Below are 72,089 nucleotides of genomic sequence, written 5' to 3' on the forward strand. Positions count from 1 at the left end.
CTTTTTCACTACAGAGACCGCGATGCGATTCTGCAGGCCTCACGGGTACATGGCCCGGTCCGCTATGAGAACTCATCCGTTAACTTTTTCCCGGACTTCACCCAACTTGTCCAGAAACTGCGGATGGGCTTCCAGGGGGTGAAGCGCCGTCTTCGGGACCTGGGTCTTAAGTACTCGATGCTTTTTCCTGCTAGGCTCCGAGTGGAATACGAAGACCGGACTACCTTTTTTGACTGTCCTGCGACTGTGAGTGACTGGCTGGATTCTCTGCCGGACCGGGGTGACCGGCCTGGGCCTTCTGGTGGTACCGAGAGTGGCGGGCCTCCTTCGGAGTGACTTTTGGTCCTTGACTTTGACATTTTGTTTTGTTCGGCTGGGTTCTACTTCTTTTGTACATTTTGTTTAACTATGATCTGTGTTGGGGGCGGGCAGGGACGGGTCCCTTTCCTCCTCCGGGGTCTTTTCGTAGAATGGGGTTTGTAGGGCGACAGGCACACTGCAAGTTGGGGTGGTTTTCTGGACCGCAGGGGTGCAGGGTGGGGGGAGTTGAATTGGGGGGGGGTTGGTGGGTGGGTGGGTGGGGTTGTTTGGATTTGTGTTTTCTGTTTTCAAGGCGAGGTATGGACTCTGCTTCAGTTTCTGGTGTCGCGCTATTTGCAGGGGGATCCTTGATCTACTGGAGGGGATGGGTGGGGATGGGTTGAGACTGATGTCTTAGAACGTCAACGGATTGGGGGAACGTATCAAACGGGGTGTTGTGCTGCAGTATTTGCGTCGTTTGACTCCTGATGTGGTATTCTTACAGGAGACGCATCTGGTTGGTAATGTTTGTCATGCCATGAACAGGGGGGGATACCGACTCGTGGCCCATTCCGGTTTCACCACTGGCTCTAGAGGGGTGGGCATTCTCATACGATCTTCACTTCCGCTAGAGATCACCAGGGTTGTCCTAGACGATAGAGGGCGCTATGTGGCTCTGACTGGGAGGTGGGAGGGACAGTCCCTTTCCTTGGTTTCGGTTTATGTTCCCCCGGGCCTCCAGAACTCCACTTTCTCAGACTTGGGTCGTATGATGCTTGAGCTTCCTGACAGTCTTTTGCTTATGGGTGGGGATTTTAATTTGGTTGTTTCGGGTGATTTGGATCGCCACCCGCCCAGGGCCCTCCCTGCTGCCCAGGCATGGCTCGGCGGACTCTTGGATACCTTCGGTCTGGTGGATTGTTGGAGGTTAATGCATCCGACACAGTGTCAGTACACGTTTCACTCTGGGGCCCACGGGAGTCTCTCCAGATTGGATTATTTTCTTATGCCCGCGGCCCAGACTGCCCGGATTCGAGAGGTAAAGCACTTGGCCCGGGGTATCTCTGATCATTCCCCACTGTGGTTGCTTTTCGACACCGGGATGCGGTCCGCTGGGCGGATCGCCCCTATTAACCCTTGGTACTTGCGAGACCCCAAGATTCGTGATAGCCTTGTTAAGTCGATTGATCAGTATTTTCTCGAGAATGAGGGGTCGGTGGTGTCCTCAGTGTCCCTGTGGGAAGCCTTCAAAGTAGTGCTCCGCGGGCATGCCCTATCCCAGATAGTGGAGGCTAAGAGGGTTAAGAATGAGGCGGTGGTGAAGCTGGAGACTGAAATATCGGGGCTGGAGGCAGCCTTGGAGACGGGTGTGACTCAGGATGGGCTTCATGCCCTCAGCTTGAAGCAGTTTGAATATAAGTCTCTTGTCACTGACGCTGCCAAGATTATGTATAGGGAGCAACAGGGTAGGTTGTATGATGCCGGGGACAAGGCAGGTAAACTGATTGCTTGGTTGGATAAGAAGGCGAGAGTGAATCGTGTGGTCCCGGAGCTTCGGGTTTCGGATGGAGTGTGTGTGACTGACCCTGGTGAGATTGTGGAGTGTTTTGCGGACCACCTCCGGGCGGTGTACTCCCCGGTGTCTGATAGAGATGAGGATGACTCTCGTCTCTTGCTGCGGGATATTGCCTGCCCGGCCTATCCGTCGAGGACCGTGAGCAGATGGATGCCAATCTCGTCTGTCGACGAGATTGCTGCCGTGATTCGTTCCCTTCGCTCGGGCAAGGCTATGGGCCCCAACGGACTGCCGATTGAACTGTATAAACTACGCCCGGATAAAATCGCGCCCTTCCTCCGTCGTATGTTTCTGGAGTCGCTCGAGCGGGGTTCCCTTCCCGACGACCAGCGTCTGGCTACTATAGTTGTTATTCCCAAGGACGGTAAGCCACGAGACCGCTGTGCCTCATATAGGCCTATTTCCCTACTAAATGCCGAACCAAAAATCCTTGCCAAGGTCCTCGCTAATCGCTTGTTGAGAGTTATATGCGATTTGATACATCCGGATCAATGCGGCTTTATCCCTCATCGTAATACCGCTCTCAACTTGCGGCGTCTACATGGCGTCCTCGCTAGGGCGGAGTACTTCTCTGAACCGGCCATATTGGTTTCCTTAGACGCCACGATGGCCTTTGACACCATCGAGTGGCCATTCCTTTGGGCAGTATTGGCGAAATTTGGCTTTGGGGAGGGATTTATTAGTTGGGTGAAGCTCCTCTATGCTGGTCCAATGGCTCAGGTTGTTGTCAATGGGCGGGTTTCTCGGCCCTTCGCTCTCGGGAGGGGTACTAGGCAGGGGTGCCCGTTGTCCCCTCTGCTCTTTGCTCTCGCCTTGGAACCGCTAGCTGCCTGGCTCCGCTGGGAGCCCTCGATCAGAGGGATCCGGTGGGCCCCGGGCTTCGAGGATCGGGTCTCGTTGTACGCGGATGATATTCTTATGTACCTCACCTCGCCGCGGAAGTCGCTCAACGTGCTTTTTGATGTTCTTACTTCCTTCGGGAGAAATTCGGGTTTGATAATTAACTGATCCAAATCTTGCGTGTATCCTATCTCCGGTGGCCTTCCTCTCCTGCCGCCGCGGCTTCCGCTCCAAACATCTCAATCCGGCTTTAAATACTTGGGGATATACGTTTCGTTGGATCCGGCGGTCCGCTACGAGCAGAATCTCCTGTCTCCCCTCCGGCGTTTGAGGGCGGATACGGCCCGGTGGTGTACGTTGCCCTTGTCTCCGCTTGGTCGCGCAGCACTGTTTAAAATGATGTCCCTTCCCAGATTTCTTTACGCACTCCAGAACTCCTTCGATATCATTCCGGCGGCCTACTTTAGGGAAGTGGAGAGTTTGCAGAGGAGACTGGTTTGGGACGGTCGTGCGCGTATCGCTTTGGCAAAGCTGACTCTTCCCTGGTATGACGGGGGCATCGCGCTCCCTGACATTAGAAGGTACTATTGGGCCTCCCAGCTGTCTGCCATTAACCATGCTACGTACGCTCCTGGCTCGAACCCGGCTTATGAGATGGATAAATTCCTGCTTCCCGGCGGTAACTATAACAGAGCGCTTTACTCTCGATCTGCCGGAAGGACCCTCACGGGCCCTACTAGGATTGCGGTACGTGTGTGGAAGGCGGCGAATGTAGCTGTGGGCTGGAGTGAGCGGTTGACGTGTGCTACTCCTCTGTTCGCCTCAGAGCGCTTGGGAAGCCTCTGGACAACGAAAAGCTTTGAGCACTGGGATACGATCGGCATTAGCAGAGTGGGGGACCTATGGGTTAAAGGCGCGGTTAAATCCTTCGCGGCGCTTCAGAGCGAGCACGAGCTTAGTGAAAGGGAGTTCTTCCGCTATGCCCAGGTTCGGCACGCCCTACTCTTGGTCTTTGGGGAGGGGACCACGGTCCCTGTTTCTTCGCCTCTCGAGGACCGTATACTCGACGGACACGTCCCTGACAGCACTATCTCCCTGATTTATAAAAAACTCATAAATAATCGGGCTGATCTCTTGGTGCGTCTTCGGGAGGTATGGACGGGAGATGGGGTTGAGTTGGACGACGAGGACTGGCAGTCTGCGCTGTCATCCCCTAAGGAGGTTGCCATCCCGGCCCGTCTCCGTCTGGTCCAGCTTAAGATTCTCCATCGTGTCTACGTGACGGGTCCCCGTTTGGTCTCGATGGGGTTTTCTGACGACGGGCTCTGTAAGCGTGGCTGCGGTCTCAGTGCCACCTTTCTCCACATCCTCTGGGAGTGCCGCGAGGTGGCGGAATATTGGCGCCAGGTGCATGATGTTATGAAACGGGTCACTGGGGTCGCTCTGCTGCCGGAGGTGCGCCGATGTGTTCTGAACGTGTGGGAGCCCAATGACTATAATGCGGCCCAGGCTCGGTGGGCGGCCCTTGGGAACATGATCGCAAAGAGAGATATTGCGCAGCTTTGGGGTTCCCAACGGCCTCCCACCGTGTCCGTATGGAAGGAGAACATGGACTGGTGCATGTTCAGGGAGAAGACGGTGTATGTGGCCCGTGGTAAACCCGGGGCGTGGGGTAGAATCTGGGGTCAGTGGAATGTGTATCGAGGGACTATCTGTTCTCCCCCCTGGTGGATACGTCTGATGTTGCCTTGTCCCCCTGATCCTTGACGGTTCCTTGCTTAATTAGTTCATCTGAGTATAGAGTTGATTTGCCCGTGGCCCCCCCCTCCCTCTCAGACCCCCCTTTTTATCAACCACCCTAGGGTGGTCCTGTGTGGAGTTCCTCTGCTGTGGTTAGACGCCCTTTCAATGTTTCTCGCCTTGCTTTTTGTTTTTCTTTACTTTTGTTGATGTTTATGTAAAAAGGGTGTATCCTGACTTTCCTTATGTGCAGCCTGATCTCCTGTTATTTAGTGGAGCCCCCGCGGGCCAGTCATTGTTTTTGAACTTCTTGATCATTTCTGCATACTAGCGGCCGGCCCAGGTGGTTGTAGGCCCGTGCTTGTACCCTTTTTTATCTGCACAATAAAAATGTATAAAAAAAAAATTAAAAAAAATCTATGTTCTAATTAAAGAACGCAAACCCAAAACAAAATATAAAAAACCTGAAAAACATAAACCCCCCACCAAAAAACAGCCTCTCTAATCCATAATTCCGATCCACAATCCGTACTGAAATAAAATTGCCCAAGTCCATCCTTGTTCACCCAGTTCCAAAACACAGTAACCCATCAAAAATCTGTTCCAAAAAAAAACTTCTTTGCCCATTTGAAAGGCTGCATTCGAACCCACAAATCCTTTTCCTTCTTTTAAACACGTGGCTTGTATTGCGAAAAAAAAGTCCGAACTGTACTAAAAAATCACGTCGCGAAAAAACAAAATATTGCTTATCACAAATAATTTTTTTAAAGTATTCTATTGATTTTTAGAAAAACCTTTCTAAACTTATCTTGCAATAACCGCACTCATCGCAACATAGACATACAACAGCTGATTGTAGAGGACGAAAAATGGATTAAAACATGCATAAAGTTCGAGTTTTACACTAAACACATTACAACTACTTCCCTCCTCTCTCCTTAATAAAAGTTGGCCACCTAGAACTCAAATTTTAAAATATTAAAAGTTCTTAAATGACCGCAGCTCTCCCTTGCATCCGATTCTGACCGCGGCGGTCCACTGACTGTAGAAACAGAACCTGAACCGCGTACATCAAGGCTGAAAGTAAAAAGAAATAAAGGACAATGATTACCATTGAATATAATGGAAAAGTGTGGCACAAATATGTTTTTAATGTTTAATAAAATATTGACACAGTTCAAAATTATACAAACATTTTTTTAAAAATAGTACAACATTAAACAATTAATCTTTATAAATGAATACTCAGGTATTAAAATGAATACCTGCGTATTAATACACTCTTCACTCCTAAATCCCTCACATCTCATCCCTCAAGGGTTATGTGACAAACCATTTTCTTATTATAATTGTTTTTTTAAAATAATAAATTATATGTGTTAATTCTCTAAATAAATTAATTCTCAGTTATTAAAATTAATACGTGAGTCTTAATACACTTCCCCACAAATATCCCCTAAAATCCTCACAACCTGTGCCTAATGGGTTATGTTATAAACCTTTTTCTTAATATAACTTATTTTTGTAAAAAAATATAAAATTATATTTAATAATGCTCTACATACATTAATACTCAGGTATTAAAATGAATACCTGAGTATTAATGCACGTCCCCAACCATAACCCCTAAATCCCTCACATCCCCTACCTAAATGGCTATGAAATGTAAATGGTTATGTTAAAAACCTTTTCTTAGTATATATTTTTTTAAATATTAAATTAACATTACTAATTAGCTAAGTAAATAAATACTTAGATTATTAAAATAACTAAATACTTAGAATATTAAAATTATTGTATGGGGCATGACCTAGTGATCCGACATGGTGGACGTGTGCTAGACGAGCTCCACTCGTGGGAGCTGGCTGGCTGACTGGTGTGTTGGCGCAGCGTCAGGGGCTGGTGAGTGGCTGGCTCTGCACCGAGGCCCCCGCATCTCAATGCAATGTCCAGAGGGACCAGTCTGAGTGGATCGGTATGTGGGGCCCAGTCGGCAAGCTGAGGGCCTGGGCCGATGCCTGCGGACATGGAGCTTGAGCCGGCTGGCCGCGCTCCTGGACTACCAAGCCCCACCCAGAGTCACACTGTGTGGCCTGCGGACCATCAGCTTGCCCCAGCTGACCCCCAGAGGTGAGAGACCGACTATTACCGCAGCAACGTGACGGTGCTGAGCACACCCCTGCCCAAGTGAAGGGCACGCGGACAGCGACGCACCTGGGGGCCGCCAGGACCATACTGGATAGGCCAAGACGTGGTAGGATGAAATGCAGCTGCGGGGCTGGCTGGCCTGTACGCTGGGGCTTTCCTAGCGGGATGCTCCCGACAGCGACCGGGGAGAATTAAACTCACCTCCGCATTGACAAGAATATTCCCCCGGGCCAAGCACCCAATATTGGAAGTGGTGCACTAAAAGACCCATCACCAAAGACATGTGTGTGGGTGGCCCCGGGCCGCAGTGGTGAATGCTGAACAGTTCAAAGGCGCAGGGAGGCTCAGGGGCAGGCTTCTGGGAATTGTGCCAACTAGAGAGCTGGGGAGACTGCTGGGCAGCCCCCCTGATACCTGAGGTGTGGCCACCGGCCACACAGCCTGCTGAGGAGCCAGACATACGGAGAAGATTGACCACGGAAAGCCATAACAGCGTGGACCAGAGGGTGAGGTACCCATTGGCGGTTGGAGATGGCCCTGCCTACGGAGACAGTTGGGCCAGGTCCCAATGTGGCTTGTGGGCAGTGGGTCCTCCACCTGACCTTCCTCTTGGTACCTAGTCTGGGAGATCGACCACTCTACAACTTGACTGGGCCTCACCAGGCGTTGAGTCCATAGAAACGGGCAGAAGTACCTGCTAGCTGCCAGACGATCTGTCCTCCAGATGTCCATATTCCCTTATAGCACAGGATACAGACATTGCCGCCTAGCTCATCTATTATGACTCAAGACAAACCAGGGAGTGGAGCTTCAAAGCAAAGCACCATGGACCGACTTACAGAGTCCCGGATGCACCTACCACCACACCAGACAATGCAACATTATTGGCTATCAAAACAAAATCCATGAATATGTTGGACACCAAGATTGGTGTGGTGGGGTCATGCTCCTGTGGCAGGACCTCAGAAATGCAGTGGAAAGACGCACCACAACTGAAACACAAGACTCTAGCGTCGAGGAGACAGTGACCACCTTCCAAAGAAAAGTCGATTCCCTCGAGACACTGACAAAAGGCCTTGCAACATACCTTTCCTTAGTGGGCTTCGCCAAGGGATGCGAGGGCAAAGAAGTCGGGAAATTTCTAACTACCTGGCTGCTGAGCTGGCCAGCCAATCCAAACCGAAATGGAAACAGCGTCACAGATCTGGATCCTCTTGGCACTCATGGGTGCACATTGATGACAAAACCATGCCTTTCTGAACACTTGGAATAAACTCGGCGAGCAAGATATGTGGCGGTGGTGGTATGTGAAATGGAACCTGAGATTCGTTCATATCTATTGTGCTGTTTTGCTCTCTTACATGTTATGATTGGACACATATATCGGGGCTACGACCCAAGTTGGGACATTCCCTGAAAATCAGGTAAAAGTTATGTTTGTGGGTTGGTTCCTGGGGATCCATTGGAAGACCACAGTCACCAACTCCCGTTGGAGTTAGCCAGACCTGCCTGCCGAGACAGGTACTTCAATGTTTCTGAAGTACAAGGGTTTGGGGGAGGGCAAAGGGATTGTTTATTAGTTTTACATGCCATGCTCCACATTAACATCCACACTGGTCCACTCCGAGGCGACTATGCTTTGTCTGTAGGATCCCACACGCTCACAACATCCACATCATGGAAGATAAGTCTAGCACCCCACAGGGCAAGCTTCATATTATCATCTGGAACATTTAAGGTATCCTATGTAAATTTAAAAGTGGGGGCGGTGCTTCGACAGGCTAAGAGCCCGGGTGCAGATGTCCTAATGCTCCCATTCATCTTATGGGAACAAAGACCCTCTGTCTCTCTAGATTTGGCTATGACTTAGTTTATCACTCTGGCTTTATTAGGGGCTCCAGAAGCAGAGTGCTCCTGCTACACCACAGAGTTCCTTTCAACACTAGCCACACCTGGATAGACAAGCTAGGCAGATATGTCTTTGTAGCTGGCACCCTATATGGTGAAAGGGTGGTCTTGAGGAGTGTCTACTCCGCCCCACCCATGCCACAGACCTTCACTGAAAGACTAACGGCCACAAAGGATTAATGGCCATTGGGGGGGACTGGAATGATTTATTGCTTGCACAACATGACAGATGGTACATGCTTCACCCAATAGAACGAGGCTACACATACTACTCACAGGTACACCAGACATTCTCCCACATTGATTACATATTCAGCCCCGCAAGTTACACACACATAGGGTCTCTGGCACTGAGATACTGCCTAGAAGCCTCTCAGACCATGCTCCAATATTATTCGACCTCCTAATGAGTCTGAGCCGCCCCCCTTTCATTGGTGTATGTCCTCATAGCATCTCCATGACCAACAATATCGAATTCACATATATATCAGGCCATACAGAACTACATTGACTCAAACACAGGGGCCTTGACTTCAGCTGGGACCTTATGGGAAGCCATGAAGTCGACCCCGCACAGTGTCGACATCTCCCTCTGTGCACACAAACGTAAATAACAGCGTGAAAAACTCATACATATCACAGCCCAATTGTTGACTCTGGTGAGGCAGGACCGAAGTGGAGAGGGGCGCAGGGACGTTGGCGAATATTTCAGATATTTCAAATATATCAGGATGAGTTAATGGAAGAAGCAATGACAATCTGGATAGAATCCAGAAGCCGCATATACCACTGAGGCGACTAATCTAGCAAGCTGCTGCACAGGCTATGCCAGTAAGCCACACGGCCTACCCACACACCATGCTTCAGGAGCCCAGACGGGGATGTCCTGACAGATCCGCTCTTGATTGCTGGCAGCTTTGCTGACTACTATAGACAGCTATATGCAGAACGAGATTCTTTACCAGCAGCTATTATCCAAAAATGCACTGAAGACCTCCTCTCAGGAGCCCTCTCAGAAACCACCAAGACACAGCTAGATGCTCCAATTATGATAAAAGAAATCACGGCATCTGTGGCCGAACTGCGACCAGGCAAAGCCCAGGCCCTTATGGATTCCCTTGTGAATTTTGTAAAAAGTGTATGCCAAAATTGGGAGTCCCCTACTTGGCGGTGCTTCAGGGTGTGGTGCAGGAAGGCAGACTCCCGCCGGACTAGATACACGCTGAGTTGGTGGTGTTCTTGAAACAGGGTCGACCTCCGGAGCTCCACTCCTCGTACTGCCAGATTACCCTTCTTAACCTAGAGGCTAAGTTGCTCACTAAAGTACTGGCTAACAGACTTTTACCCTACATAAAGTTTATGCCGCGAAGCGCAACCCACCACAACATTAGGCAAGCTCACAATGCCATAGCAGCTGTGGATCGCATGGATGCCGCGGGTACACTACTCTTGCCAGATATGAATAAAGCCTTCTATTCAGTCAGTTGGGTATATGTCTTTGTGCTTCTTTGAAAGCTAAATTTTGCCCAGCGGTTCCTAACATATATTAGTCTAGTCTAGTCTAGCAAGACCACTGACTCATTGTCAGTGAAATTGCTCTCCCACCCTCGCAACTCCACCATTAAGTGAGGCCTGCCCCGAGCCACTGCACTCTCTAGTGGTGGTGTTTCGAGGCCCTCCTCCACACACAGGTTTACCTGCGCCTCATCCCTGGTGGTCCAGTGGACCTCTGTCTCCTTTCTCTCCCTCCACTTTCCTCTCTGTTTTCACTTGTTTTCACCCTCTTTTTCTCTTTTCTCTGCACTTTTCTGCTTTCTGCACTTTTCTGCTGTTCTGCGCATTTCCACTCCCTTTCCTTTATTCCTCATTTTCCTTTATTCTCTCCTTTCGCTCGATCAGCTCTCCTCTCTGTTTTCACTCGTTTTCACCCTCTTTTTCTCTTTTCTCTGCACTATTCTGTTGTTTTGCTCATTTCCACTCCCTTTTCTATTATTCCTCCTTTCCCACCCGTTGTTTTCCCCGCCGCTGCTGCCCCGCGGACCCTCCCCCCCAGCACAATCAGCGCAAACGGCCCAACCCAGCTCCCCTTCCCGCTCCCACCTCCCCGCTGTCCAGCCCTCCTCGACCCCAACTTAATGGCGGCCGCTGTGGGGACAGGAGAGCAACATCACTGACTCATTGTCAGTGAAATTGCTCTCCCACCCTCGCAGCTCCACCATTAAGTGAAGCGTGCCCCCGAGCCCCTGCACTCTCGAGTGGTGGTGTTTCGAGGCCCTCCTCCACCTACAGGTTTACCAGCGCCTCATCCCTGGTGGTCCAGTGGACCTCTGTATCCTTTCTCTCGCTCCACTTTCCTCTCTGTTTTCACTCGTTTTCACCCGATTTTTCTTTTTCTCTTTTCTCTGCAGTTTTCTGCTTTCTGTACTTTTCTGCTGTTCTGCGCATTTCCACTCCCTTTTCCTTTATTTCTCCTTTTCCTTTATTCTCTCCTTTCGTTCGCTCAGCTCTCCTCTCTGTTTTCACCCTCTTTTTCTCCCTACTCTGCACTTTTCTGCTGTTTTCCACTCCCTTTTCCTGCCCGTTTTTTCCCCACGGCTGCTGCCCCCACGGCCCCTCCCTTCCAGCACGACCAGCGCGACCGGCCCAACCCAGCTCCCCTTCCCGCTCCCACCTACCCGCTGCCCAGCTCCCCCCGACCCCTACTTAATGGCGGCTGCTGCGGAGTCAGGCGAGCAATACCACTGACTCATTGTCAGTGAAATTGCTCTCCCACCCTCGCAGCTCCACCATTAAGTGAGGCCTGCCCCTAGCACCTGCAATCTCGAGTGGTGGTGTTTCGAAGCCCTCCTCCACCCACAGATTTACCCGCGCCTCATCCCTGGTGGTCCAGTGGACCTCTGTCGCCTTTCTCTCACTCCACTTTCCTCTCTGTTTTACATTCGTTTTCAGACGCTTTTTCTCCTTTCTTTTTCTCTGCACTTTTCTGCTTTCTGCACTTTTCTGCTGTTCTGCGCATTTCCACTCCCTTTTCCTTTATTCCTCCTTTTCCTTTATTCTCTCCTTTCGCGCGCTCCGCTCTCCTCTCTGTTTTCACTCGTTTTCACCCTCTTTTTCTCTTTTCTCTGCTCTTTTCTGCTGTTCTGCTGATTTCTACTCCCTTTTCCTTTATTCCTCCTTTACCGCCCGTTTTTTCCCCACGGCTGCTGCCCCCACGGCCCCTCCCCTCCAGCACGACCAGCGCCAGACCGGCCCAATCCAGGTCCCCTACCCGCTCCTGCCTCCCAGCTCTCGAGCCCTCCCCGACCCCTACTTAATGGCGGCCGCTGCGGGGACAGGCGAGCAAGACCACTGACTAATTGTCAGTGAAATTGCTCTCTCATCCTCGCAGCTCCACCATTAAGTGAGGCCTGCCCGCCAGCCCCTACACTCTCGAGTGGTGGTGTTTCGAGGCCCTCCTCCACTCACAGGTTTACCTGCGCCTCATCCCTGGTGGTCCAGTGGACCTCTGTCTCCTTTCTCTCGCTCCACTTTCCTCTCTGTTTTCACCCACTTTTTCTTTTTTCTCTGCACTTTTCTGCTTTCTTCACTTTTCTGCTGTTCTGCGCATTTCCACTCCCTTTTCATTTATTCCTCCTTTTCCTTTCTTCTCTCCTTTCGCTCGCTCAGCTCTCCTCTCAATTTTCACTCGTTTTCAATTTTTTTTTCTCTTTTCTCTGCACTTTTCTGCTGTTCTGCTAATTTCCACTCCCTTTTCCTTTATTCCTCTGTTTCTGCCTGTTTTTTTCCCCGCCGCTGCTGCCCTCGCAGCCCCTTCCCCCGGGACACGATCAGCGCGACCAGCCCAATCCAGCTCTCCTCCCTGTTCCAACCTCCCAGCTGTGCAGCCCTCCCCGACCCCTACTTAATGGCGGCCACTGCGGGGACAGGCTAGCAAAACCACTGACTCATTGTCAGTGAAATTGCTCTCTCACCCTTGCAGCTCCACCATTAAGTGAGGCCTGCCCCCGAGCCCCTGCACTCTCGAGTGGTAGTGTTTCGAGGCCCTCCTCCAACCGCAGGTTTACCTGCGCCTCATCCCTGGTGGTCCAGTGGACCTCTGTCTCCTTTTTCTCGCTCCACTTTCCTCTCTGTTTTCACTTGTTTTCATCCGCTTTTTCTCTTTTCTCTTCACTTTTCTGCTTTCTGCACTTTTCTGCTGTTCTGTGCAGTCCCACTCCTTTTTCCTTTATTCTTCCTTTTCCTTTATTCTCTCCTTTCGCTTGCTCAGTTCTCCTCTCTCTTTTAACTTGTTTTCACCCTCTTCTTCTCTTTTCTCTGCACTTTTCTGCTGTTCTGCTAATTTCCACTCCCTTTTCCTTTATTCTCCCTTTCCTGCCTGTTTTTTCCCTGCCGCTGCTGCCCCCGCGGCCCCTCCCCCCCAGCACGACCAGCACGACCGGTCCAATCCAGCTCCCCTCCCCGCTCCCGCCTCCCGGGTGTCCAGCCCTCCCCGACCCCTACTTAATGGCAGCTGCTGGCGCGCCGAAGGAACGCCAAAGGCAAGCCCGTCTGTGCCCGTCTGCGACCCGACCCTGACCAGCACCAGGAACCCTGGACCTCCACCCTGCCAATGATACGACCCAGCGGCACTCCACGCACTCAACCCATGCCGCAACAACAACTGCAAGCTAACGTCACCAGCCAACACCCACGGACCCTTCAGCTGTCACTGCTGCCAGCACACATACAGCTCCGCCAAGAACACAGACCCAGCAAAACCCGCCCACAAGAACACAACCGAACCGAAGACCCTGCAATGCATCCTCCTCAACGTTAGATCCCTCCACAAACATGCCACCGAAATCTGGGACCTCCTCGACAGCACCACACGTAGCGTTCCTCACCGAAACCTGGACCAACACCACCTCGGAACCGGGCATCGCCATCGCCATTCCTCAAGGATACAAGATCTCCAGGAAAGACCTCCCCACCCGCCCTGGAGGAGGAATCGCCATCGTCCACAAATCCACCCTCAGCCTGAGCACACTCCTCAACGAGCCCACAGACCTGATGGAACACCTTCACTTCAAAATATTGGCCAGCCCACCACCACCCTCCGAGGAACCCTCAACTACCGCCCCCCTAGGCCCCGCGGACCTTTTGCGGACATCATCTCCCCACAGGCCATCACATCCACCAACTACACCCTGCTGGGAGACCTCAACTTCCACCTCAACAACCAACTGGACCCCAACACCATATCCCTCCTGGACAACCTCCACAACATTGGACTCTGCCAGATCGTGACCGAACCAATGCACTCAGCAGGACACACCCTTGACCCTCTCTTCACAACAGGAAACTCCATCACCTTCAGCCACATCACCAAACTCCCATGGACTGACCATCGATGCATCCACTTCACCTTCAGAACACCCACCATCTACAGATACCAGCACCTGCTCCCACAAAGCAACTGAACCAGAATCACTGACGACCAGCTCACCTCCTCACTCAGCAACTCCACACCAATCATCGCGGAATACGATGACCCCAACACCGCAGCCCGAACCCTGCACAGATGGATCTCCAAAAGCGCCAACACTATAGCCCCCTCAACAAAAACAAAAACACCCACGCCAAGAAAGCCAGATGGTTTACCACCGAACTTCGAGAGTCCAGATACACTTGCCGCCACCTCGAAAAGGCCTGGAGGAACACCAGATCCACAGAATCCCACGACAAATTCAGAGCCGCCACCAACGCCCACCACCAACTCATCAGAAAACAAGGAAAAAAAGCGATTGAAGACAGAATCTCCAGACACGCACACAACAGCAAAGAACTCTGCAACATCATCAAGGAGTTCGCCCAACCCACCAGTGAGTCCACTGACATGCCTCCCTCACAAGATCTCTGCGACAAACTCAGCACCCTTTTCCACCACAAAATAAAGAGCATCTATGACAACTTCGATGAAGACAACTAACACACTGAACCCTCACCAACCAACCTCGACACCATGAATCAAGCGATTGACACCTGGACAGCCCTCACCACCGAAGACACACTGAAGACGATGAAGTCAATCCACTCTGGGGCCCCCACAGACCCCTGCCCCCACCACATCTTCAACAGAGCCGGCGACACCATCGCACCCATGCTCCGCCACACCATCAACCACTCCCTGGCGACCGCCTTTTTCCCTGATGACGGGAAACACGCAGAGGTCAACCCCCTCCTGAAGAAACCCTCGGCGGACCCCACCGACCTCAAAAACTACACACCCATCTCCCTGCTCCTGTTCCCAGCAAAAGTAATCGAGAAATCTGTCAACAGCCAACTCGCCACATTCATCGAAGAGCACAACATCCTCCACTCCTCCCAATCCGGCTTCAGAAAAACCACAGTACGGAAACCGCCCTCCTCGCCGCAACAGACGACATCCGCACCCTACTGGACAAAGGAGAAACAGTAGCCCTCATCCTCCTGGACCTCTCAGCGGCGTTCGACACAGTCTCTCACTACACCCTAATACGCAGACTTCACGATGAAGGGATCCAGGACAAGGCCCTCGACTGGATCTGCTCCTTCTTCTCTTGTAGAACACAGTGGATCAGACTCCCCCCTTTTCTCTCGGACCCTACACCAACAACCTGGGGAGTCCCCAGGGGTCCTCCCTCAGCCCTACGCTCTTCAATGTCTAAATGGCGCCACTCGCCCCTATCATCAGACTCAACATTGTGTCATACGCAGACGACACCCAACTCATCCTCTCCCTATCCAACGAACCCAACACCGCCAGACACAACTTTCGAGAAGGCATGGAAGCTGTCGCCAAATGGATGAAAAACAGCTGCCTACAACTAAACAACAAAACAGAAGTACTCATCATCTGCCCCAACCCCGATACCTGGAATGACACCTTGTGGCCCTCCGCCCTCTGAAGCCCGCCCATCCCCAGGGACCACACATGTACGCAACCTGGGAATCATCCTGGACTCCGAGCTCAAAATGGACCGTCAGATCAACTGTCTCCTCCTCCTGCTTCCACACCCTCCGCCTCCTACGTACGACCTTCAAATGGATCCCCCTCGAACACAGAAAGACAATCACTCACACCCTGGTCACCAGCAGACTCGACTACAGCAACGCACACCACGCCGCAATAAACAAAAACCTCACCCGCAAGCTACAGAACATCCAGAACGAAGCCACAAGACTGGTCCTCGACCTGCCAAGACACTGCCACATCTCCCATCACCTGCAAACACTCCACGGGCTCCCCATCGAGGCTAGGGTCACCTTCAAGATGCTTACCCACACACACAAGGCCCTCCACGACACCGGACCAGCATACCTGAACAGCCGACTCAAATTCCAGGCACCCCAAAGGACCATACGATTAGCCCAGCTCTCCTACGCCGTATTCCCCCGCACCAGAAAGACCAGATCGGGAGGCCACTCCTTCTCCTTCCTGGAGGCCAGAGCCTGGAACGCCCTTCCTCTCAACCTCAGACAGATCACATCGCTCCCCATCTTCGCAAGAAACCTCAAAACCTAGCTCTTCGACAGACCCCCTCCTTGATGGACTGGAACCTGCACCTCCCCAGTTCCTTGAGACCCTTACGGGTGAGTAGTCGTGCTTAACAAACCCATGATTGATTGATATAGTGTACACCGACCTTACTGCTGCAATGTGTGTAGAGGGCTCAGTCTCTTCACAATTCTCCATTCATAGAGGCACCCGCCAGGGATGTCCACTATCGCTCTATTTATTTGCATTGGCAATGGAGCTGCTGGTGGGGTGGATGAGAATAGACGCGCAGTTCTGGGGGTCTGAATAGTCTCGGAGGTGTCCGACCAAATTGCACTATATACTGATGATGTATTATTCTTTATAACTGATCCCACAGATCTGGCCCCAACTCCACCAAATAACAGAGGTGTTTGGGGAGACCTCCGGGCTCTATATGAACACGGCCAAGTCAGTCCTCTGGCCGCTCGCGGGTAAACAGGTAGTGAGTGCTTGGGCACAGGGACTTACTATAGCCTCAGATGGCATGCAATACCTGTTCATTTTCCTGACAGCCTCACAACTCACAGCATGGAAACATAGTTTGGCTCCAGTAACTCACATGCTACCAGTCTACATGTTGCGGCGGCATTGCAAGCAGCGGACATACAGTCCTACCATGCGGCAGTGCCTCTGCAAATACTATGGTGGTACGAGGATTGATGCAATCCAGACTCTGCAGTTGAACGCCTACTCATGGGACTAAACATACCTACTTACATAGAGAATCAGAGGTTCAGGCTCAACAGGGGTGGTCTTTCGGGTATGGAAACGTTCACTGAAATGCATGAGATGGTGGGGCAAGCTTTCACGGGAGACCCCATTCTGGTGTGGTGACCCCCTATCTCAGATGACCACATTACAGGGCTACTGGGATGATATCAGTATATCTATACTAGGGACAGTTATACATGTGACAATACTCAAATCCTTTCAAGAACTGCAAACTGAATTCCATATGCCACGCACACAATTCTACAATTCTTTTCAGTTCCGACACGCCTTGACCACATACTTCAAAGACCTGTCGACACTCCAGATTTCAATCCTTTGGAAGGCAAACTGTTCATGGGCATACTTGGCAACCATAAGATTACAAAAATCTATCAAACCCTCATCACAAACAACCAGAAATCATTGACAGACCTTCGAGAGATATGGCATGCCGAAACAGACCCACTTGATGATGATGACTAGAATGAGGCCCTAGAGTCCCCCTGTGGTGCAGCTATCTCCTCCCACCTGAGACTGATCCAATTTAAATACCTACATAGGGCATATTTCACACGATATAAACTGTGGCGGTCCGGCCTGGTACCTTCTCCCACCTGTCTACGCTGTAATGCAGCAGAAGTCACCTTCTTACACACAGTTTGGGCATGCAGCACATTGACCAGGTTTTGGCAGAGAGTGCTTGCATGTCTCTCTGAGGTCCTAGGTTGGGAGCTCCCTACATCCCCCAAACTAGCCCTTCTACACAAAGCTGATGAAATCGGGGGCGATAAATAGAAACACCATATTTGTTTCTGGGCCTCACCAGAGCTAAGAGAGACATAGCCCGGCTCTGGAAAGCGACCACCTCTCTACTGATAGGCGTATGGAAGCAAGGACTTGATTTCTGAATGGGCCTGGAGTACCCGGTATTTATTGCCCGAGGATGCCCATAAAAACATGCCAAACCCCCAACAATGGACACGGACGACACGCCCTAATTGAAGTATAGCTATCTAATATAGGTTAGATTTCATATACAAGAGATTAATTAGATGTCATTGGGAACCTGCACGGTAATACAGCGGGGTTATGGCATGAGTTAGTACCACCGTTTAATATTGTTTAGTTATCAATGTATCTGTTATCAAATCTATACCATGTACATGTACTTTGACAATATGCTCATGTATTAAGGGCCCTATGGGTCAAATATGGCTTCAAATACAAATAAAATATGTTGTGGAAAAAAAACTATGTTCATATCGTTTTTTGAATAACAAAAATGTAATTTTTTGTTAAATCCCTAATTATATACTCATCTTCTAATATTACAATAATTATTAAAATAACAAAAAAAAATTTTTTAAACTTATTTGAACACTTACCCTAACCATAAATGCGATGTAAAGCCATACGCAGTAATTGTACCTGCATTGTAATAGCATGCATTGTAATGGCATGTGTTGTAATGGTACCTGTGTTGTAATGGAGTCGTTGTAATGGCATTACTTTGTAATGCCTACGTTGTAATGTGAGTTTCCCAAATACCACACTTCCACCAATAACAATATTCTTTATTTCTCAACAGGTCGATCGGGCACAGGACCTGGCCAGAACTTGGCCGCCAAACAGACTCCCGCTCTACCCCAGGATGATGCCCACAGTGATGACAACACTCCTGGAGAGATGGACATGGATGACGGTCCTGGCCCATCTGGTCAGCATGGGCAGACCGCAAGAGTAGGGCTCACTGTGCCCACAACAACACCGCCCAGCCAAGCCGGCACCCACACCTGTGTACCTAGCAAAGTCAGTACGATTGAGTGCCCCCCCAGTCCTGGATTCTGAGGTGGCTATCACCACACCAGTCACTGAGGAACCAGTGGGAGGTTGCAGTCTATTCCATGGGCACATGCCCATGGGGGTAGGGTTTGTGGGATGGTAACTATGGGCCACCCAGGCTGCCATCACCCAAGTGATGAGACAGGTACTTACCGAAATCCGCGAAATGAAGTAGCTGCTGAGGGACACATAACAGGAGGTGGCTGACAGCAATACCAACCTAGCCTCCCTGGTTGGGGGGCTACAGGAAATAAACACCACCATCTGCAGGGTTTTTGCACCTGCATCTACCCCTTCCTCTGGTCCAAGTACATCCAGGCCATCAACATCTGTTGCAGCCACAGGAAGAGAGGCCATGTCAGAAGAAGATACTTCTGCAGACACCCCTGTCTCGGCAGCAGCAGACCCCCACACAAAAAAGAGGGTACGTCCATCCAAAAATCCAGGATGTGGGGCGTGCAAGACACCCACTGACATCAGTAAGAAACCTCAACCCTAATTTCCTCCTGTGTGTGCAACACATTCACTTTGTGGACTATTCCTGGATGCTTTTCCATATCTGATGGGAGTAGTATGTTGGACTTTGGACTCGATGGTTTCATCCACCATGACTGACTACTTCACTTTTGGTCTTCCCTGTTTAAATATTTGTACACTTTTTAATATTACCCTTGTTCACTTCAATAAATATACAAGTCAGCAATTCATTGTCTTCTGTTGTAACTCTCACATATACCAATGTATATGCACTACCATGTGCATTTTACAATGCCAAAACTAGGTACTTCTGGAAGCATGGATATGTTGCATGTAAACAATATTCAACTCTGGATTTCTACCATGTCACAACAACACATACATGCAAGTGTCTGGTCTGTTAACATCTTTCTTCCATTGTTCAAATCATGGACTAACATGATGTCAGAAACACAGACAATAAGGCATGACTCAATTTGTCTGTGTCAGTGATCACATATTCAGTTGCAGACCTTTACAGGATGGACGGAGGGGATGCATTTGACAATATCCTCTATAATAGGCAACATTAAAATAGGTCTACATCATCAGCTGGAGCCATATTGCCCACCTCACAAAAGGAACTCCACATCAATTAAGCAAATAAACAGACACATGTTAGTACAGCAGTTTCTAAATACAGGGTCATTCCAATCCAGTGTTGCTTGCATTAAGGAATGTCACAAACAAAGGTCAGTGATGTGCCACAAGCACTTCAGCCTACAACTAGGAGATATATCAACAGCTACATACAGTTCATACACAATGGGAATTTTGCTAATGTAAAGGCAGATTTGCATGATTTGGGCCCAATAAGACATTGTGTCAGATCACATGATTACACACATATTGAATTAGGACCAACACACCACAAGTAACAAGTCCAATGGAAGCCACGTAACGTCCATCCTAACACTGTGCAAGCTGTCTTGGTAGCGGCTTTGTACATCCAAACTCTGTGACAGACATTCCCAAGACCAATCCATGTCCACTCCGTTCATCTGGACAGCATCAGGTACCTGCTAATGTCACAACTGTGAAATGTCCCAAATGAAGATGCCAAGATGAAGGAATCTAAAACAGACCAAAAAAGAGAGATTTACTACAGAACCATACATATGGCACAAGTTACAAAGTAAACTTCTAGAGAACACAGTCCAAGACAAAATTACACACCTTCTGGCTTTAAATAAGAGCCCAAAAGACCACTCCATTGACTTCTGTGCTCTTTCATGGGCCTCATTGAAGCGGACATCCCATGGCGCAGTAGGATTCCTCAGCAGTGCCAACAACAATGGCAGGTTGGGATACACTGAGTCTCCTAGATGGAAGACAGACAGAAGTGCAACAATGAGTTACACACTTTCAGATTATACTACTTGACATTACCCACACAAAGTTATCTACTTACCTACAAGACAGGCTCTCTACGGTAGTAGTTGTAACATCAGTTGGGGTATGGTGATGTTCTGCAGCATGAAGGAATCATGTGCAGATCCTGGGATCCAGGCAGAGACGTTTGAGATATACAAATCCTGTAAGCAGACAACTTGCCTGTTGATAGAATGGAGGTGCTTCCTGTTGCGGTACACTTGTTCCCTGGCTTGCAGTAGTACTGAGGCAATATGGGTGCCATCAATAGATCCAATCACTCGTGGGATGCAACCAAATCTATAGAAATTACCCTTCAAAATGGCTAAATCCTCACGTTTGGGGAACTGGATGTAGCTGTCCATGTGGCTCAACATTGCTGTAAGCACCTCTTGGAGTACACAACTGAACATTGACTGTGACATACAACCAGAATTAGCAACAGTGAATTGAAAGGAACCTGTAGCCAGAAAATGCAATACTGACAAGAGTTTCACAATTGGTGTGATAGATGTAGGATATGTGATGTGAGGTAGGAGGTCAGGCTCCAACTGATTACATAAATCCAGTATTGTTTGAAGATTCAAACATAATTTCTGGATAACATGTCTTTTTTCCATGGTTTGAAGGTTTGGACATTAGTGGTACACTGGATGCCGGGGTCTCCTCCCTCTCCTAGGGTACCTATGTGAGGAGTACAAATACAATTGTACCCTGTTCACAGTGTCCAGAGTATCATATTTGAAGAGTAAGGCAAAAGTCATGTGACAAAACATAACAGCTTCATGAAGCATTACACATATACCACATCATCATTGTCTACTGTTAAACATCCACCAATATTACCCAATGTGACCTTCACATGTCAGTAGCAGAACTCTGCACAACATCAATTCCGAAAAGATATAAAGCTGCACTATATTAAAGTTTTCATGACATTTCATGTGAAATATCGCCAACTGCGGTGTATAGTGCACTGCCCATATTTTGCCTATGTGCACAGTAATGCACTACACAGATTATATTTTATACTGGTCACGACATGTGAAGGCAATTTTTCAAATGTAAGTATGTTAGGCCTCATTTGTAGTTGTGGTACCCACTTAACATCACAATTCCTCTTTTTCATACGACTATAATGGCAGATGCCTGACCACGCATTTATGACATTTGGGACGACTGCCACCGGCGGAAGTTGCCAGCACAGTAGGTGGTTGTCACCATGGCCGACACAGCCATCTGCTAATATTAGTGACAGTGACGGTTCTGGTTTAGTCACTGTGGGCGTCTATACTGATGATCGTGTACATGCACGCAGTGGTTTGAAAAAATAAATCACTTGCCTCCTAACACTGCTACTATAAACACCTCTTCCACTTTAGCTGCTGTTTGCCACCTCTAGGAGCAATCATGCCAGGCTAAGCAGGTGAGAGGACCTGTCCCTTCTTCCCAGAGGAGCTGGAGACCCTGGTTGAAGAGGTCCCTCTCCTGTATGGCCAGCTCTATGACTCACTATAGGGAACAGGCAACTATCTTAAACATAGTTATTTATTCTGTTCAACTTCTTCCTTTCAATTCCCATAGGCTACAATTTGCCTCTGAGTTCCGAAGTGTAACCATATTGTGTGATGTTTGGTGAAATTGAGTGGTCCCTACATAGGACAATCATGTAAACGATTATGAGGCCCTAAACTTTGTGGAGTGATCAGCATTGTAATGTGTGATAATCCATATAGTTTTACATACATGGATATATGAATGTCTACATTTCATAGTACCTATCATGATTTACCACATCACATCACATCATGGTATATGTGCAAAGATATTTATAAACTTTACACCATGAGCTGTGCCTGTATACTGTTAGTCATGTGTACAGTCCTACAAATCACTTAGCCACATCAGGCATAGCATAAGTGTTGTCTGGGAGGCGGCTATACCTCGCTGACCCCTTCAGGGTGCCATACAACCTTATGGTCACATATTAGATGGGAAGAAAATTCACATTTTTGTATTGAATTGCTGAATTCAGTATGCTGAGCCTGCAGAGAGCAAGGCCTGACAATGAGTTGTGGGCAGTGCGGGCTATGGCCCAGGCTAGGGCACAGTAACTGTGAAAAGACAACTGATGCACAGAGTAATCTCCATGTAGACCTGCAGATCGAAGGACGTTCACAAAATGAGTTTTGTTTACCACTAGTAGCCGTGACAGCTGTTACATGAACCATATGTGGAATGGTGAGTGAGCTTTCCCCTTGACCTGATACTTCTTTCCATTGACCCACATTGTCAATGTGTGAGGTTCACTTATAACACTCCCCTCATACAGGTCTGTTGTCACTTTTTCATAAGTCATGCTTCCACTGGACAGGCCTATTGCACATCTGACACATGGACAGTGTAGATAGTTGATTGCTTCTGAATAGATTATGAAATGTGATTCATCAGCTTTCTCACATTAAATCCAATCACACAACACATATAATGGTTTGTTGAATGTCATCCCTGGTACAGTGCCACATATGGCATGGGTTGTATCCTGTAATGGTAGTACATACCACACAAACATAGTATGATATCCCAATAAGTAGTCCACATGTTCACACATGCCCCAGAGAGGAAGCTCTCAGTAACACACATGCCAGCCCTTTCATTGTGACCTTAGTCTTAGGATGCTGTGTACACTATGGTATTCGGCTCTATGGGCCATCTGCATCAGATCAATGGGCCTGCAGTAAAGGTGTCTGTACATTCATGCATTAGTAGTTTACCCTTCAGTATGTAAAAATGGAGTGTTCTGTTTCATGGTACATCACATCACATTCTATGTAGAATGGCCCTGGGCTACATAATGTTAGTGGGCTGGCTCAGTCACTTGAGGTCTTGACTGGGTTTGAGGCGAGTCAGCAGATGACCACAAAAGTGTGTATTCATGCTTTAGTAATGCTTAGCATATGACATTTACACATGTATTGTGTTGACCCTAGTGGAATGTTTGTGTTAGGTGTCAACAACATGTGTATCAACCATATAGATATCCTAAAACTCCCAATTACAATCTTTCTCTACATCTATTGCATCCATACAGGTCAATGCCCATCAGAAGAAAGCCATTTGGAGAGCCATTGCCAGGAAGGTGCAGACCCTGGGGATCTTCAGCCAGCATAGCATCCCCTGCAGTAAGAGGTGGGAGGACCAGAGGTGCTGGACCAGGAACATCATGAAGGTACAGCTGGGGAAGTCCTCCCATTGAGGAAGGGGCGCACACTGGACCCTGACCCCACCTAACTGCCTGCATACTGGTGGTGGCCTACCAAGAGCTTTATGGGGAGTTGAGGGCCCAATAGCAGCTACAAGGGGGTAAATCCTGGCCAAAGTCATACATGTTACTTTGATAACTTTGTGTGTTACAGGCAGGCATTTCCCAACCAATATTGTTGGTGACCCATGTGCCACACACAAGATGAGTTATTGTTTGTGTAGGTCTGGTAGTAAGTGCCTGCTGCTATACTGTGCTTGTTGTCTTTCTGACCAAGAACACAGCAGAGTCTTGTTCACATCCAATTTTCTTTTTTGAGCAGACATCTGGCTGAGTGAAGTGAGTAATCATCTCATATTGTTAGTTGTTATGGGTGACAATTGTGTCACACAGGCATCTTGCCTTCCTTGTGTGATGAGTGATGTCCCCTCACTGCCATCTCTCATGTGATAGTGGCCCTATTACATGTGACATGACATAGAGTGCACAGTACTTGCAGTGACTGTACAACAGTTCCCATTGGTAAGTACTGGTAATAAAGTGAAATTAGTGTGCAAACCTCACTGGTGCCATCAGCATTAGTGCCTACATGTAGGCCACTGTGTATTTGCCAGTTGATGGTTTATCTGCAACAGTGTTTAAAACATGCATTCATTGACTGGTAACATGCATAAGGGAGTGAGATGTAGAACTGTAGAGATATGTGAGTGTCTACACGGATCCTTGCAATGCAATCTGAGTTTGCAATACCAAAGAGTACAGTGATGTGCCGGGCCCATTGGAACTCTAGTGATCCCACATCTTCATGTCATAGATATTCAGGGACACCCAAAACCATCAAAGGTGCATTGGCTTGTAGTTATACAATGTATGAATGGGGTTATCACCTGTACCAAGCAGGATTGGGGATGTTCATATGGTTATATGAAGTCTTCTGCTGTGTGAATTCTTAGGGGCAGATTTACAAGAAAGTGACGCATCTGTAGAGATGCGTCACTTTCCCTGTGCCACCATTCAAAACCCTTGTGCCACCATGGATGCGCCGTATTTACAATAAGGCGCACCATGGGGCAAGGATTGACAGATGCGTCAGAAATTCTGACGCATCTGTTGGCCCAAAAGTCACACATTCCTGGAGTCGTGTCGCAAGCACAATGCAACTCCAGCAATGCATGGGGAGGCCTATACTCATTGTGCTGCATCACTCCTTATGCCTGCTCCAAGCAGGCGTAAGGTTTTGACGCAGTAGCTTCCTAGAAGTGGCGCTGTGAAATCGTGTAGATTTCAGTGCGTCACTTCTACGAGGATTTTTTGCATGGAAACGCCCACCCTGCATACATTATACCTGATGCAGGTATAATGGTGCAGATTTACAAGCCTCTTCTGACACTTTTGCGCTACCGTTGTGTCACTTTTGTAACGCAACAGCGGCGTAAACAATGCAGCCAATTTACAACGTGACGCATCCAGGGAGATGCGTCATGTTCTAAACCCCTGCCTCACATTATACCTGCATCAGGTATAATGTATGAAGGGTGGGTGTTCAAACGCAGGAAAGCCTCGTAAAAGTGACGCAGTTAAATCTACAAGATTTCACTGTGCCACCTCTAGGAAGCCACTGTGTCAAAACCTTACGCCTGCTTGAAGCTGGCGTAAGAAGTGATGCAGTACAATAAGTATAGGCCTCAAAATTCAGTGCTGGAGTTTCGTTGTGCTGTTGACACGACTCCTGCAAAGCGTGACTTTTGGGCCAACAGATGCGTCAGAATTTCTGATACATCTTTCCATCCTTGCGCCATGGTGCGCCGCATTGTAAATACGGTACACCAATGGTGACGCAAGGGTATTGCAGGCTGGCGCAGGGAAACTGCCACATCTCTACAGATGTGTCAGTTTCTTGTAAATCTGCCCCAATGTGGCGCAGGGCTTTACAATGTGATGCATCGCCCTAGATGAGTCACATTGTAAATGGGCCACAATGTTTATGCCGCCACTGCGTCACAAAAAGTTATGGAACGGCGGTACAAAAGTGACATGAGGTGCTTGTAAATCTGCCCCTGAGTATCCAACTCCCAAATGTTTGGACCTCAATCATTACAGGCAACTTTATATGCTACATGTGAATCATAGCTAAACTACATTTGTACAGCTTTCATTAGACATTTCACGTGGGGGGCATATCATAAAATTTAGAGCTCAAAGTCTCATCAGTGTGCAATGAGCATTTGCATGTGACATGATGTCTGCCACAACACTAATTGATGGTGCATAGGTGAATAACTTGACCTTCATGACATCAGGATGTGTTATGAGGAATAGGTTGATCTGTTGAACTCTGGGCCTTGTGTGAGCATTGTGTAAATCTCAAACATGTATCCATCCTATTTGGTAACATCATTTTACAATGGTATAATACAAGTGCTAAAGTATGCAAAGTGATCAACTATCCTAGTATGGACATAAGGATGGAATGTAGACAACTCCATCAATGCATTTGGGCCTGTTTGGGGTTATGAAATGAGTCGAACCAACTGTTTGCAGGTTATGTACCGTGCATGTATGTGCTCATGCTAAATTTGAAGCCTATAGAGTGAACCATGAAGTTGGTGTGATTAGTGCACTTCATCAATGCTTTCTGTTGATTTGTGATGGTCAGGTGTGGAAATGCAGCTGCAAAAAAAACATGTTACATGTCATTTCAGATATATCCAGGGCAAGCAAAGAAGAAGGGGCCAACGTCGGTGGGGATGCAGCAGTTCACAGTGGTACCAGACGTGACACCTCAAACATGGAGTGGCCCAGTGACCAGGAGGGTGTGGGTAGTGCCACCGAGGACAGCAGCACAAGTTCATCATTATCTGAGTCATCCTCTGGTGGAAACTCTCGAGTAGTGGTGGAACCTGCAGGATCAGTACCACCTTCATCCGTGTCTGCCACCCCCAGTTCCATCTCTACCCTTTCTGTTGTCCCCCAACATGTTAGCCAGGGGAGCAGTCTCCTGCGCTCCTGGCATCTCAGCCCCTGCCCCTGTTAACCTTGCTGCCCTGAGTGAAGTGGCTATTGACTTCCTGAGGACCATCTCTGTGGTTCAGAATGCAGTCCTAAATGCCATCCAGGGGCAAGGCAACCCGCTTGTACACGGTGGCCTACCTGGAAATCATTCACACTGCAATGTCTGGCCTGCAGAGATCTTTTCAGGCTCTGGCCTTCTCCCTCACGGCAGCCTTCCCCCATCCCATCCCAACCTTCCATCCCATCTCCTGGCCCTGCCCCTTCCTCATTAAAATTCCCTTTTCCCATTCCTGTCCCAAGCATACTCACACCTAAGCAGGCACACACTTCAGCAGACACAATCACCACATGCAAATACAAAACTTACAAAAAGAAAAATATGCAAGCACACGGCAGACACTCACCCCCTCATCTCCCCCACCACCCCCAGCATAGCCCCAGGTACCACAACAACAGCCACAGACCCCTCCATACCCACAACCATACCCCCAGACACCTCACCAACAGGCACATACACCTCTACAACCATACCCTCAGGCACCACATAAAAAGATACTTCCAAACCCACAACCATACCCCAGACACTATACCAACAGGCACAGATACCTTCACACTCACACCCATACCTCCAGACACCACACCAACAGGAACAGACACCTTCATACCCACAACTATACCCCCGGACACCACACCAACAGGCACAGACACCGCCACATCACAACTATACCCTCAGACACCACGCCAACAGGTATAGACACCTTCAGAACACCCAGCACTTGCACAGCACACACAGGCAAAAAAAAAAAAACATTCACAGTCACCCACAAAACACAGTGTTCAAACAGCATACACAGCTCATACTCCACTTCCTCTAACCCCCAAAGCCCAACTCTATCCCGAACATCCTACCCATTTTCCCCCGGGAAGATGTGTTGTTTGCCCATGCCCTTAGCCCTGTGAAACCTAAGCGTACCCCCCAAAAGTCCCAAAACCCTCTCCCAAAGACCAACCCATCCCTTTTACATGCCACTCCACCCCTGAGAAACCAGATGCCCACCCCACTGAACCCAGCCCAAAACCCCCAAAACCAAGAAATCCCCTCCCAAAGCGATACCACCCCTCCCGAACTGCACCCACCGTCCCCATGTGCCATTTTCGAGGTGCCTGCTATGCCCAATAGATGCCCCTTTGTGAGGAGGTTCCCTAGCAGTGTAAGTAAGGGCAAATTTGGTGCGACATCATTGTGCTGTAGCACATGGATCCACAATAGCCTGGCCATTGACCTTTGTTTTCCATACTGTTTTGACATACTGTCATTAAAATATTTTAATACTTTTGAAGACATAGGTCCTGCCATTACTTTTCTAACTATTTGTTGTTATTGTATAGTTAGTGATGTGTGACTACAGTTGTGTTTGTTCCATCCCAAGTGCAGTGGTTAGTATGATGTGACCTTGGACCCCGGGCTAGATTTACACAGGACATTGGGGAGATTTAGGATGGATGTCTATGTTGGACAAAATCAAAATGGGGGCAGACATTACATTGGGTGCCATGTTATATTGTAAGTATTTCAGCCTGGCCTGGCCACTGTCAACATAAGTTAGGTTGCACTTCTCCCTATAATATAGGTTGGATATGTTCAAGTTAGATATTTGTTTAGCCAGACCCGGAGGGTGGTAAGCTCTGATACCTTTGTGGAGTTATGTATGGACATGTGCCCATTTCCTGTGTGTACCTTACACCTGCTTTATCTAAATGCTGTTAGAGCTGTGTTTGCTTTCATGGCGGCTTACACTTACACATTATCTACACATGAATGGCACTTGGTTATGCTATTGGTTGTCGGTTATATACTTCACTTCACAGGTCCTGTCCACATTGAGCTTTTCAGACATGTGCAAAATGCACTGTGCCCCAGGGTCCCAGCCTTTCAGGGTTCCCCCTGATAGACACATACCTATTCTGCAGAGAGTATTTCTATTCTGCCCTTAGAATGCTTCTCACACTGCTTCTTTGTAATCCCATTTACTGGCATTGCCTTTTCATGTGGGTGATTTTTGAGAGTCCATTACAGAGTTGTAGCAGAGAAGGTGTGTTTCATTTTAATGACACAGCCATACACATGTATCTTTGACATCAAAACAGGACCTGGGATGTGCGCAATGTGAGTGTGTCACAGAGATTAATAGGCTTGATATTGATGAGGAGGTGCTGTTGTGTGACACAATTTAATGCACACATCACTATCACTGATTATGAGTTGTAAACACATGTCCATAAGTGTACAATGTGCATGTACAGTAACTTTGATTTGGGCAAAGAGGGTATCATACAGATGTATTTGGGTTATACATTTAAAACAATCCCAAACAGGGTCCCAGTAAATATGTTAGACCAAACACCCCAGCAGCCTTGCCTGGTCCATGGCGGGACATCGTTTTGCTGAGAAATCTCTGGAAACAGTTAGTAGTATGATTTACTGTCAGTTGCGTCCACGATGGTGTGAGTTTTGGACGTGATCAAGCAGGTACAGCGGAAGGACGTGTACAATTGGCTCCAAAGTGGCACAGGATGTGCACAGATGAGTAGAGGTGAGTTTTGTCCTTATATCCCTCTCTTACTGCCTGCTCAGATATGGTGGTTGAACTGCCAAGTTTACATCATCTGTAAGGCAAATCTTATTGGGCCGGCAGTTACACTTGTGGTCTGAGCCTCTGACAGACTCATTGGACTATTCTGATGCCGCTGAGGTCGGATTTGCCTGGTGGTTGCGGCTTGACCGCCACGGTCTTTTGTCTATATAACCACATGTCTCGTAATACAGCAGTCGGACTGTCAGCGGCACAGTGGTCGATTCGACGCCACAGGGTTTTGGGACCGAAAACTCATAATCAGGACCGAAGTGTAAAATATGTTACAAACCGCTAATTTACCTTTGAAATAAAAAATTATGATAGCACTTGCCTATATCTTTGCCACAGACATAGCTAACCACTACAATTTTCTAATAGAAAGCCCTTTCTACCAAAAAAATGAAGACAAACTAAGGGCCTTATTTAGAGTACAGCAGTCCGTAGGACTACCGAACTCGCAGTGGCGCCCGCAGTTTTACAAGTGTGGCAGTCGGACCACCACAGGAGCAGGAATATTCTGGCAGTGCCACTGCAGCACCACAAGCATATTCTGAGTTGTCTTTTCACCACCCTTTTCATGGCGGTGAGCCCATCTTGAAAATGGTGGGGGAGAGGCAACTCCCGGTGCTCTTGGGCCTGGCAGAGCATGTGGGTGTGCCCCACTGAATTTTATGGCTGAAGCAATTGGTAAGAGGCTGTAGGTAAGCACTAGGAAAGAGACTTCTGGTTCAGATGACTTGGAAGCCTGACATCTTACCCCCATGCCTTTCGGAGACCCATTGCTGGAAATGTGTAATATCCATTATTTCTAAAACAAAAAAATCCTATGTTGTGAGTTCCAGCATGGCGTTGCATGCATGCTACACTATGCAGGAACATGCACTCAGCACTTTCACAGTGGTGGGCTGCATGCTAGGCTCTCCCATGTTCCTCACAGACCACCGCTGCAATGCTGCCCGCCATGGATTACAATTGTAATACGGCAGGCAGGCACACCACGCTCGTGTCATCGTAACCTGTGTGAAATGTGGGAACAAATAGTGGACTTTATGCTGTTTGAAGACCCTGTCTGGGATAATGATTTAATGCACTATTGCCTGTTTGACTAAATATTCTTCCACTCCCACGTATTTATGGTTCCTGATGCATGGTTGTGCATTGCAAACTGTTTGCAAGAAAATCTCAATTAAAATACCACCACCGCCGTGCTCTTGCACCTCCAAACTCTACAGTGAATGTCCCACCGGCTTACAAGTTGTAATCTGGCCAGGTGGTTCAGCGGCTGCTGGCCCACAGCGCTGCCAGTCACAAAACATTCCAGCATGGTATGAACTGTAAAGTCCATGCAGTGCTGGAACTAGGGGTGCACACAACATGTGCCCCCTTAATACACCCCCATGAATGTGGACAGGGTCCTCCTTTGTTTCACGACTGCAAGCAGGTTCATGGAGGAAGAACCTCCATGACACGGCTGATGGTCCTGAAACTTGTAATATGCATGGAGGTTCTGCAGCGGCGCTACCAGCATATTGTGAGACCCAGACCACTGAGGGGACTGCCAGGGAGCGTAGTTTCCTGGGGTTTGTAGTGGTGCAATGGCGGTCTGACCGCTAAAGTTATAATGGGGCACTCTGACCACCGATTAACTGTGGGCAATGAACTCCGAAGGATGCGGAGATTTGCTAACTACGCATTAAATTGAAAACACGGAATTCATGCAAAGACTCCGACTCCATCACGTAGCGGAGTTAGCTACTGCACCCACAGCCCTTTGATAAAATACCTTTACATGCTAAAAGCATATAACCAATTCACAAAAGTGAGCTTTGAAAAATATCAGGCAATGAGAGATGTGATGATTTTGGGTCCCTCTAACCTAGGGGGAGGACCAAGCTGATGCATTGAACACAAAGAGCATATCATGCTGAACAATTCAGTGGTGGTCCCATCATCCTAGGACCACCCCAAGCAAAGTTATGGGCAAAAATAAAATGCCAACCAAAGGCCCTTTAAAGCATCATTGGGCGAGATTCTACTGTGCAGTGAATATTATAGCATTAGATCTCAGCTGAGCCAGGAGAGGCACTGCTGCTTGAGGAATGTTTTGATATTGGATACTATAATATTCACTGCACTCTAGAATCTCGTCCCATAATGCTTTGAGGGCCTTTGGTTGGGATTGTATTTTTGCCCATAACTGTACTTGGGGTGGTCCTAGGAGGATGGTACCACCACCGTATCGTTCAGCATGATGTGCTCTTTGTGTTCAAGGCATCCGCTTGGTTCTCTCCTTAGGTTAGGGAGGACCCCAAAATCATCACCTCTCTCACTGCTTGCTATATTTTCATTTTTACTATTGTGAGATGACTATATGCATTTTAGCATGTAAAGATAGAGTTACTTGTTTTACCAAAGGTATGTGAGGTTTCTGTTTTATTAATTGCGATGAGATGGAACAAAGTTAAGGAGTGGAGTTTCACAGAATTTTTCTTCAACTATGCAGAATTCCGCGTAGAGGTACTCCGCCAACTTCGTCCACCCTTACTACCGATGCGGCAGCAACTGAACCACTGTGCCCCCATGAGTATGGTGGTACTCAGACTGCCAGACTCGTAATTAGGCCCTAAATGTGCACCAACTTTGGAGCTATAGTATCACAAAGAACAGCAGTTAAATTAGTACTTGCCAACACAATCTAAGGCAAATATTTGACTGTACATTTTCACATTACTAATAGTACTATTTGTATGTACATTGAGTGCAATGAATACCCAGAAGTGGATACTGTGGCACTATAGATATTCTGTAAGCTACAGATTGACATGGTTACGTCCTTTGACTATTTTTCCCAATAAAGAACTAGTCTTCTGCTTCATAAAACAGGATCCAGGATTAGGTGGGGAGGTTCCTTGGGGATCGATGTCCCAAAAGTGCATTTTTATATTCTAATTAACCTGGATTTTTTTGCTCCTAGATATAGAAAAATTAGCAGAGAGGAATTAGACGAAATTTGGCAAAGAGGTAGAACTTTACTTATGAAAGTGCATTTGCTTAATTCAGTCTAAATCCATTCAGTAGTTTTCTAGAAATGAGCTTTTAAGCAGGTGCACAGATTGGAAATGAAGAGGTTAAGCTTAGAGATCTGTGGACCTTTAACCCCTTCAGTGCCCGCCCCTTTCCCCGCCCTGTGCCGGCCGTTGTATTAGCGGGCGGGGTCTATGACGAGCTGGACTCGTCATGGGCACAGCGCCACCGCGGCCCATGACGAGTCCAGCTCGTCATGGGCACTGAAGGGGTTAATATGTGAAGTTATGAATATCTGGATTGGTGGAGCTTTGTCTCCCAACAGCAAACTTGGTTTCACTGAACCAAAGTCAGAGCTCTGAAACTGCAATGAAATGACTAGCTGGCTTGAACAACAGAAAAAAATGTTGAAGCCGTCTGCTCCCATTGTCCTGAAAAAAATGTGGAAAGAGCACATTAGGGGGAAGAGAGAGCACAGGTGAACCCCAGTCCCACATGGGGGTGCCCCAAATGGATTCCCAACTATTTAAATAAAAGTTTTAAAAAATGAATTGTACTGCCAGGTATGTAGATCTGGTGGCTGGGTTTGGTTTCCAGTGAGGGTCTCAGGTCCAGAAACCCTTGATGGAAACTTTGAATTCAGAGCAAGTTTCAGAGCATGGTGCCAAATCCCCGGGTAAGCTTCATGAGGGAAACAACCATCACAACTTGGTCATTACACCGCGATACCTTTACAACGCGGTCGTTACAACAACCGCGTTGTTACTGCGCGATGCGTTTGCCTCGCAAGTCTATACAACAAATTCCACTAGGGGGTGCTGAGGTGTTGGAAAAGAATTCCAACACCTTCCCTACTGTTGCGCAAAGTGGAGTAGGAATAGTAAATTATACTGTTCCTAAGTCCAGCGCGCCCCCTAGTGGAACTCGTTGTAAAAACTTGCGATGCAAATGCATCGTGTACTAACAACGCGGTCGTTGTAACGACCGCATTGTAATAGCACGCGATGTAATACATCATGTTGTAAACAGCTATATTCGCTTCACTTACCCAAAGTCAATGTATTGTTGGATTTGGGGCTCTTGGTCCAGAACTGGGTACCTGGCACAGATTCATAGAGCTTACCCTAGGTTTATGGTACAAGACATTGAAGCTTGTCCAAACCTTTACTGGGGACCGCACATGTCAATTTGGATGGTTGTCCAGTCTCTGGGGGAGTCGGGGGGGAGGGGGGTGGTTGGGAAGCAGCCAGGGCCTAACAGGAGATCCTGCCTTGTGGCCAAGGCCTGTTGTGCACCGCCTTTGATGGTATGCAGTGGAGTTGACTGATTGCAGAGCATGAGGTGTATTAACAGCCCAACTTCCACAAGTTGAAAATATCTTCAATCAAATCAATTAATCAGCAAATCAAATCATTAATGAAAAATGTTTGCTTTTATCTATCATGATCTTTAAAACAAACACTAACATTCATATCAGAATAAAACCACATCACTACATCAAACACTTTACATAGATTGATATAAAATAGTTCTACATTTCAAAATTGTTGGGCAAAGTACAGAAATAAATTATTGTTTTTTTTCTTTTGATTAGACTTCTCCCAAGTATTCCCTAAGTGTCAAAATGGCTCTGAGAAAACTTATACCATAAAACATTCTAAAGTCTTTTAGGATGCCTGATAAAATTGGCAGTAGAACAGTATATGCCTTAGTGCCTGCCTGGTAACCTAACCAAGTTGGACAACCAGGAGCACATACATGCAGGATATTACATGTTGGTGGACAGAGTTTGTTCTGATAATTCAGAAGCCTAATTGAAGTTAGAGTAACTCCAGCATGCTTGAAATGCACCCAAATACTGCTCTATCCCACTTGTACCACTTAGGGGCCGATTACGGCTTCGGTCGGAAACTCTTCCGAACTAATCGGTTTCAGAATAGTTTCGACCGAATCAGGTTCTGCGAGTCCGACCAACCGATTACGACGCTTCCCAAAATAATTTGGTCGGACTTCCATTGACTTCAATGGGAGCCTGTGTTCCGACCTAATACACAGGCTCCCATTGAAGAACACAACTGTGCATGGTTGCAAAGAGGGTCCCTCGGGTACCCCTAAGGGCCCCATTTGGAAAGCTATGGGTGAAGGGGGGCCAGCTACGGGCCCCAATAGTCAGATTCAGACAGCCCATCCGTGTCGGAACAACTGTTTTGGAAAGGCTGTCAGAATCTTACATCGTAATTGCTTGGTCAGAAACTCGGACTGTTGACCTGTATGAGTCGGCTCCGAACGACTTGGTTCCTCCGAATGTCATTTGGAGCCAACTCAGACAGTCCGAACGCTTAGCGAACATCGTAATTGGTCATTCGGAAATTTTTTTGAATCGATCGGAAAGACGAGTTCCAAATCGGATTCGGCAAGCCCGAAACCGATTCGGAGCCTTTCTGAACAAAATCATATTCGACCTCTTAGTGTGAGAGATGCCATCAATGAAGTCACGTGTGAGGTCACAAAAAGTTCATGGAGGTTTCCATTGCTAACTATAACTGATCAATTTCAAGTTTTGAGGAAAAAGGGCAACTTATCCCAAGGGAAATACTTTTTAGTTTAAACAATTTGAAAGAAATAATATTATTTAACTTTTTCCTACTAGGAATCTACTCCCTTGCCCATTCTAGCTCTACTATTGTACCTCCTTTAATAACAAAGGGTCTGATTAGGCTGGCATCCTGGTGGGAAACGGGACCTCCTGACAAGCTGTCGGCGCTCCTGCACCCTGAATGACGATACAACCACCTTCAAGGTGCTGCGGGCTGCAGCACACGCAGTAGTGCAAAATATGCACCCCGTTCATATCTCTACACTATGTGGCAGGCACCATATGGTGCCTGCCACATGTTTCAAGGATATGTTTGGGGCACCAAAGATTCCCCCCGGGGCCATGTCGGAGGGCCAGAGAGGAAGGGGGGGCCACTACCGGACCCCAATGTCCCTTTCCGCCTGCCTTTTAATAGCTGGTAAACCACCATAAAAGCGGCCAGTGGGAAGGGACCTTGAATTCCCTACGACGGTGCCTGGCAGGCACCACCACTGTTGTAGGGATACAAATCCCCCCAACGGAGCCCATCGGATCCGTGGCGGTCGGTCTCTCTGAACGCCAACCATCTGCCCGTAATCCTAATGTGGCAGGCGTTAATCAGTATTAAGATGGTGGTAGGACCGCCACCGACGGGCTTTCGGTGGCCTTCCCACCATCATTGTAATCAGGCCCTAAGGCCCAGATTAATCATACTTTCATGCAGGTCAATGCAGCATCCCACCTTGCTGCGCTGCATTGGGTTAAAGGGAAACATAGGAATTCACTGTATTTAACATCACATGGCTCATTTTCTTTTCCTTGCATTGGCGCACTTTTGACTGCCTAACACCTATGCAGATACCCTTGCATCATGATGCAAGGGTGCCTGCGTTGCAGGAAGGATCATTTTTGTGCAGCAAGGGCCACCTTCCTGCACAAAAACCATCCTGAGGGGCATTTTCCTCTTTCTATGTGTGCTACAGAATGCAGCACACGCATAAAAATTTATAAAAATGAGATGAAATAAAGATATTACCCCTCTTTACACCTTCGTGGGCAGGCATAGCATTGTGGCGCATTCCTAGGTCTACCACTAATGGGAAATCTGGGAATGCACCAAAATCCATGAGTAGATGCGTGGAAACACCCATGGAACGCCTCCCTGGGGCAGAGTAACGCAAGGCAGCTACTTGCGCTGCCTCGCCTTACTCCAGATTTATCAAGCCGAGCAGGGCCACGCAAGGTGACCTTGCGTGGCTTGATAAATCTGTCTATAGTGTTGCGTTACCCATGTGCCCCCTTTCTTGTGGTGCAAGGTAAATATGGGCCTCAGTTTGCATGACACTTCATTTGAAATTAATTAGACAAAGATTCATTACCCTTTCACAGTGCATGCCTTTTGGAACTCCATTCTCCTAGATTTGACTTTGCAATTAGGGTGGGTAGAATTTGCGTTGTTTCACTCTGCGGAATACCTTGGAGTTACATAAAAACTCTGCGAGATTCCGCAAAGTTCTGCGAACGGGCGTAATCGGCACTTTACGCTGATTTTTAGCACTGACACCTTCTTCTGCGTTGGGAAGTCAGCATGAATGGCATCACGCGGCACGCCAGAGGATGCCACTTCTTTGCTGCTGCTCGATTCGATTTTCTATTTGAGCAGCAGCTTACTCAATGCGAGTAGAAGCTTTATGACCGTAAATGGTCACGACTGCCCGGGTTGCGAAAATCTCATTCTTGCACGCACATGGCAGTTCGCGTAATTTATCGCCCACCCCTACTTTGCAACGAATGGCAGGATTGACACGGTAACGCATTACGATTTAGCTGATTAAGCTTTCATACATGTTGCATTTCCAAACAGGTATTTTTAATGTCAAATTGTGAAGTTCAAAGTGAAAAATCCAAAACAATGTCCGAAATTCTAAACATATTTTAGTTGCTGCTTTGTTACTCCAAAATATTAAAAAAATTCAATGTTTCATTCTTGAAATTTCAAAGATAAACAAGATTCCTTTTTCCTGCTCTACCAGTTTTTTTTAATTGAAAAACAGAACAAATAAATATAGTATCACATGTATGAAACAAAGAGTGTTTTCAGTTTAAGGTCAGCCTGACAGAAGTACACACTTCAGCATCACAGATGAATTCTCCAGGAAGCTCTTCACTTTCTCCAAGGATTGAAGATCCTACCCAGTGCTTGCCTCAGTTTGGCGATCCCAAGAATTAAGACAATTGACTGTGCAGGATATAAAAGGACAAATCCTATGTGTAAAATGGTCCACAACCAATGACCATAAAGAAGGTGCATGAGGCACTCGGACAGTAAAAATAAAACACAGATACAAAGGAGGGATCCCAACATTCTGACTGCTCCAAAATGAGCGTCAAGCCGCGGTTGGCTGAAGTCTGATGCATTTTTTTTCATCCTTTGGGTATGTCTGCCGAGTGATGTGAGGATAACTGTGATGGAAGCGATGCCGAAAAGAAGAGGCAAGCAGATGCCAAATGCGACTGCTGTATAAAGGTATGATATTTCCGATGTTTCTCCTTTACCTGTAAGTGTAGCATTAGCTTTGAGATTGGTTGTTGAGTTCTGAGAGTATTCTCTGTTGGAAGTCCAGTTCAAAGGGATGCTGAGGACCAATGAACCTATCACAGTCCCAAAAATCAGCCAAGGCACCGACTTAGAGATCCTCAGCTTTAACCAGAAGAAGAGGGGGTTGTTGAAGTCCACGATCTTCACGCAGTAGAAGACAGAGAGCCAGGCGGTTAACCAGGTGCTACAGCTGGTAGACCATACTGTACATTGAATTAGTATGCTAGGAACCACAGACTTCATCTCATAAGCACAGGAGTGTACTAGCAGAGTGCACTGGGAGCAAATACAGGAGATTCCCAGAGCAATTAAGATGATATCGCAGGTGTTCAGGCGTCTTCCTTTGGCCTTTTCTAGCAGATAAAATGCCACAATGAATACACTGGCAGGTATTCCAATCACACTGGCCATGACTTCCGCAATCATATACACCTTTGAAAGTGCAGGAGCCATTGTTTTTCTTTCTCTTTGCAGTTCTTTGATGAATTCACAAAGATCAATGTTGCTCTGACTCTACTTTGTGTATGAGTGTTGTGGACAGGGATGGATAGACTTCTGAATCAGCAGGTGTGCCTGTTTTAAGTTACCATTAGCGTCATCCTCACCATCACTACGGATATTGATTTGGAAGGATGCAAATCGGCCGGGTTTGGATTCTCTCCTTTAAAACAGAACAACAGCTCAACTCTCATATTTAAAGCCTGGTGGTGCTTCACTCTAATAAATAATATACAGATGATGAGTTTCCCTTACTTGCCTTGAGAAAAAGAAATTAAATGTTTATTAATTTTATTAAGCAAGGTCTGCACATTGAATTGCCTCAGTTTGTGATGGTGTGTGGAGCTAAACAGTGAATAAGAACAGGAAAGCATTGTGCTGCCTGTACTGTTGTATTCTATGACATATTTGGTAACAGAAAAATCAACAAAAAACTGAATAAAAGTAATTATGACAATTAACCACCAGGCAGGCGAGACAGAGATATTATGTGAAAACAATATACTTCCAGGAGTGCCATCTTAAATACAATAAATGTTATGGCATGCCTCTGCAGTGACTGATGCATAGGTGTCAGCATTTCATTAGCACCACAGAGAACTAAAATTTGTTATGAACTACCATGGAAAAACGTGATTGTTTTGCAACTACAAAAGCGCTGACTTTTATGCCTCAATTCAGAGCCTGAGCAGGCCATGATTGAGACCCATACTCAGGGCCGGCTCTAGGGCGGTGCGATCAGTGACACCACACAGGGCGCTGACTTTAAGGGGCATTGGGCTGTCACATATATAGTGGATTTAAAAGCACCTGTTCCAGCGTTCCTTGCCTCCAGCAATTTTCAGGCAACAATAAAAATGTCAAGAAAACTCTGGTGTTTAGTTGATCTGCTGGGGATCCATTGAGTTTTGTCTAGTGGAAGTTTTAACTAATAAAGTAGCACAGATGGTTAATATGCCTGCTGCAAAGCACGTATGCCGATGTGATCACAGAAATGCACATAATGTAAGTAGTTTTGTGGGTTACTGCTTTTGTTGGAGAGATCCGACAGTAAGCCATTAAGTGTCATCAAAAACTGTGTAGGAACTGCTAGGTAGAGGGTACCGCATTGATTTCTGTCCCAGTCTTTCATTATACGAGCGTTGCAAAAATGGTTCATTTGGGTAGAAACCAATTCTTAGGGGCCGGTTCCGATTTGGGTCAGAAAGCTCTCCGACTGAGCCGGATCCGGAGTGTTTCCCGACCGACCCGGGGTCTTGCAGTCCGACCGAGTGAGTACGATGCGGCCGCATGCTGCCGGACTCAGTTCGGTCGGACTCCCATAGAAGTCAATGGGAGCCGGTTGTACGACGCGTACATGGGCTCCCATTGACTGAATTGGTACATCTCGCACAAGGGCGCCCCCTACAGTGGGTACGCGTCGATGCCATCTGCACCGTACATGCCTGTGTTGGGGAGACCCTTGGCTCTCCCCCTGTGTCTGAGCCATAAGGCTGCGGGTGACAGGGGGTCCGACGCGGACCCCCAAAGGCAACTACCCAGACGTTTTGCCAGCCGGAAACTTCGTCTCGCACCGGCTGTCCGATGTGTGCATCTCACTTGCACGGAAGTAAATCGCATCCATTGTACGGCACGGTTTAGTTACGGACGAGACGTACGGAGCGGTTCGGACCCGGAAACGACTCGGTCGGTGAATTTCATGTTGCTCACATCGTACTTGCTCGCTTGTACAGCTGTACGAGTCGGGCGGAAAACATGCGTACGGCTCGTACTTTTCCGGCCGGATCGCGTTCGGTGCCCTTCCGAGCGAGATCGGAATCGGCCCCTAATTAGTAAAGACAACCCCCAACCATGGTGGCAGGTTTTAATTTCTGAGTTTGTGCTTCTCCAGATCAAGCACTCTTAAATTATACCCAGTTTGAGTGACATGTGACTCCTATACATTGTAGTCCTCTTTCTTATGTAACATATCCTATACACTGATTTACACACCTAAGATTCATTGTCTCTGTGTGATATAAAGTGCTACGGCACCCTACACTGGTATGAGTAGCTCTATAAAACAAAAGAAAAGCACACAGGAGTGTGGTTATGGAGACATGAGGGTCACTGTTAAAGGATGGAAGTGAGGTATTTCATGGAGAAGGAGGTCATTGGGGGTGCCAGCAAACATACTCACCCTGGGCGCCACCAGTGCTAAAGCCAGCCTGGATTGTACTCACCTGCAGCGGGGATCTCTGTCTTCTCTCAAAATGCAGGCCGGTTGCCGCCTGCAGAGTGAAAGGTGGACAGGTGGCTTCAAATAGGTGGTCTGTCTTTTCCTAATGACCTGGTCACTGTGCGGTGCAGGTGTAGGCTTGCACTAGGAGCAGCTCATTTTCTATGTTACACAACACTGTTCCCGTCTGCGCCTGGTGCACAGACCTAAGTGTTAGTCTCGGCACAGACTGGGACTTTGCGTGCATCTGTAACACCCCCCCCTAACTTTTTTTCTTTATTAAGTACTGTTTCACATTTTTTTCCATTGCAAATAATTTTTCTTTAGCTGTGGAAATTAAGAGGAAATGTAAAACTGGAAAGAGGCTCTCTGATGAGTGCAACAACAAGATGCAGAAATCGCAGCCCTAGCCCTGTCATCAGAACAAGAGATGGGTGCACCTGCCCCACCGCAGCTGAGCCGCGGTCAGCGTATCAGCCTATGGAAGGAACATGTGGATGGAGTAGAGCAGCAGCGATGAGGAACTAGATCTGCAGCGGGGATGGACTAGATCTACAGCGGTGACAGACTAGAGCAGCAGCAGTGACAGACTACATCCACAGCGCTGACAGACTAGAGCTGCACCGGTGACAGACTAGAGCAGCATCGATGAGGGACTAGAGCCGCAGCAGAGACAGACTAGAGCCACAGCACTGACGGACTAGAGCAGCAGCAATGATGGACTAGTGCAGCAGAGGTGATGGACTAGAGGAGCAGCAATGATGGACTAGAGCAGCAGAGGTGATGGACTAGAGCAGCAGCAATGATGGACTAGAGCCGCAGCGGTGACGGACTAGAGCAGCAGCAATGATGGACTAGAGCCTCTGCGGTGATGAACCAGAGCAGCAGCGATGAGGGGCTAGAGCGGCAGCGGTGATGGACTAGAGCAGCAGCGATGAGGGGCTAGAGCAGCAGAGGTGATGGACTAGAGCTGCAGCAATGATGGACTAGAGCTGCAGCAGTGATGGACTAGAGCAGCAGCGATGAGGGACTAGATCAGCAAAGGTGATGGATTAGAGCTGCAGTGGTGATGGACTAATGCAGCAGCTGTGAGCGGACCAGAGCCTCAGCAGTGACGGAGTGGAGCAGAGAGTGGCGATGGACTAGAGCCACAGCGGTGATGGACCACAGCAGCATCGGTGCTGAATTTCTCAAAAAAGAACCTTCAATGGGCTGATCACGTGGTGGAAGTAACTCTAGAGTGTTGTACTGTACCGGCCTGAGCAACCTTTACAAAATAAGAAAAAGAAAACAATGACTAATGCTTTGATGTAACATGTCACACTTGGAAGTTGAAATTCTCCAGGTCCTTCAAAAAAGAGCTGGTGGGCCCATCTGGCAACCAACAGCACAAAGTAACCACTAAGAAACCCCCAAAATTATTCCTGAAGGTTCCAGCTGCTTTCCACAATGAACTAATCCAGGGAAATACTCTCTCCTAATCCAGAAATTGAAAGTATCCAAAGAAAAGGCTTTCTTATTAGGATATCAGAATGAAAGCAGAAGCACTACACGTGGAGTGAGTCATGTGGTCTTTTCAGCATAGATTGCAGCTGCTGGTAATTCTACTCAGGACTGTGCTCCTGACAGCCCTCATTTAACATCAGGACTGACACAGCAGTACAATTATGTCAGCAAGCAGTGGTGATGTAGAGGAAAGTTTTCATCACAAAACAAGCAATTGCTTTCAAACTCTGGTAATCATTCTGGGTCACAGTTCCTTGCACTGAATGTTTAGCTTTTTTCTGTCACTACATATAATGACAAACCATCTGCAAGTCATTGTTGACACTACCAAAAGGGACAGTCAAGCCTGAAATGCCAGGCCAGTTCCCCTCTGAATGGGTATTCAAGTAACCCCTGAGCAGTTCCAGGCTCGCTGGGACTCATCAGTGAGGGCAACTTCATTCCTATAGTGTAATGAACTCAAGACCTACTTCGAGACATACCCCTTCATCTTGGGAAGACTCAACTGGCGATCACAAAAACTAATCCATGGAATGTTTTCCTCTTCTCAGCTTTTGATAATTACTTGGGCTGCATTATGTTCCATCATCCTGGGAGCAGGGGATGTTGGCGACCTGGGTGGCTTGTGCGTACATGCTGAAACACGTTATAATCATCAACTTGAAGAAAGTGCGGATTGAACGGAGGGTGCCGGGGGGGACAGAGTGACTCACTTCCGGGCTGGGGGCATTTCCGGCGCGCAGAGCGGTCTAGTCATTTGCCGCTACGTACACATTTAAGCCAATGTCAGGACGGGCGCGCAGAGGACGCACGTAGCGGGCGCGCTGAAGGTACGCCAAAGGCAAGCCCGTCTGCGCCCGGTCCGGGCCCAGGGCCATACCCCCTACACAAATTGAGACAGGCCCAGAGAGGATAAGCTACTGCATGCATGAGCTGCTTGCACTCAGGCCCAAATCCTCCTGTCCCACGTTGATGATGCAGAACGAAATTAAACTATGCCCAACATGCCAGCTATCCTTCAGTTTCACACAGAGCAGAAGGCTGAATGCTCCTCAGACCCACCCTGACAGGTCAAATAACAAGACTATCAAGGCTGGGTTAATAAACTCTCGGTCACTAGTCAAACACAGCTCAGAAATGGCAGTACTGATAGAAACCCAAGACCTCGACCTCATTTTCATTACTGAGACGTGGGCTGACGACGCCTCCACTATAGATCTAAGCAAAACCAAAGGAAATGATGGACGGAGTGTTAAACATTGCAAGCACTCACCCCCAGTCAACTGATGGGAACAGTCCAGCCCGAACTGCCAAGCCATGTCTTCCCTGGACCGGAAACAAGCTTCCTAGGACCGGTTGCTGGCACAGGGTCAGACTGATTTGCATATGGCCATGTCTGAACTGGGGTGGCAGAGTGGGCTAAAGAACGGTGATGGATTAAACCCAGATCAGTTGACTGGGGGTGAGTGCTTGCAATGTTCAACACTCCGTCCATCATTTCCTTTGGTCTTTGCTTTGTTCGACATAAGTTGGCAGGGTATGCTCAGACGCGAGTCCCTTGCTCACTTTGCCACTGGATTCAAGCAAGCCTGGCTGAAGACGGCTGAAATGCCAGAAACCGGTTCTAGGAAGCTTGTTTCCGGTCCAGGGAACACATGGCTTGGCAGTTCGGGCTGGACTGTTCCCATGAGGCACAGGGTCAGACTGATTTGCATATGGCCATGTCTGAACTGGGGTGGCAGAGTGGGCTAAAGAACGGTGATGGATTAAACCCAGATCAGTTGACTGGGGGTGAGTGCTTGCAATGTTCAACACTCCGTCCATCATTTCCTTTGGTTTTTGCTTTGTTCACCATAAGTTGGCAGGGTTTGCTCAGACGTGAGTCCCTTGCTCACTTTGCCACTGGATTCAAGCAAGCCGGGCTGAAGACGGCTGAAATGCCAGAAACCGGTCCCAGGAAGCTTGTTTCCGGTCTAGGGAAGACATGGCTTGGAAGTTCGGGCTGGACTGTTCCAATGAGGCACAGGGTCAGACTGATTTGCATATGGCCATGTCTGAACTGGGGTGGCAGAGTGGGCTAAAGAACGGTGTTGGATTAAACCCAGATCAGTTGACTGGGGGTGAGTGCTTGCAATGTTCAACACTCTGTCCATCATCTCCTTTGGTTTTTGCTTTGTTCGCCATACGTTGGCAGGGTATGCTCAGACGTGAGTCCCTTGCTCACTTTGCCACTGGATTCAAGCAAGCCTGGCTGAAGACGGCTGAAATGCCAGAAACCGGTCCTAGGAAGCTTGTTTCCGGTCCAGGGAAGACATGGCTGGGCAGTTCGGGCTGGACTGTTCGCATGAGGCACAGGGTCAGACTGATTTGCATATGGCCATGTCTGAACTGGGGTGGCAGAGTGGGCTAAAGAACGGTGATGGATTAAACCCAGATCAGTTGACTGGGGGTGAGTGCTTGCAATGTTCAACACTCCGTCCATCATTTCCTTTGGTTTTTGCTTTGTTCACCATAAGTTGGCAGGGTATGCTCGGACGTGAGTCCCTTGCTCACTTTGCCACTGGATTCAAGCAAGCCTGGCTGAAGACGGCTGAAATGCCAGAAACCGGTCCTAGGAAGCTTGTTTCCGGTCCAGGGAAGACATGGCTTGGCAGTTCGGGCTGGACAGTTCTCATGAGGCACAGGGTCAGACTGATTTGCATATGGCCATGTCTGAACTGGCGTGGCAGAGTGGGCTAAAGAACGGTGATGGATTAAACCCAGATCAGTTGACTGGGGGTGAGTGCTTGCAATGTTCAACACTCCGTCCATCATTTCCTTTGGTTTTTGCTTTGTTCGCCATAAGTTGGCAGGGTATGCTCAGACGTGAGTCCCTTGCTCACTTTGCCACTGGATTCAAGCAAGCCTGGCTGAAGACGGCGGAAATGCCAGAAACCGGTCCTAGGAAGCTTGTTTCCGGTCCAGGGAAGACATGGCTTGGCAGTTCGGGCTGGACTGTTCCCATGAGGCACAGGGTCAGACTGATTTGCATATGGCCATGTCTGAACTGGGGTGGCAGAGTGGGCTAAAGAACGGTGATTGATTAAACCCAGATCAGTTGACTGGGGGTGAGTGCTTGCAATGTTCAACACTCCGTCCATCATTTCCTTTGGTTTTTGCTGCACTATAGATCTAGCATTAGCAATTCCGGAAGGATACTCAATAATCAGGGCAGACAGAAAGGGGAGACGTGGGGGGGCATGGCCATCATCTGCAGAAATTAACTGAGGTCTAAGGGCTCAGAATAGGGCAGTAACCCAGATTGTGAGATCCTACTCTTTCAGATAAGCATTACCAATAACCATACGTTTAAAGGCCTTCTGATTTAAAGACCGCCTAGGGCTAAAACACCACTGACACAACTACTGAGCCCATTTCTGGAATCTAGCGTGAAGAACTCAGATTTTACTGTTCTGGGCGATTTCAACTTGCACCTAGAAAAGTGCTCTGATACAAGCACAGTGACATTGATAGATGCATTGTCCAATCTAGCCATGGAACAGATTGTCAAGCATATCACGCACGAGGCAGGGCACACGCTTGATGGGATCTTTACTTCCAACAACGACATTAAGATAATAGAAATCCTACCGGTGCCCTGGTCAGACCACAAGGCAATAACATTTGCTATAACTGTGGAAAAGGAGGTAGCTATATCTGCACCGCCACCTAGGCACGCCACTTACTTCAACTGGTCAAAGACTGACTCCCACAAACTAAAGGAGCATCTCGCACTGTCAATTCCTGAATTAGAGCATGACAGTAATGTAGCCACAAACCAAATTTCGAGCTGGATAAATTCAGCCATTAAAGTAGCAGTCCCTAAAACAAAAGATACCTCTAGGAGAAAACATCCTTCCCAACCATGGTTTATGGACTCACTAAAGGTGCAAAACTGCAGAAAGCTAGAAAAGAGATGGAGGACTAACTATGATTAACGGTTGAAAGACGATTATAAAATCTCCCTGCTCATTTACAAAAAATTAATATTAGAAGAAAAAAGCAAATACTTCACTCGAAAAATAAATGAGGCACAGAATTCTAGCAAAGAACTCTTCTCCACAATAAAAAAAACTAACGAAAATAGATAGCACCACCAGACAGTATTGAGCTCTGAATTTTGTAATAACTTGGGTCAATTGTTTGTGGATAAAGTGACCGCAGTATATGAGTCCTTTAAGATGACAGCCAAACCTATTCCCACACAGTCCACCACAGAACCTAATGATGAAATACTTCCACCAAATGAGAACCCCTTATTTCACTTTCTGCTACCATCAGTAGAGCAGATTCTTCAGGTGGTTAGGTCAAATAAATCCGGGGGCCTAACGGACCCTTGCCCACCGAAGGTGATGCACTTATTCCCTGAACTATTGAGCGAGCAATTAGGTGCGCTATTCACAGAAATAATCAATTCTGGCCACTTTCCAGAAGCATGGAAAACAGCCTCAGTGTTGCCACTGCTTAAGAAACCAAGCTTAGACCCACAGGAACCCTGCAATTACAGACCCATTGCGAGAATCCCGTTCACTGCTAAAGTTCTGGAGAAATTACTGAATATACAGTTGTCTCAATTTCTCTCGGAGGCAAACGCCCTAGACCACTCGCAATTTGGCTTCCGAGAGGGACATGGAACGGAGACAGCCCTGCTCATGGCAACTTTAGAATTCAGGAGTGTACTGGATGCCGGAGGAAAGACCGCCTTGATCCTTTTGGATCTCTTGGCGGCCTTTGACACGGTAAACCATGATACACTCCTGACCCGACTAACCGAAGCAGGAGTCCATGTGTCAGCCCGAACACTGTTAGCCTCTCATTTGTCTAACAGAACGTTTACAGTGGAGCTGGGAGAGGCAAAATCAAAACCATTTAACTCTCCGTGTGGTGTACCCCAGGGGTCCTCGTTAAGCCCCACTCTATTCAACTTGTACGTGGCACCTCTGGCGGCAATAATAAGGAACTGTGGCTTCCTACTGGTCTCTTATGCTGACGACACCCAAATCGTGGTGTCAATCGCAAACAACGCCAAAGAGACAGCAGACAGGTTTAAAATATGCATGAAACAGATCAATCAATGGATGCAGAGCAATTGCCTATAGTTAAATGGAGACAAAAGTGAAGTCTTGCTGTTGGGGACAGACATGAAAATCTGGTCCCAGGATTGGTGGCCAGATAGTTTAGGCGATTGCCCATCCCCAGTCAACAAGGTAAAAAACCTGGGAGTCCTTCTGGACAACAAACTGTCTTATGATGCTCAGTCAAACAAATTAGCATCCAACATCTGGTACATCCTGAAAATGATAAGGAAACTCTTGCCGTTCATTCCCCATGATTCCTTTAAAACAGTGGTAACAACCCTGGCCTTATCAAGGCTGGACTATGCAAACGCTCTATATGCAGGGATACAGGTCCAGCATATGGCAAAACTGCAGCGCCTGTAAGTGCTGGACATTCCCAGGTCTGAGCCTATTACACACAGATTAAGATCCCTCCACTGGCTTCAAATAGGAAAAAGAATAAAGTTTAAGTCATTGTGTCTGGCCTACAAAGCCCTGCAATGGAAGGGTTCGCAGTTTTTGAAAACCCCCCTAAAATTGTATGAGCCATCCAGAACCTTGAGATCCTGCCAATCAAAACTTATCTAGGTGCCAAAATACAAACAGGTCAGGTGGGAGGGGGGAGAAGCTTTCTGTTGCATGCAGCTAAGGCGTGGAATCTGCTTCCAATTGCAATCAAAAATAGCCCATCTTTGTTTTCATTCAGGAAAGAGATAAAAACCTAGCTTTTCAACGCAAGCTAGAAACATAGACTTGGCAGCTCTCTGCATCATCCCAGCGCCAAGACGCCCATGGGCAATTGCGCGCTTTATAAATATACAAATCAAATCAAATCAAGAAGTTACCTGAATCACTCATGAGATGTTCAGCTCACGGAGAAATGATTCTGGACCAAATAGGGGCCTGGGTTTCTTGGTCATGGGTTTGCTGCATAGTGGCATGATTTGTGGTCTTTATTCAGGAGTGCCAATATTTGCACAGTATTAGAAATTCAGGGCTTATTATGTTCTATTGACTTTTCTCCTTACTACAAGGACACCTTGGTGGTGATCATGCCTTGAGCAGAGCAGAGCAGCACCGGGCGCATCTCTGATTCTGTAATCAAAGGACATAACAGAAGGAGGGCTGGCCGCTGGACCCTATTTCTGACTACAATTCATTAGACCTGCCCTGTGGATGCCTCTCATGCTGCTATATCCTCTGGTTTTCACCACAGATGCCTCCAGAAATGGTTTTGATGCAGTCTGGCATCCCTCTCATTGCAAGGTGGGTAGGGTTCGTACATATGAGCGGTTCTGGCCCTTAAAACTTCTTATTTGGGCTTCTAAATCAGGCAGTTGCATTTCACCAAGCAACATCAAGAGGAAGATTTACCTAAACAAACAGAAGGTTGATTGTTCCACGTTGTTGTTTAGCTTTGCAGATATGTATCTATATGAAGGTGCACCTACTTTCTCTTTTACTATCAATAACAAGGCTGCAGCCTGAGAAGTATCATCTCATCCTGCGGGAATATTGACTTCCCAAAATACAATTTTCATTCTATACAGTGCAATCAAGACCTTGGATGTGGAGTATTTTGTAATCTGTCCACAATAAAATATTTGTGAATATGTCCTGAAGAAGGCAGGGTTTGATCCTAAAATCCACCGAAACCCAGAGTCGACAGTTTTTAGGAATGGAATAAAATAAATGCAATAAGAAAATACGTTTTTGGGAAATAGCTTTTATATGATTTGTTTGTGTATATCCACAATTGACAATCCACGGATACTCTTTTGTAAAAGGGCAATTACTGAAACAATTTATTTGGTGTAATGCAAAAATTTTACATATGAATCGGAATAACTTTTGATTCCATTGTGCTGTGATACATTTTACATATTTTATGTTTTATATTTCAGATTTGATACTGTACACATGTCACTGTATATATTGTGGACAGAATGATTTGTATTTTATATTACAATAAAAAGATGTATATTTTTTAATAGGAGACAGTTATAATCATTGGTTTAATTGATGGGGATCTAACAAGTAGCAGGAGATTGGTTCAGTGGACTCTGATTGTTCTGGTTGATTTGGATACCATTGGCTTGTAAATGAAGAGCACAAAGGGAAAATGTGTTAAAATTTTAGAGAGTTAGTCTTGGCCTGCAATGTCATGACATAATAGCAACTAGTTTCCATAGTCCAGAAATCCTGCTTCCACTCTAATATTTCTTGTTACCATTGGGCTTCCATTTTGGAGCGGTGCTGTGAGAAGGACACCTAGCACCAGGAATGTGAGCTGGCTGTGATCTTACAATTGTCTCAAGCGGACTTTGATTTGGATTGAAGGATCAAAGCAGGTTGCCATCAGAATAATTAGGAGGCCTTTAGTGTCTTCAGGGCATAGTGACCAAGACATAACTTTTTGGGGGGAGTTTTTTTCTTTGGTCCAGAGTGTCAAATACATGGCAATGACTTATGGTAGGGTATTCAAAGTAAAGAAAATATTGGTAACATTGCTGTCCATGATCAGAGAGTCAAAGGAAAAAAATTATCCAATGGGGAAGCTCTGCACAATCTAACAAAAGCGCTAAAGCTTAAAAGAAACAGACACTCACTCAAGAATCATTTCAGTGATCAGAATAACTAGCATCCAGGATGCTACATATAACAACATTATCAATAAAGGGAATGCTGGGTAAAGAACTTGAGCTCCCCAAGGAAAGACTGAAGCTCAGTAACTTCTTCACCCACAATTGTTGTTGAAGATGCCGGCTAAAAACATCCAAATGTAGGATATATAAGGGAGGGTATGTCGAGCTGATACCTTCGATGATGTTGTAAAAGTAACATGAAGAAAAAATAGTGAACGAGAAACATCACATAAGTTATCAACCATGCTAACGAATGTTGGCAGTCACAAAGCAGTACACAAGGGGTTCACAGCAAGGGAGGAGAACGAAATAGACTATCACAACAGGCAAGGAGCTAGAGAATAGTAGTGCTTTTAAAGAAAGAATGAAAAACAAAAGGAACACTTGGCAGAAAGCAAGAAAACATACCCACTAGGAAAATGGAAGGTTAAGGCAGCAAAGAGAAGGTAGTACACTAGAAATGGGACTAAAGAAGAGGGAAGGAAGGCAGAGCCTTGAAAAGAGTAACTACGAAATAGTGGAAAATCAAGAAACAGTGAGGCACTCAATTAGGTCTCTCTCATGAAACAAGGAAGGAGGCAGGCACTGTAGGTCACTGCTATTTCAGGGAAAACAGATTTAGTTCAGGAAGTCAGGAAGCAAAGGGTCAGTCAAACAGGAACACTGCTAGAATCACCAATGCTAGACTAAAGGAATCAGCGGCTTAAAAGATTACCTGTGATCACATGGCTCAGGGTTGATCAAGCAAGCACCTGGCAGCCAGAGGTGTGCTGATTACTGCGCCCAAGGGTGGGGATAAAGCAGCGAACAGGGAAATCTAATAAATGGAAACATTGGCCAACAGTCTGCCACAAAACCTGGCTTCAGTTCCTGAATGTGAGTTCAACTCAGAACGTTTGCCAGGAAGCTGTACAATCAGTATTGTTATATGCATAAGGTCAAGAGTTCTTTGAAACAGTCCATGGAAGGAATAGCAGGTTTGTTATCGTAAAACTTGACATAGGTCTGAAAATGAAACAGAAGTTCAGGATATTGTCTAAGAGGATGGAAATCAGGATATGGATATAACCAGAAGTCAGGAAGCTTGGTGGATCACTGGAAATTCACATACTTAGGCCTTCTAGTAGTGGATGCGAGAAGACAGAGAACAAATCATGACACAGTCCCTCCATGTGATCATCGTTTACTAATGGACTACTTACTAAATCTGCACTTACATATGCTTTACTGAGCCTTCTTTAGGTCTGGTCTAGAGACAGCTTTAGCTATCTCACTACCATCCTCATTTAATCAAAAAATCAATAAATAAATGCTTAGAGAAGCTTTGGGTCAACCTCCTTCATCCAATGTGCTGTTCGGCTGTCATTCACATTTTATTTCCACACATCCCACCATGTAGTATGATAAAGTAAAGTGCAATAGGCCAGCCAACTTCAGCCATTTGCTCTCTTACACTTTGAGCCGAGGTATTGTGTCATGATCACATGTTCCTATACACCTAAAAATGACGTGTACTTTATTGCCGGTGCTGGAGGACTAATCCCTGCTTCCATTTCTGCTATAATTTCATATTTTGTTAAAGTTATTTTGGCAATGGACATTTTTTACTTTCTTTCACAAAAATATGCATGACACTTTTAGATGCAATATTTTACTTTTTAGACATTTTACTGCCTATTGCATATGTTTGCAGATAAGTAAAGAAATTTAAAAAAACAGAAGGCTTTGAAACACAGCCGTTTAAAATATTATTTCTCATAGTTTTTTATTCTATATGACAAATGGGGAGTTAGGTTCTCTTATGGCCAGCATTCCTTTCGGGGGCTTTTTTTTTTACAGATTACACTTTAGCCTGGATTTGCTCTATCTAATTTCACAGAGAGCAAGAAATTATTATTTTTCTCTTTGTTATAGAACCGTAATCTGCAGGAAAAAATACTTACTGCTTACTCTGGATTTGCCTCGCCAAGTGTAGGCATTTCCTGCCAGGTTGACACATGCCCTATTACTTACCGGTAGTCTTCATTACTCCTGGTCCCGTTGTCCTCGTCCCATTCATGACAAGTATCGATAATCATTTTCCGACAGAAAAAAAGAACAGAGCAATGCTGGGACCCTAACCCCAACCCCTCCCACTGGGAGTGCATAAGCAGTACTTACCCAGCATTCCGCCTCAACTACCCAGCCCCCAACAGGAAGGCTGGCCATCCAGGAGGAAGGGAAGGGCATTATGAATGGGACAAAGGGACCAGTGAGTAATCAAGATTACCGGTAAGTAATAGGGCATTACTCCCAGGTCCCTCCTGTCCTCCTCCCATTCATGACAAGTGGAGAATGCCAAAGCCAGAAACCCGGCCTTCCAAAACCCTCAAGCACACCCAGCAAACCACACCAAAGGCAGCAACCCAAGGGAAGCAAAAGGGAGGAACCAACAGGCAGAGCCCCCAGTCAAGAAAGTACCCCACCAAAAGCAGGGTCGCACCCACCCAAAACAAACAGGAAGCGACCAAGATGAAGAAGAGGAAAGCCCACAGAGGGCATCCAACACACACCAGGAACCCCCGAGCCTACAAGGAAGCAGGAGAACCAGCCAAAACAAAAACACAAGAGGCTGTCAACAACAAAAGGACTGCGAGGAGACCGCACATGGAAGAAGACCCAAAGCGGCCAAATTGACCAGCAAGCCGGAAACAGGCCACAGGGGCACAACCAAGGACTAGAAACCGGGACCAAGGAAAACAAAGGGAGACAGTGACACCAAGGAGGCAGCTAACTAGAGAAATGAGAAACAGAGCACCCAGGCCCCAACAAAAAGTAAACCCCAAAACCGCCAAGCAGAACGGAGCACTCCACAAAGGCGACCAAGCCAAGAAACCTAGACCGAAAAGGAGGCACCCCACAGAGATCCCAAAGGCAAAACCCCAGAAGGGAACAAAGGGCCAAAGCAACTAACACCACCAGAATCCAGTGGACCAGAGAAGACGGAGCCCCAACAGGACACACAAAAAAGCCCCAAGGGTGCCCACCGGACAAAAGACCGACAAGCCGAGCACCACCAGGCAGCCACACCGACCCAGCAGCAGCACAGACCCAGAGCAAGCCCCAGTAAGAACAGAAGAGAAAGACAAGGGGAAGAAAGGAAGGCCCCACAGCCCCCGCTGCAACCAGGCGCTAAGGGCGAAAAGGGTCTACCACAGGACCAACCCCAACACCACCGAGCAGTCCCACTGGAGACCAATTCAAAAAGGAATGAGGACAGGGCCAGCCAACGGGCAAAGGCACAAACTCAAAGGACCAACCAAGGGCAGGGCCACCCAGACCAAACCGTGAAGGGGGAAGCACCAGCCAGGCACCAGCCCCCCCCCCAATCAGAACGACCCGGTCCCCTAGAGAGCCCAGAGGACATTGCCACCGAAACCCTACAAGAGGACCAGTCCCCAGGTAGGAACGCCGACACACGACAACCAACAAGCACCTAGCTCCGGAGACGGAGCAGGAGCCCAGGGACAGGTCAAGAGGCCAAGGCACACACAAGAAAGCCAGGGAAACACAAACACAACCCCCGGAACACTACCCCACAAGGCCCCTAGAGCCAGGAGGGAGCAGGCCCGAGCACCCAAAAGAAAACCAGCCTCCGAAAGATTGAAAGACCAACCAGGAGGACCAGACAGCCAGGCCCCAACCAAACCGGAAAGGACAGGGGAAGAGCCAGAGATCAGAACCCCAGGAGGCCCAACACCCCACAAGGAACAAGGCCACCAACAGAGCCCAACCAAAGTAAAGAAACCAGCCAGCCGGGACTCAATCCGAACCAGTACCAGACACGAAAGGCTGGATCATCATGGGCAGGCGAGGCAAACCCCCAAGTCCACGATACCAGGGCAAACAAAAGAACAAAGGGGAACAACAGGGAAGCCCCCATCCCTAACAACACAGCCTCAGGAGGACACCCCAACCGCAAACCCGGGGGCGACTAGAGCAGAAAACCACAGCCCCGGAGAAGGCACACACGGACCACCGGAAAAGAGGCGCAACGGGTACCCCAAACAAACAGCCAGCCGATCAAGTGGCCCAGAGTACCCTAGGACCACAGCAAGGGAAAACCCCAAGCGAGCCCCAACACCAGCAGCAGAAGAGCCAAGACCAGAAACGGCAGAAAGAATAATCCAGCCAGTGACGCCCCAAAGGGACCAGGCAGCCAGCCGACCAAACCACAGACAGGCCAGCGGAGGACACCAATGCGGAATCCACACAGGCCCGGAATGGGAGGGACAGGGCCAACAGCCTTAACCCCAAAACCCCCAACCACCGAGAGGAGAGAAGAAGAACCCCCAAAACCAGCCAAGTCATAGAGGCAACAGAAGCCAGGGCAGTAGCCAAGCAGACAGCAAATGCACACAAACTCCACGGCCCAGCACACACCAAGGGAGGGCAGGAGCAGGGGAGAAAACCCCCAGGGCAAAAGACAAAGAAACCAGCCACAACCAAGGCAACAGAGCGCAAAACCGACTGGGAAGCCAGTGCCAAAGTCAAGCAACCCACCCAGTCAGGAGGAACCGGCGGCCCAATCTGCAACCTGGAAAGGCCCATGCAGAGCACAGGCAAAAGCAAAGGGCTGGGAGGCCGACAGAAACCCCCGGCACAAAACCACGAGACCACACAGGACCGATACACAAACAAGGTACCAACTCAATGGCCCAGACCAGCAAGGGCTGAGAACAGAACAGCCCCGCCAAAAACAAAACAGAGGCAACAGCCAAAGCCCCACAACCAGAGCGGGAGCAAAACGGACCCAGAAGAGGGACAGCACTAAAACCTCAACCAATGGCAGGAAGAGCTCAAAACAGCAAAACACCGACCCAGAGAACAGAGCTGCCAGCACAGGAACAACAACCCAAGGGAGCAGAGAAGCCAGAGGCACAAGATACCGCCCAAACCACAGTGCCAAGCCCCAGGACAAAAAGCAGCAAGGTGGGCAGACACCCAAAGTGACAAGACAAAACACCACAGGACCGCATCCCCTGACAGGGGGAGGAGGTGCACACCGACTGACAGACATCCCCAATGGGAGCAGGCCCAGGGGGGCTTGCATGGAAGACAGGAGCGGGCAGACAGGCAAAGACTGGCCCAGCGGTAACCACAGGCCGATACACCAGACAGCCAGAACACCTCACCCTCGCAAGGTCCGGGACCCGACTGCACAGGGACCAGCGATCCATCAATCAGGCTGAGACCACGCATGCCAAAGACTACTGGACACCCCCTCAACACCACAGAAACAGGCAGAACACACACATGAAAATAGGGGGAGGGGGAACACCAGGAAGAACACACCCCAGAGCCGGCACAAACCCCACTACACAGCCTGCCTCAAACACAGTCCCACTTGGCAGTCCGGGAGCACCCCAAGTGAGCGCCCGGGCAACACAGAGTACACTGCACCCGGAAAGCCAGGTGGACACCCAACCAGGCAGCAAATAGGCCTGAACATGCTGAACCTCAGAGAGCAGAAGAGAGCCAGGAGGACCCAGGTGGCAAGGCTGGAGGCAAACAGAGTGACAAGGCCGCAGGCCACAAAGGAGGGCCAAGGAAAGAGGAGTGCGTGGCAACGGGGGGGGGGAAACACCCAACTCTCGCAGCCCCACACCTGTAAAAGCAAACCCACCTGCACAGGGCAGGCACAGGTGGCTCCCAAACAGGGACTGAAAGACTACAGCACCTCGTACTCTCAGGCAAGTACCTAACCACGTACAAAACCAGTCCGACAAAGCACACCTCTTGAGAACAGACGAGAACAGGAGTGTGCATGTGGCATGGCTGTAGGCTGTTACACACACTCCACAGCACCAGGCCCCCGGCAGACTTTCATCTTTTCCAACAGCCAGCCTTTAGTACCGGGCAATGCAGAGAAGAAGGAAAAGGCAAACTGCTATGATGTAGACTCACCCATGGGGGGCCGGGAGACACCCCAAACCCGAACAAGGCCCCACCTCCAGCCATCCCAAGGCGCTCCACCAGATTCCACACCAGGGCAGGAAGAAAGTAAGCAGCCCGGTCGCCAGGCACTCCAGGAGCAACAAAGACCGCCATGCCCACAGCAACGGGCACCTCGAGTCGGTCTCACAGCCTCCAAGACGGCCTCCCATCCAGCCCACAGCATGTAGTACTGCCATGAGATGCAGGAAGGCATGGGCACCAGTGACCACGGTGCATCTTCCACCCGGCCAGGCCATAAGAAGATGCGCCCTCCAACCCGAAACCGACCGGGAGGCCGGCACACCAGCCACAGAGGGTCAGCTGGGCGGAAACATCCAGGCCTCCCGGCAAGCACAGCAGGCCAGGAGGCAGCACTGAAGAAACCCCTTCCAGAACAGCCAGGCAGCCTACCGGGGACCGAAGAGGAACGCCACTCCAGCCCAGCAGGAACAGAACCAGCACCTCGTCCCATTCCTGTCGATAGACAGAAAAAAAGAACAGGAGGAATGCTGGGAAAGTACTGCTTATGTACTCCCAGTGGGAGGAGTTGGGCTTAGGTCCCAGCATTCCTCTGTTCTTTTTTTCTGTCGCAAGATGATTATCTCCACTTGTCATGAATGGGACGAGGACAGGAGGGACCTGGGGGTAATGTCCGTCAGTGCAATTTTCTTTTTTCAATTTCAACTCAGCCTCGATTTAAAATCCACTATGTTCACTGAGAGCAGGTGCTGGGGAGGGCCTTCATTACCTTGACACAACCACAGCTTATGGGAGTTGCGGTTGAGGGTACATACGCTGTGGGGATAAATCAATCAAGCCTCCATGTTTATGAGTTATTTCATTTAAAGTCTTTATTCTCTATTCATTCTAGTGACTTGAGTTGCTACACAAATATTAGTAATATTGTATTTATAATGCTTGTGCCATTCTATTTTTTTCACCTTTTAGCAGCTCTAAAGACAATATTCTATCAACAGAGGAGATGAAAAAATTTCAAACTCACCCAAAACACAAGCTCTGTTTTGATATCAATGATTCTTTCAGAAACTATAAAAGCTGGTCTTTCTACTGAACTGGTGCTCTCTGCTGACTTCTCTGCTCACAGAAAACAGAAACAGCTGCAAATAAAGTGTTATTTATATCAAGCTCTCTCCTGTTGTGTTTGAAAAGAACTTCATTCAACATAAAGCAGGCCCCAACACTCAGAAAGTTAAATGCTGGTGGCTGACATCTATGAGACATACAGATCAAGATTAGGGGTGGACGGAACTCGCAAAGTTTCACTCCATGGAATTCTGCAGAGTTACATAAAATCTCCACGAGATTCCGTGGAGTTCTGTGAGTGGATGGAAATCGGCACTGCTTGTGATGATTTTTAGCACCTGGAGCTTGTACCACGCTGCAAAATAAGCACGAAGGGCACCATGCAGCGTGTCAGAGGGTGCTGCTTCTTTGCTGCCACTCGAATCAAAGTAAGTGCACAGATTGGACATGAAGAGGTTAAACTCAGAGATATGTGGATCTTTAAAATAAGAAGTTCTGACCATCTCGATTGGCGGAGCTTTGTTTCCCAACAGCCAACTTGGTTTCGCTGATCCAAGATCCAAGCTCTGACGCAGCAATGACATGACTAGCTGGCCTGAACAACAGAATAAAATGTAGGAGCGGTCAGTTCCCATGTCCTGAAAAAAATGTGGAAGAGCACATAAGGGGGAAGAGAGAGCACAAGTGAACCCCGGCCCACATGGGAGTGCCCCAAAGGGATTCCCACATGTTTAATTTTAAAAAAAAGTATTTTTCTGCCAGGTTTGTAGATCTGGTGACTGGATTTATGATTCCCAGTGAGGTCCCCAGGCTCCACAAACCCTTGATGGAAATACTGAATCCGGAGCAAGCTTCAGAGCCTGGTGCCACATTCCCCGGGTAAGGTTCATGAACCCCAAGTCAATGTATTGTTGGAATTGTGGCTCTTGGTCCAGAACTGAGCACCTAGCACAGATTCATGGAGCTTACCCTAGGTTCATGGTACAAGACATTGAAGCATGTCCAAACCTTTACTGAGAACCCCAGATACAATTTTGGATGGTTGACTAGTCTCTGGAGAGGGAGGGTATGGGGGTTGTGAAGCAGGGCCTGACAGGAGACCATGCCTTTGGCCAATGGCTGTTGTGCACCGCCTTTGGTGGTATGCAGCGGGGTTGACTGACTGCAGAGCATGACGTGTCTCTGGCTTGGCTAACCAGGATATCAAGCCGCTACTACAGCTCAAACTGAAGGAAACTAAACTCAATAACCCCTCATCTCCAACAATGTCAAGTAAGGTCAAATCCAGGACTGGGTTTCCACATAAATGTGGATGTATTCACAACTCAACTTCAGCAAGTTGAGAATATCTTCAATTCAATCAAATCAATCAATAAGCAAGTCAATCCATCAATGAACAAAGTTTGCTTTTATTTATCACGATCTTTAAAACAAACACTAAAATTCATATCAGAATAAAATCACATCTCTAAATCAAACACTAATAAAACACTGCAAGCCATGCTACATAGCTTGATATAAAATGGTTCTACATTTAAAAAATGTAGGCAAAGTACAGAATTAAATGATAGTTTTGTTTTCTTTTTATTCGACTTCTCCCAAGTATTCCCCAAGTCTCAAAATACTTCTGAGAAAACTTACAACCATAAAACATTCTAAAGTTGATTGAAGTGTGCAGAAACGCAAACAGTTTTTTTGCTATAATGGACAAGGGAATTTCTTTTAGGATGCCTGATAAAATTGGCAGTAAACAAATGTATATGCCCTAAAGTGTGTCTGACCACTTGACAACCAGGAGCACATGCATGCAGTGTATTACAGTTTGGAAAATGGATTTAGTTCTGATAGCATCCGAAGCCCAATTCTAGTTGGAGTAACTCAGGCATGCTTTAAATGCACCCAAATACTGCCCTATACCACTTGTACCACTTCTTGTAAGAGAAGCCATCAATGACGTCATGGGTGAAGTCGCAAGAAGAGAATGTATGATGATACAACTCAAACATTTACAACGCATGCCTTTACAACGCATTTTTTACATCGCAACACCCATTACAACACATGTTTTTACATCGCATGCCATCACAGCTCATTTTTAGAAACTACATTTACAACGCATTCCATTACATCGCATTATACCATTGCAACGCATACTATTACATTTCATTTAAGGTACGTGTTGGATAGTGTAGGGATAAAAATTACTATTCCTACTACAGTGAGTGCAACAGTAGGGTAAGTGTTGAATAGTGTAGGGATAAAAATGAATATTCCCACTTCAGTGAGTGCAACAGTAGGGTAAGTGTTGTATAGTGTAGGGGTAAAAACTATGCGCTGTAATGGTATGCGTTGTAATGGTATGCGTTGTAGTGACATGTGTTGTAATGACATGCGTTGTAGTGACATGCGATGTAATGGCTGTGTTGTAACGGCATGCGATGTAAAGGTGGTTGTGTTATAAGGACTGCGTTGTAAAGGTAGTGCGATGTAATGACTGCGTTGTAAAGGTTTTTTCCCGCAAGAAGATCATGGTGGTGTCTAAGTTATAGTTTCCATAGCTAACTATAACTGATCAATTTCAGGTTTTGAGTAAAAAGACCAACTTCTCCATCATACGGCACACTCCTGTCCTTTCCTTGCAATGGCTTGGTTTTGGCTGCCTAACACCAACACAGGTACCCTTGAATCATTGTGAAAAAAAGCCTACGTTGCAGGCAAAATCGTTTTTATGCAGCAAGGGACACCTTCCTGCACAAAAACAATACAATCCTGACAGGCATTTTCCTCTTTCTATGCGTGCTACAGAATGCAGCACATGTAGAAAGATTCAAAAACGAGGAGAAATTAAGATATTTCCCCTTGTTATATCTCCCCTTGGCAGGCATAGCATTTTGGCGCATTCCAGGAATACCACTAATGGTAAATCTGGGAATGCGCCAAAATCCATGAGTGGATGCGTGGAAACAACCATGCTTTACCCATGGACCGCCTCCCTGAGGCAGAGTAAGACAAGGCAGCGATTTGCGCTGCCTCACCTTACTCCAGATTTATCAAACCGGGCAGGGCCATGCAAGGTGACCTTGCATGGCTTGATTAATCTGACCTTAGTGTTGTGCTGCCTGTGTGCCCCCTTTTGTGGAGCAAGGGAGATGCAACATTATAATAAATATAGGCCTAAGTGCATGATGTACTGCAAACATAGACAAAGATTCTTTACCCTTTCACACTACATGCCTTTTGGAAATGCATTCTTTTAGACTTGACTTTGCAATAGGGGTGGGTGGAATTTGCGGAGTTTCAATCTGCGGGATACCACGGAGATACATAAAAGCTCTGCAAGATTCTGCCAAGTTCTGTGAACGGGGGGAATCAGCACTTTGCGCTGATTTGTAACACTGAGAGCTAGTTCCGCACTGGAAAATCAGCCCAAATGGCAGCGCACCAGAGGGTGCTACTTCTTTGCTGCCGCTTGATTCCATTTTCTACTCGAACAGCAGATTTGTCTCTATGGAGCGGCAGCTTTCTTGCCATGAAAAGTCGCGACTGCCCGCATTGCGAATATCTCATCATGTGCTGTCCTAACACCCAAAAATCATGCTAAAGGATGCCAATTCTCACTCGCACATGGCGGTTGGTGGAATTCATTGCCTAACCCTACCTTGCAATGAATGGTGGTAAATGAAGTGGCAATATATTTAGATATAGTAGGTTAAGCTTTCATACATGTAGCAAATCCGAACTTATATTTGTAATGTCAAGTTACTAAGCACTAAAGTGAAAAATCAAAAACAATTTCCATAATTCTAAACATATTTTAGTTGCTGATTTTTACTTCAAAGTACATAAAAAATTCAAATTTTCATTCTTGAATTTTCAAACATAAACAAGATTAATTGTTCCTGCTCTACCAGTTTTTGATTAAAAAAAGAACAGATAAATGTAATATCACATGGATGAAGTGAAGAGTGTTTTCAGTCGAAGATGAGCCTGGCAGATGTATTCTCCAGGAAGCTCTTTACTTTCTCCAAGGTTTGATGACCCTATGGAGTGCTTGCCTCAGTTTGGTGATCCCAAGAATTAAGACAATGGATGATGCAGGAACTGAAAGGATAGTAAATGTCACGAAAATGAGCCACAACCAATGACCACGAAATAATGGTATTAGGCACTCGGAGAGCAAATATAAAACAGAGATAGATAGGAGGGTTCCCAACATTCTGACTGCTCCAAAATGAGCGTCAAGCCGTGGTTGGCTGAAGGTTGATGCATTTTTTTTCATTCTCCGGGTATGTCTGCCGAGCGATGTGAGGATAACTGTGATAGAAGCAATGCTGAAAAGAAGAGGCAAGCTGATGCCAAATGCGACTGTTGCATACATGTATGTCATATCCCATGCCCGAACTTCACTCAGGAGAGTATCATTAGCTTTGAGATTGGTTGTTGAATTCCGAGAATGTTCTCTGTTGGATCTCCAGTTCAAAGTGATGGTGAGGACCAAGGATCCTATCACAAATCCCCAAATCAGCCATGGCACCAATTTAGAGATCCTTTGCTTAAACCAGAAGAAGAGGTGGTTGTTGAAGTCCACGATCTTCACGCAGTAGAAGACAGAGAGACAGGTGGTTAACCAGGTACTACAGCTGCTACACCATACTGTAAATTGAAGAAGTATGCCAGAAACCTCAGCATTCATCTCAGAAACACAGGAGTGTCCTAGCAGAGTGCACTGGGAACAAATGAAGGAGATCCCAAGAGCAACTGTGATGATATCGCAGGTGTTCAGGCATCTTCCTTTGGCCTTTTCTAGCAGATAAAATGCCACAATGAATACACTGGCAGGTATTCCAATCACACTGGCCAGGGCTACCACAATCATGTAAACCACTGAAAATGCAGGAGCCATTGTTTTTCTTGCTCTTTGCAGTTTTTGGATGAATTCACAAAGCTCAATGTTGCTCTGACTGTACTTTGTGCATGAGTGTTGGAAGCAGGGATGGGTAGACTTCTGAATCAGCAGGTGTGCCTGGTTTAAGTTACCATTAGCATCATCCTCACCATCACTGCGGATCTGGATTTGGAAGGATGCAAATTAGACCGGTTTTGAATTCTCTCTTTAAAACAAAAATAAACCGATCCACCATCTTATTTAAAACCTGGTGGTGCATCACTCTAATATATACTAAAGAAATTATGTGTTCTCTTACTGGCGCTGAGAAAAATAAATTTAGGGCCTCATTTGTGAGGTTTTACCGTACGGCAGCGATGCAGTCCTTCCTGCTGCGACACCTTATGGCAAAAAAAGGGCAGGATACGGTGCATTTCTGTCCTTTTCCCCTGCGTCAGCACACAATTGGCTGCTGTGCACCAACACAGGCACCTTTGCACCATGGTGCATGTGTGCCTGTGTCGCGCGGATGATTATTTTTTTGCAGGACGGGAATCCTTCCTGCACAGAAACAATCAGAAGAGGCTTTATTCCTCTTTCTATTTGTGCTAGAAAATGCAGCACACATAGAAAAAGGAAAAACAAGGAGAAATATACATATTTCTCCTCGCTGTGCCCCCCGTTACGCCTCGTAAATCTGGGTGCAGTGTCGAAAAGCCATGGATGTTGCTGTGAACGCCCCCAGCAACACCCATTGCACTCCCCTTTAATGCAGAAACTGTGTTAAAGGGAGCCATATTTATGAGGCAGCATTAAGCTCAAAAAAGTGGCTAAGTGCTGCCACGTAAATATGGAGCAGGCTCCTGAGCCACGGAACTTCTCAATAAGTGACGTTCCGGCACTGCAAGGGGCCTCATAAATGAGGCCCATAATTTCATTTATTTTATTTGGTTTGTTAAGCAAGGTCTGCACATCAAACTGCCTCCAGATGCTTTCTCCAAAGGATGATCCAAACTGAATTAAAATATACATCTAAATATAGATCTATTCCACAAGAACAGTTAGTGACAGTGTGCAGGTATAAAGAGTGAATTAGAACAGGAAAACATTGTGTTGCCAATACTATTACTTACTTAGTAACAGAAACATCAACAAAAGGTAAGAAACTGAATAAACTCGATTATGACAAATAACCCCCATACAGCAAAGACAGAGATATTATGTGAAAACAGTATACTTCCCAGAGTGCTGTCTTGAATGCAATAAATGTTATGGCATGCCTCTACAGTGACTGATACATAGGTATCATCATATCATTAGCTCCACAGAGAACTACAACCTATTGAACTGTATTTAATACATAGTATAACATTACAGATTCATGGTATTTTACTGTATTCAAGTCTTTGCTGAACTATTCAAATGAGTTGCTAATAAATGTTCCTGATGGGGGGCCCCATTCACAGAACTAACTTAAGACAAACTCCTAAAGTTACTACCATTTTGGTATTCACAGAAGGCACTTACTCATTTTGGTATTCACAGAAGGCACTTACTCATTTCGGTATTCACAGAAGTTAGTGGTCCTAACTTTAGGACTCATAAATGCCTTCTGTGAATACCGAAAGTCTTAAAGTTCGGTTTTTTTCCCAGTTTAGAAGTAGTAAAGTTAGGACTCCTAACTTTAGGACTCCTAAAGGCCTTCTGTGAATACCGAAAGTCTTAAAGTTAGGATTTTTCTCAGTTTAGGAGTAGTAAAGTTAGGACTTTACTACTAAACTGAGAAAAATCCTAACTTTAAGACTTTCGGTATTCACAGAAGGCATTTAAGAGTCCTAAAGTTAGGACTACTAATTTCTGTGAATACCGAAATGAGTAAGTGCCTTCTGTGAATACCAAAATGAGTAAGTGCCTTCTGTGAATACCAAAATTGTAGTAAGTTTAGGATTCTGTCTTAAGTTAGTTCTGTCAATCGGGCCCGAGATGCTTATTTCGCACATTGTTTTGGCCATTAAGACTTGTATATGAGGTGCTATTAGCTGCTATAACACAGGAGGACTGGTGTGCACTTTTTGCTAACCATGGAAACCTTGAGAGCTGCTGGTATTTTAGGAATTTTAAAAAATTGGTTTTAAACCACAATTCTGAAAGCTTTTTTCATTTTTCATTCAATTGTATCCAAGTATTTTTTTTATCATTCTTGATTGTATAACATGTTTTTTTAATGATTGTGTATTGTAAGATTTTAATTAATCAACAATATAACTGATTTGATTTGAACTACATGTTATCAACTCCCATGGAAAAACTTGATTATTTTGTGTCTACAAATGCACTGACTGTCATGACACAATTCAGAGTCTGTATATTCTCAACAACAAGGGGACCCCAGTATTCGGACCAGGGGTAATCTATATTATAGAAAAGAACAATGGTACACTAGAGTCAGCACTCTACAGCTACTCCCGGCATAGCCTTCATCATCTGTGACTTTAACTGCTCTTTGAGCCCAATTCTTTGGCTATCCTTCAAATCTAATTCAACAATTGGTTTTGTATACAATCTTAATGATCACTGCTCAGGACCTATGGTTGATATCATGTTTTCTCCTCTTCATAGATTCTACTTGCTCACACTCTTTCGTCCTGATGATGATCTCGCATTTATGAGATCGAAACGCCATCAAGCTTTTACAACCAAAACTCCTACATTGCATGCATTTATTTTGGAGGTTTATTTATTGTTGTCAATGCGATGTAATTTTAAATGTCACAAGCACCCCTCACTTCACACCTTCATTATATTCTTGTGTGAGCACCAGAACTATCACTCGAATAGCAAAACATTGATAATCCATTTATGCTGTTAATAAATGTGATGTCATTTCAACCTTGCGTCCCTGCATATATTGCATAACTTGTCCCCCGTGGACATATTTCTTGCTTACCTGACTAATAATGCTCATTTAAAAGAAGAAAAAAAATTGCCTACCCCAGGACCCTAATGGCCTCTAGTAAACCATTGTTCCTTTCTATAACACAATTCAGAGTCTGAGCAAGCCATGACAAAGTCCTATTTGTACTCACCTGCAGGGAGTATTTATGCCGCTTTTTAAAGTGCAGGCTGGTTGCCTCCTGCAGAGTGAAAGGGGGACAGGTGACTTCAAATAGCTAGTCCATCTTTTACTAATCATCAGGTCACTGTGCAGTGCAGGTTTAGGCCTGCACTGGGAGCAGCTCTTTTTCTATGATACACAGCACTGTCCTCATCTGTGGCCCGGTGCACAGATATAAGGGTCAGTTCCGATGTCATTCGGAAGGACTCCGAATCTATTCATGTTTGTCAAATCCGATCCAGAGCCCCTGTTTCCAACCAAACCGTACACACTTCCCAATGACTGAGTACGATGCCTGGAAGCCAGTAGGGCAGTCTGAATCGGTTCCGAAAGATATTCGAAAAGGTCGCGTCTTTAAGATTCGAATCGTACAGCTCTATGGACTCGGTTTCCAAGCGAGTGAGTACAATGACCGATTCGGACAGACGTTCCGATTCGGTTTCTCTGGAATAAATCGGCTGTCGGAATCTGTCTTTGGGGGCCCATAGCAGGCCCCCCTTCACCCGGGCCCTTCGAATCGAGCCCGTGGGGATACCCAAGAGACCCCACTTTCCAACCATGCACAACGTGGCAGTCACCATATGGTGCCCGCCACAGGGTGCACGATTTTCTCCTGCCACCCCTTTCTTGAATGGGAGCCTGTGTTCTCGTTCGGAACACAGGCTCCCATTGAAGTTTATGTGTATGTTTAACAGGATTTGTATCACGCACAGCTACTCATAAGAGTGACCCAGCGTGAACCTGGTGGAAGGAAGGCAGAAAGAAACTGCTTGATAAAGAGAAAAGTCTTTAGCCTTTTCCTAAAGAGTTTGGGATCCTGAACACTGCAGAGGTCAAAGGGAAGAAGGTTCTAGGCCAAAACTGCCCAGAAGGCAAGAGAGCTCCCTCCAACTCTCTTAAGGCGTTCAGCCACACAGCAAGAAACTGTGTGGCTGAACGCAGCTGCCTGGTGGGGACATAAAGCATGAAGCATTTTCTCAGGTAAGTAGGACCGTGTCCATAGAGAGCTGAATGTGCCAGGACAAGGGATTTAAACTTTACCCTCTCCATCACAGGCAGCCATTGGAGGTCGTGCAAGTTTTGTGTCACGCTGGTCTTTATGGGAATATTGAGAAAAGTTCTAACAGCAGCATTCTGTACTACCTGAAGTTTGTTCATAAGATAGCTGGGCAGGCCTACGTACAAGGTATTGGCGTAAATCCTAAACGACATGTAGTCATTTAAATTGTGCAAACAAAGCAACTCAGCTTTTTGGCAATATTAGGAAATATACAGTTGTAACTGACTTATTTCACCTCTTTTGTATTTTCAATCTTTAATATAAACTTGGCGACGCATATTCCTTTTTTAATACCAATGACTATTTGGTGACTTTTAGATTCCACATTAAAGAAAAGTGTGTGACTGATTATCCCTTCGGGGACAATTACTTTTTTTTACAGCACACTGCCTGATATGTCCTACCGTCTGTTGGAATTTATCCAGAGGAAAAAAGTGCTACATTTGAATGACATCAGCAAGAGCTTGATTTCGGTTCATTTTAAATAGAGATTTGATGCAAATTCCATTTCTTGTTAGCCTCTTAGCAGTTACCACGTTTTGCTACCGATTCCAGCTCTCCCTGTATTTGTATATGCAAAATAAGAGGGACATATTTGTTAATTCTAAAAGGTTATCTATGCCAGAGGGTTTTCTTACATGGCTCACTACGATGACAACAAAGATAAAGACACCAATGTAATCAAAATATATATATATATATATATATATATATATATATATATATATATATATATATATATATATATATATATATATATATATATATATAAAACACAACAGGTTGCCCCCTTGAAGATGCCGCACACTGAAGGGATTAGCACACGATGCCACAGGCGGTTACAGTGCTGCCGCTACCTCTCGCCTTCTGATATGCAGCCAAACGCGTTTCAGATTTCTCCTTGATCACTGGCTTTTGCATGTAACAGCATCGAAGAGAGCAAGCATTCTGGGACAACTGCTTTATTAAGTGACAAGCTCCGCCCCAATGGGCGTTAAATGACAATTCATTATGGTTGTAGTAGTCCAAGTCCCATCAATCACCAAGTGGGTGCTGCTTAACTTCGTGCAAAAAAAAAGTTTTCCAAAATGGGTAAGTAAAGTTCATAAATGAAGGAGAAAAAGGTGCTTCGCATTGCTCCCAATATCACCCTGTGGCTCAGGCCCCTTCAGTTCAACACCATGCTGCGAAATAGTGAGCATGGAAGAGCCGCCACTTCCGGCAGCGGGGCATCTCCGCGGCTGGACTGGCCGCTAACATCAAACACAACAGGTTGCCCCCTTGAAGATGCCGCACACTGAAGGGATTAGCACACGATGCCACAGGCGGTTACAGTGCTGCCGCTACCTCTCGCCTTCTGATATGCAGCCAAACGCGTTTCAGATTTCTCCTTGATCACTGGCTTTTGCATGTAACAGCATCGAAGAGAGCAAGCATTCTGGGACAACTGCTTTATTAAGTGACAAGCTCCGCCCCAATGGGCGTTAAATGACAATGCATTATGGTTGTAGTAGTCCAAGTCCCATCAATCACCAAGTGGGTGCTGCTTAACTTCGTGCAAAAAAAAAAAAAAAAAAGTTTTCCAAAATGGGTAAGTAAAGTTCATAAATGAAGGAGCCACAGGGTGATATTGGGAGCAATGCGAAGCACCTTTTTCTCCTTCATTTATGAACTTTACTTACCCATTTTGGAAAACTTTTTTTTGCACGAAGTTAAGCAGCACCCACTTGGTGATTGATGGGACTTGGACTACTACAACCATAATGCATTGTCATCTGAAACGCGTTTGGCTGCATATCAGAAGGCGAGAGGTAGCGGCAGCACTGTAACCGCCTGTGGCATCGTGTGCTAATCCCTTCAGTGTGCGGCATCTTCAAGGGGGCAACCTGTTGTGTTTGATGTTAGCGGCCAGTCCAGCCGCGGAGATGCCCCGCTGCCGGAAGTGGCGGCTCTTCCATGCTCACTATTTCGCAGCATGGTGTTGAACTGAAGGGGCCTGAGCCACAGGGTGATATTGGGAGCAATGCGAAGCACCTTTTTCTCCTTCATTTATGAACTTTACTTACCCATTTTGGAAAACTTTTTTTTTGCACGAAGTTAAGCAGCACCCACTTGGTGATTGATGGGACTTGGACTACTACAACCATAATGCATTGTCATTTAACGCCCATTGGGGCGGAGCTTGTCACTTAATAAAGCAGTTGTCCCAGAATGCTTGCTCTCTTCGATGCTGTTACATGCAAAAGCCAGTGATCAAGGAGAAATCTGAAACGCGTTTGGCTGCATATCAGAAGGCGAGAGGTAGCGGCAGCACTGTAACCGCCTGTGGCATCGTGTGCTAATCCCTTCAGTGTGCGGCATCTTCAAGGGGGCAACCTGTTGTGTTTGATGTTAGCGGCCAGTCCAGCCGCGGAGATGCCCCGCTGCCGGAAGTGGCGGCTCTTCCATGCTCACTATTTCGCAGCATGGTGTTGAACTGAAGGGGCCTGAGCCACAGGGTGATATTGGGAGCAATGCGAAGCACCTTTTTCTCCTTCATTTATGAACTTTACTTACCCATTTTGGAAAACTTTTTTTTTGCACGAAGTTAAGCAGCACCCACTTGGTGATTGATGGGACTTGGACTACTACAACCATAATGCATTGTCATTTAACGCCCATTGGGGCGGAGCTTGTCACTTAATAAAGCAGTTGTCCCAGAATGCTTGCTCTCTTCGATGCTGTTACATGCAAAAGCCAGTGATCAAGGAGAAATCTGAAACGCGTTTGGCTGCATATCAGAAGGCGAGAGGTAGCGGCAGCACTGTAACCGCCTGTGGCATCGTGTGCTAATCCCTTCAGTGTGCGGCATCTTCAAGGGGGCAACCTGTTGTGTTTGATGTTAGCGGCCAGTCCAGCCGCGGAGATGCCCCGCTGCCGGAAGTGGCGGCTCTTCCATGCTCACTATTTCGCAGCATGGTGTTGAACTGAAGGGGCCTGAGCCACAGGGTGATATTGGGAGCAATGCGAAGCACCTTTTTCTCCTTCATTTATGAACTTTACTTACCCATTTTGGAAAACTTTTTTTTTGCACGAAGTTAAGCAGCACCCACTTGGTGATTGATGGGACTTGGACTACTACAACCATAATGCATTGTCATTTAACGCCCATTGGGGCGGAGCTTGTCACTTAATAAAGCAGTTGTCCCAGAATGCTTGCTCTCTTCGATGCTGTTACATGCAAAAGCCAGTGATCAAGGAGAAATCTGAAACGCGTTTGGCTGCATATCAGAAGGCGAGAGGTAGCGGCAGCACTGTAACCGCCTGTGGCATCGTGTGCTAATCCCTTCAGTGTGCGGCATCTTCAAGGGGGCAACCTGTTGTGTTTGATATATATATATATATATATATACATACATATATATATATATATGTATATATACACACACACTTATATATACAATATATATATTTATATGCATATAACATATACACACACATGTATATATAATACATATATATATATATGTATATATATGTACACACGTATACACACACATGTATATGTTGTATATATAATATATATCTTCTGATTATATTGGTGTCTTTATCTTTGTTGTCTGTGCCTGTAAGCCTGTTTGTATTTATACAGTGGTGTCTTACATATTTGTGCTTGTTGACATGCATGTCTGTCAGCTTTTTTTCATACCTCTCTTCATGATGTTTAGTTCTCTGTTCATGGGAGTCTGCATATATTTTGGTCCACGTGTCTTGCTTTTAGAAGTACCTACATCTATGTTCTCTGTGAATAGATAAACCTATTTGTGTCTTGGTGTGTATGGGTTTCTGTATGTTAGAATTTGTGAAGGTCTACAACTATGTTAGATGTTACTGGCTGTATTTAATTGACTGTTGAGATTAAATTTGTTGATGCCTGTTAATACATGTCTTTATAAAGATACCTGGCCAGATTTTAAGCACTATCCGATTTAGCAGTGATGAGGAATAAGGCACGGGTTTAGAATAGGAGTTGCCCAGGAGGTGGGATTGAAACCTGGTGTGGCGTCAAAGCCATCAATTGAGGGCCCACATCACATCCCCTTACTCTGCAGAGATATCAGTGAAATTAGTGTGTGCTTGGTAGGAATGTCTTCACACAGTGTGTTCTGCTAATAAGCAAAACCACTTCCCTCAGGTAACAATCACCTGCTGCTGCATGTACCACAGAATGAGAAATGAGACAAGGCACATGCAGCCAATTTGAGGAAAGTGAAAGGTACTCTGATGGAGGACCCCTCGGTGATGGAATATATGTGGATGCTGATTTCTAGTAACCTTCCATCAAGATTCTTCGATCCAGAGTCAGCAGTGTGCTTACTGGACTCCTCCAGGGCTATAACTAATGCCTGTCAAGTTGCTGGCCCAAAGCATTTTACACATCACTCTTCAAATTCAATAATAATTGATTGGACAGTGGATCAATGACCTTCACAGTGCGTGTGTGCTTCCCAGCTAGAGCACGTGTGATGCAATTGGCAATGTTCCAACAAGAGGAGAACTTTAGTGCTAGTCCATGAACTTTAGACGATAGGTCTCCTTGTGGGTGATGTCCATTTGTGTATGTGCATGAAAGTGAATATACTCACTCTCCAGGGTGAGTTACTTTCAGCTTTGACATTTGGCAGGTTATATGAAATTGTGGAATAAGGAAAAATAAGAGACGGTATAACATGGAGCCCTTTGCATTACGTGGGAATAGAGCCTCAAACTGAGGGTGTGCTTGGTTCCTCTGTCATATGGAAAGCAACACAATGCCCATGAAGCAAATAAAACATGACCTACAACATGTACTACTTAGATAAAATCATAATACCCCAAAGCATAGAAACATATACACACATTACTAATAACATATTAGTTTACTATACACAAACTTACCACTAAGGGCCTCATTACGATGCCAGGCAGACTCACGTCCCCACAACACCATTGCGGAGTCTGGACCAACCAACCTCCAGTCGGAGGTCCTGACCGCAGTATTCTCTTGCATGGAGTATTTCTCTATCGGAGCTTGTGCTGCGGTCGGAAACTGTCCGCAGCACAAGCTCCCATAGAGAAATGGGAGTTTTTGTTAATCACTGCACCACGTGGCATGCACCATACGGTGCTTGCCACTCAGTACAGGAATTGACAGGGGAGCACCATATGTGCCTCCCAGGGGCCCAACCAGAGGCCACTGTTGCAAGGGCCTTTGCTATGGACCCCAAAGTCGCATCCCAACAGGCTTTTCATATCAGAAAGTCCAACATGAAACACCTGTGGGAAACCAACATCGTAATCCTGATGGCGGAAATGCCGTCCTTAAGGGATTACGTGCTGTTTCTGACTGGAGCCCGTCAGAGGCAAGCCAGAATGACTGGCCGGTTTCACTTCCGACCACCATCATTGTAATACAGCGGTCAAAAGTGAAACCAAAGATGTCGGTCGGAAAGCCTCCAACCGCAGTGCATTAATATATAAAATAAATAAAAGTACTCACATTTATGAAATGCCTGAAAATTCAAGCCAGCTGTCCCTCAACAACGGATAATCCAAACTTAAAAAAACTCCAAAATCAGAGTCCATATCAAATCTTTCGAGACCCTCCAGACATGGAAAAAATGTTCAAATAAAAAGCCCTGTAAACTGTAAAATAAGAGAAAAATGGCAAAAAAATTGAAAATCAAAAGCATCCAACATATTTCCCCTAAAAATAAATTAGAAGCATTAATAAACACAACTCCAAAAGGGGATATAAAGAAGGCATTAGATATGTGTCCAAGACTAGTAAGCCAAAAATGACCTAACCTACAAAATACACTAACCAATGCATATATCTACAAACTTCTAAGCATAACTACTCTATATATCTAAAACTAAACTTAGCCAATCTATTAAACTGAACACATTCAAAATTGAAGTTTTCTTACCTTATCCTACTAAATTGGAACCTGCATTCTCATCCTCCACTAACCACTGGGCAGTAAATTAAAGACATTTTTTTAAAAAAAAGAAGTATTCAGGAGAAATGGCGCCGTAATAAAAATGAAAAAGAGATTACAAATACAGTGCAGTCAATGTGAAAACATTATTTTAATTTGTAAAAAAAAAAATCAAAATGTGAAAAACATATTAAAATAGCATTTCTGTACTTGTTATAAAAGTTTTTTAGAAGAGTTAAGAACAATGGTTCAAGGATGGCCCAAAAGGGTCCAATAGAAAAGGTGACCCAGGCAGGGTCACTTGTTTTTTAAGATAAGTGAAATCAATTCCGTAGGGAGCAGGAGACAAAGTACGTAAAGGGTCATGTAGGTCAAAAGATAGCAGGTATTTATTTAAACAAAGTCAATTTTAGAATGCTCACAAAATAAGAAAAGCGTGGTGTGAAATAGTGATAGTAGTTTTAAAAA

General features: G+C 46.6%; 1 protein-coding gene across 1 annotated transcript; it reads right to left on the reverse strand.

Annotated features, from left to right (window-relative positions):
• Window positions 1-20,136: 20,136 nt before the first annotated feature.
• On the reverse strand, window positions 20,137-38,071 carry LOC146786065 (taste receptor type 2 member 41-like). The gene is made up of 3 exons (XM_085633157.1): window positions 37,391-38,071; window positions 20,824-20,926; window positions 20,137-20,213 (listed from the first exon to the last, which is right to left on the reverse strand). Exons 1-3 carry the CDS (start codon window positions 38,069-38,071, stop codon window positions 20,137-20,139), a joined length of 861 nt encoding a protein of 286 aa, XP_085489283.1.
• Window positions 38,072-72,089: the final 34,018 nt, after the last annotated feature.

The sequence above is a fragment of the Triturus cristatus genome, chromosome 11 (genome assembly GCF_964204655.1).
Source record: "Triturus cristatus chromosome 11, aTriCri1.1, whole genome shotgun sequence".
Classification (NCBI taxonomy): Eukaryota; Metazoa; Chordata; class Amphibia; order Caudata; family Salamandridae; genus Triturus; species Triturus cristatus.

Bases quoted from the DNA above. Each gene is read 5' to 3' on its own strand.
- LOC146786065 (XM_085633157.1), bottom strand. From the start codon at position 38,071: ATGGCTCCTGCACTTTCAAAGGTGTATATGATTGCGGAAGTCATGGCC. The intron at 20,927-37,390 runs GTCAGAATGTTG...TGTATGTCACAG, and splicing joins TTGACGCTCATTTTGGAGCA to TCAATGTTCAGTTGTGTACT. The intron at 20,214-20,823 runs GTAATTTCTATA...GGTCTGTTTTAG, and splicing joins GGATTTAGCCATTTTGAAGG to ATTCCTTCATCTTGGCATCT.